Source organism: Mesoplodon bidens, assembly GCF_964165515.1.
Source record: "Mesoplodon bidens genome assembly, chromosome: 10".
Classification (NCBI taxonomy): Eukaryota; Metazoa; Chordata; class Mammalia; order Artiodactyla; family Ziphiidae; genus Mesoplodon; species Mesoplodon bidens.
The window spans coordinates 19,240,127-19,311,680 of NC_138172.1; the positions used below are offsets into that span (position 1 = coordinate 19,240,127).

At 44.7% G+C, this 71,554-nt stretch overlaps 1 protein-coding gene across 3 annotated transcripts; it reads left to right on the plus strand.

Moving 5' to 3' along the window:
• The first annotated feature begins 401 nt into the window (after positions 1 to 401).
• EIF4E3 (eukaryotic translation initiation factor 4E family member 3) lies at positions 402 to 41,920 on the plus strand. 3 transcript variants are annotated; one of them, XM_081246913.1, is made up of 7 exons: positions 402 to 418; positions 18,238 to 18,310; positions 27,262 to 27,356; positions 28,967 to 29,027; positions 31,633 to 31,699; positions 35,427 to 35,582; positions 39,927 to 41,920. In XM_081246913.1, the coding sequence occupies exons 3-7, from the start codon at positions 27,331 to 27,333 to the stop codon at positions 39,971 to 39,973; spliced, it is 357 nt and encodes a 118-aa protein (XP_081103039.1). In that variant the 5' UTR covers positions 402 to 418; positions 18,238 to 18,310; positions 27,262 to 27,330; the 3' UTR covers positions 39,974 to 41,920. The 3 variants fall into 3 exon arrangements, with proteins under 3 accessions (XP_081103039.1, XP_081103037.1, XP_081103038.1); XM_081246911.1 differs by lacking the exon at positions 402 to 418 and adding an exon at positions 3,445 to 3,655; XM_081246912.1 differs by lacking the exon at positions 402 to 418 and adding an exon at positions 3,906 to 3,969.
• The last annotated feature ends 29,634 nt before the right edge of the window (positions 41,921 to 71,554 follow it).

The following is a 71,554-nucleotide window of genomic DNA, read 5'->3' on the forward strand; positions in this document are numbered from 1 at the left end:
TCGGCTTCTCTGGGCCTCCATTTACCCATTTGGAAAATGAAGGTGTTGGAGTAGTGGTCCCTGTCTAAGGTCCTTCCCGGCTCTCAAATCCTTTTTGATGCCTAGGGAGCATGTCAGGGGAGCAGACCACACTGTTACTAGGCAACCAGCAGGCACCCTGCCCAAGTTGCCTTGGTGACTGGATGCTGGAAGGGAGGGGCGTAGCTGCTGCAGCTCACTGCTTAATTATTTATGAGTGCCTCAAGTCTTTTTTGTTGCTTTCATTGCTAGGGGCTGTGGGGTCACCTTCTCTTCCTCCCTCCTGCCGCCCCAAGCTGTCTGAGTTGCGTGTTACGCAGTGGGAGAGCACATTGGCCTGGAACTCAAGCTACCCACGTTCTAGTCCTGCCTGTGTTATTTCCTAGAGCTGTGGCCTCGGGTAAGTCACCTCACCTCTCTGGGCCTCAGTTTCTCCATTTGTAATATGATGGGTGTGCGTAGGTAATCTCCAGGTTCCCTTTCTACCCTGAAATTATTGGAATTCCTGCTGCCCAGTTGCAAAGTGGGAAAAGATGAGGGGAATTTTCCTCGTTTATTATCTTCTAAGGATGATTCTGAAGAGTGATAACAAGAGTTAAGTCTCTTACACATTTCAGACAGGAAGGGAGCGAAAGTAATGCCCATTGTTCCCTCCTTGCTTCTCACCTTAGTCATGTTGCCTGACTTCTTTTATTAACCTTAAAGTGATTTAAATTGTATACTTTTTGTATATCACCTGCTTCCAAAATAGATTTGAGGGGTTCACGGTATAAGATGCACACGTGCAATTGGATCATTAACATAAAAATAGGAATATATTAACATAAAAATAGTGATGCTTTTTCATTGGTTAATACTGATGTTGTGATTGAACAGCAGGTGTAATTTCGAGCATCCTGGAAGCCAAAGCAAAAAGAGAGGGAGGTACATAATTGACATTCAATAAAGACAAATTGCCAGACTGTTCCTAGTTCTAAATTCTGAAAGTGATTTATCATGTGGTGCATACTCTCTTTTAGAAACTGCAGATAAAACTTTCAAAATATTCCTTTCTTGCCGAGAGTATTGTCACAGAACATAAGGAAGAAGCTAAACTTGGCAGTTTGACTAGTTCTAATCAACAGAAAGCAAAAACTCCCTTTCTACCAATGCCTTAGAATTTTATATAAAGATTAAAGGTGTCACTAAGTAAATACAAAATTTCAGAATCAGCCATTATTTATAAATCAATTATATATAAATGTATGTAACCATTTGCATGGTAATTTAGCAATTTTAGACACAGGCAAAAATTCTTCAAACTTATTCTGAAATAAACTTGTGCAGATGAGGAAAGACATTAAATATAAAAATGCTTATGGTAGCATTATTTATCAAAGAAAAGGACTGCAAACCAAATAAATCTTGAGGGCTTGTGAATTAAATTACTTCTTTAGAATGGATTACTTTGCAGTCCTTAAAATGAAGTAGATTTATATGTTTTGATATGAAAGTCTTCAAATATATAATGTCAATTAAGGTAAGGAGGTGCGGCAGTGGTATAAAATGCTTCTATTTCTTTATAAAAGATAGAGGTAGGTATACAATTTATATTTGTAGATATATGCCTTTACAGGCATACTTGGATTTTTCCGGAAGGAAACTGTTAACAGTGGTTTCCTCTGGGCAAGAAGGCTGACAGCCTTGGGAGGGAAGGAGACTTACTATTCATTTTCTTATTTTGACTGTGTGGACCTGTTAGTTTTCCAGTTAGAGAGGTAGTAGAGACTGGCAGTTAGAAGCCTAGACTCTGGAGCCTGAATACGTATGTTCCAGTCCTGGCTCTCTCACTAACTGGGTGACCTTGGGGTTAATTTAACTTCTCCACTTCTCATCTCTTAAATGTGCTAATAATAGTATCTTCCTCATTGGATTTTGTGAGGATTAAATGAGTTAATGAGGATAAAGTGCTCAGAATAGCTTAAACACTGCCATATATGCATTTTCTGGAAAAAATAAAAGGAGAAATTAACCCACCCCCAAAATGCATCTAACCGAAAGCGCCCCTTGCATCTCAGAGGTGCAAGGGCCTTTAAATATGTCACTGCTTCCAGCATCATACGTTGTATAAAAATTATGTTCGAAGCAGGGATAGCAAAGCAGCGGTTTTGTTTTCATTGTGGTCATTTTATCAGAACTTGAATACCTTTTAGGGAAGGCACCTACCCTGGGATTCATAACAGGTGTTTACAATGCCTGTGAAACCCCCGAACCCATCTAGTTTTGTAGCTCCTCTTCTAGTCCATCCCAGAGATGCTCAGGCTAAGGGCGGAATGTATGCTAGGCCACGGAGAAAATCTTTGAGGAGACAGAACTCTACATCCACAGCTGGTAAAGGCCAGGGAGGCACTATCCAGAAATTTCAAGCTTGAGGAGGGTGTCCATGTCCATGCCAGTTATGGCATGTGTGTTCACATGCCCTCATACGTCTCCTTTTCTTTTGAAAGAGAGAATGATAGACACTTGCCAAGGGGCGGTGCTAGGAGGCTCAGGAATCTTTAATGGCCATAGGGGCTTCCTCTGTAGTCAAAGGTGCAGAAAGCGGAGGGCTGGCTTCCTGATGCCCAGTTTCCTCCTCCTTCCTTGTGGGTGCTTTGGGGCAAGTGTGGAGACCTTGGGCTGATTTTGGGCACCCTCATTCAAAGTTGGTCACACTCTGGGCACCTCGTGGCCCCTTCAACTCAGCTGAGTTAGGAAACATGCAAAACTGACCTGGAACAACTTCATCCCCCGGTCAGTGGTCCTGGTTCTGTCTGTCTGACCCTTTCTTTCTGCACTCTTGGGCACTCCAGTCTCTATTCATTGGGCCAGCGGTTCCCCGGGCATCTGTCTCTCACATCCAACTGTGCTTCCATCTGCCCTTCCATCCCTCCACCCCTCCTCCAACCATCTGCCAGCTTGCCCACCCATCCTTCAGACTGCTGGTATGTCTATCCACCCCTCCTCCCCTCCCACCATGTGGGTCTGAGACTCCATCCACTGGACCATCCATCCATCCCTCCCTCCATCTCTCTGTAGCCCACCCATACATCTTGCTCACCTCTGGATGCAGAACCCACCGCTTGACCCTTCCTCTGTTCCTCCCACCCCTGTAGCCTGGAATCCGTCCCCGCCGCTGCCCTGCCCTCCCCCAGACCCGCGAGTCCGTCAGTCACCGCACGCTGGGTCGGTGCCTGCGCCGAATCGGCCCCCGACTCGCGTGGGCCATGCTTTTGTTCGGCGGCCCCAGGCGGGCCGGGCCCGGGCGGCCCGGCGGCGCGGCTTCCAGGCCGGGCGGGCGAAGGGCCGGGCCGGGGCGGGGCGCGCGCGGGGCGGGGCGGGGCGGCCGCGGCGGGGCGGGCGGGGGCCTGGGTGACTCAGCCGCCGCTCGCCCCGCGGTCCGTGCGTCCGCCGGCCTCGCAGGCGGGGCGGAGAAAATGGCGTTGCCCCCGGCCGCCGCGCCCCCCGCCGGGGCCCGGGCACCGCCGGTGCCCCGCGCCGCCGCCGCCGCCGCCGCCACCGCCACCGCGCCGCCGCTGGGCCTGCAGCAGCTCTCGGAGCTGCGGCCCGAGCCGGGTGGGGTCCCGCTGCACTCGCCCTGGACCTTCTGGCTCGACAGGTGAGGGGGTCGCGGGGCTCGCCACCGCCGCCGTGCGCCCGCCGGGCCTGCGCCGCCGCTTTGTCTTGGGGCCCGCCTCTCACAACCCGGGCCGTGTGCGCTCGGGCGGCCCGGCCCCCAGCCCCGGGCCCCGGGCGCTGGCCCCGCCGCGCGAGCTCGCGCAGAGCCGGCTCGGAAGCCGAGGGTTTGGGGCCGGCGCGAGCGGCTGTCGGGCGGCCTCGCCTCACGGCCGGGCGAGAAAACACGCAGTCGCCAAAGTTTCGGCAGCACTTTTCCTCTTTCTTTCCTTCCGAAGAAGAAACGCCGGCGGGCGGGTATCCTGGCTGGGCAGTGGGAGATGCCGGGCCTCGCGGGGGTGATCCGTCCTCGCTGTACAGTGGGGCGAGTGATGCTGTCCTGGTCACCCGCCACGGGGCTCTTGGGGGAACTCGGGACACGACCCTCGCCGTGACAGCGCTCGGGAATGTCGACCAGCCCCCTGGGAAGTGTGCGGAGATGGTATTACTGTGGCACAGCGGGCGCCTACCCCCGCCCACCGATGCTGCCTTTGAATTCTTTCTCATCCACTGGGCAGCTCTTTCTTGAGCACTTACTGTGGACCCACACGCCTGCTAGGCGCTGGGGATTCAGTGGTGAGCCATGCCTCACCTTGTTGGTAAAGTGGGAACAATTACAGCTTTCTCAGGGGACGGCTCCGGTACCTTCTCAGAACTGCCTACATGACTGCCGCACCTAAGTTAGCACCCCTCCTCCCTCCCTTCACTCACGTCCTCCCTGGTTTTCTTCATAAAGTTCATAATGCTACCGAGTTGTGTTGTGTAGGAAACTGTTTATTTTTCCATCTGTCTCAATCCCTCAACATTTCCCCCTCTGTTATGGGCCAGTGAGCAGGAACTTGTGCCTGGCACCTAGTAGGAGCGCAAGAAAATTTTGACAGATGAATAAATGGATGAATTGCAAAGTCCCTTCGTAGTATCCGTCACCCAGCCGGTGCCCAAGGATGACACTTCAAGGTTGTCCCAAGAGCTTATGGAAGTTTTGATGACACTGTATCTCTATGGTTAAGTGTTAGGGAGGCATGGATGTGTCAGTTTTCTGTGAAATTTACTCAGTAGATGCAAATCTGGTTTTTAAAAGCCTTGTGTAAAATACCTGCAAGATTTTAAAAAGTGATATTCATCTTTTCTTAGGGAGACAAGCTCATTCCTTTCTTCCTGTTGGAATTAGCACCCGTCTACAAGAACTGACACTTGGCGTCATTGTCTTTTCTGGGGACACAGAGAAGTTGGGGGGTGGGTAAGATACAGTGAGTCTGCTTTTTTTTTTATTTTAGTATTTTCACTTTCGTTATGAGATGCTAAGAGAGCGTTTTACTGTCAAAACAAGAATGGTTTTGACAAATGTAGCAGAATGAAATCATGTGCGTCTTTGTTTTCCAAGGTGTGTTGTAATTGCTGTTACCTGGTATCTGTTTTCAAGGTGTTAAATCTGGACCTCTGGACCATTGGATACTGGTGGGCTGCTGGAAACAGTATCAAGAGAGTGTGTTTATAAACAGGTCAAAAATTAGTCTCCTTACAGGCACAACATTTTTAAGAATGGTCTAAGATACTAATACTATATAGCAACACAACTTTTAAAGACTATCTGGTACCTTTTTTTTTTTGGAAGCATAGTTGATGTACAGTATTATGTAAGTTACACGGTGTACAATATAGTGATTCATAATTTTTAAAGGTTATACCTCATTTATAGTTATTATAAAATATTGACTCTATTCCCTGTGTTGTAAATATATCTTTGTAGCTTAACACAACTTTTAAAGAATATCTAATATCTTTTAAGTTAAGACCACGGTAACTCCAGTGAAGACAGACTATAGCTTTTCTACTGTGTGTTTGCACATTTTTGTTCTCTGAAAGCCAGTAATCAAATGAAACACGTTACTGCCACCATGTCCAAATCTTCAACAGAAGTGGCTGTATTAATTTAGAAATAATATTTAGTTCCAGCATTGCGCATATGAATTCATTTTGCCTGATCAGTCATCCCATAGCTACTATTGAACTTTCTCCACTTCTCTGGAGATGCAGGGTGCCCCTGTTTTCCTCGGGGTTGTGAACACATTGTGTTCTAGAGGTTCCCTTGTATCTTCCCCCCCCCACCACCCAGAGAAACAAGATTGTAGAGAGGGTGGTAAGGCTCTCAGGAGAGCCCTCCAAGGGCAGCCTTCACCTCAGGTAGCTGATGTCTGCCGCCGATGACGTCAGTCTCGAGACCCACACCATCCAAAGGTCTCCTGCTACTTGAAAGTCTTTGGCACCTACCTCTTGGCCTGTCCTACCTTCCAGCCTACTCTGTGACGATGAACAAATGTTCTAGCCTCACTGTGCCTCACTTGCATGGTTTGTGAAATGGGGATAAATAATCAATCATAGGATATTCTGAGGGCTACATGAGCGCTGTGAATGTAAAACACGTAAAACACCAACAAGTGTCCTAGCATAGAATACGTGTTCAGTAAATGCTAACTACTAAAATTATTATCCAGTGCTCCCTCATTACCACCCATTCGCCCATCAGTGGTTCCCCAAAGCAACTTATCTGAATTCAGGGTTAGGAAGCCAGCATCCTAATTTATTCCCGTCATGGATGAATTTGAGAGGCCCCCAGTAGAGTTACGTGCAGTTTCAGTAGTAAACTCCAGTAAGTCTTTGTTTTTTTGTTTTTTAATTAGACTTTATGGCTAAGGATTCAAACATTTGGGGGATAATTTTGGCTGGGGGTATAGGATGAAGAGTTTTCCTCCCCTTTTCTGGCTATGGAAAACTCGGACCCGTCTTGATTCTTGGAAGCCACTCTTGGTTGTGTGCCTCTGACTGCTTTGTTTTCATCTCATGGTGACCCCCCTTCTCCTCTTAAGTTTTATCCATGGGCTCAGTGCTCAGGCCTCTTCTCTTGTTCCCATCCACACCAGTGATCTCATCCAGTCACAAGGCTTTCAGCTCCGTCTGTACACTGGTGATTCCCAAAACCTTACACTCACGCATCCAGCTCCTCCTCTCTGTCTCCATGTGGATGTCTAATACACGTCCTTACTCAACACGTGCCAAACCACTTCCCCGGCTGCCCTCCCCATCTTGTCTCCTTCGTCTGTGTCATCTCAGACCAGAGCAGTTAACAGCAACCCCATCCTTCCAGTTGTTCATCCCCCCCAAATCTTGGAGTCGTCTGTGATTCTCCTCCTCTTCCTCCTTACCTCCCCCCCTTTTCTATCCCCTTCCCCATCCTTGTTCCTCCTGCTACATCCGTTAACAACAAATGCTATTGATTCTACCCTCAGAATGCATCTAGCATCCAATGTATTCTCACCACCTGCATCCCAGACCCTGGACCACACCACGTCTGTCACCTGGGTGAAGGCAAGAGCATCCTCACTGCTCTCGTTGCTTCTGCTCTTGCCCCATACAGTTCATTCCCATCACAGCAGCCAAAGCGGTCCCTTTAAATACCACAGTTCAAACATGTCACTTCTCTGCTCCCGGGTCCTCTCCGAGCAAAAGCCAGAGTGCTTTCCATGGCCCGTGAGACTCTGCAGCATTTCCTGCCCCCGCCTGGTACACCTTTCTCCTGCTGTCTGTCTGTCACTCTCCCTACTGCACGTGCCCTTCTGGCTTGCTGGACCCCTTGCTCTTTCTCCATCATCCTAAGCATGGCCCTTTGCCACTGGGGGTCCTTCCTCCTGGGATGCTCTTCCGTCAGTCATCTGCTAGGTCTGCGCTTCCCTTACTTCCAGTCTCTGCTCCAATGTCATCTTCTCAGCGAGACCTTCCCTGACCATTGGTACAAAATGACCCGCATCTCCTGACACATTCCCCGAGGCCCTGCTCCTGCTTTACTGCCTCTGTAGGGTTAGCGCTGGTCGTCTGTCTTCTCTCCCCAGAATGTCCACTTCCCAGGGTTCTTTTCCCCACCACTTTGTCCTCAGCTCAGCTCAGAGCCTAGGACAGCTCAGCCCACACTAAATATTTAGGGGGCTCTTGAATTCTACCCACAGTGACTTTCCCTTCTCCTGTGGCGGCTGATGTTACTCTAATTATCAGTTGCAAATCTGCATCCTAGTCCTGACCTCTCTCCTGAGTTCTGGACACGCACGACCTACCCTGTTATGGTCAACACCACAACCATCCTACCTGGAATCCCCTTCTGTCTCACGTACCCTTCCCCATCCAGTTCTGTACTTGACGTTGCTCCAAGGCTAAGCCATCCTGTCCTCTCCATGTCCCTCCCTCTGCACATCCTGGGCCCCTCCAGCCGCAGTCACACGCTATAGCGTCCTGCTCCCAAGCTTGTCTCTCCCCAAGCCTCCCCGACCTGGGCTCACAGCTTAGCCTTCTAAAGCACGCCTGGTCTCGTTGTTCCAAAACCCCCCTGCCCCTCTCCTCTGTCACGGCAGTGGATTTTTTTTTTTTAACATCTTTATTGGAGTATAATTGCTTTACAATGGTGTGTTAGTTTCTGCTTTATAACAAAGTGAATCAGTTATACATATACATATGTCCCCATATCTCTTCCCTCTTGCGTCTCCCTCCCTCCCACCCTCCCTATCCCACCCCTCTAGGTGGTCACAAAGCACCGAGGACAGCAGTGGATTTTGACTCTGTGTCTCTCACCCCCTAAGGGTGCCTCTGTTGTGGGGAGGTGTGCTCCAGCCAGATGGAATTGTGGGTCTGCAGCCCTACCTTTACCAGCAGCTCTGATTGACTTTTGTAGTAGAAACTTCTGTATTGCTCTTTTTAATGTGAAACCCACCTCCTTTTCAGCTTCATCACCTGTGTCTCCCCAGCTCCATTATACCTCTCAGCCTGCCCATTCTCTCTGGCAACAACAGCAAACGCCTGGCCCTTCTGCTGGGTAAACCATGGACTTGCCAGCCTCTGAGATTTGTCTTGTGAAGTTCCTTCTGCTTGGGTCGCTCTCCTCCCCTTCGTCTGCCTAAAAAGCTGCCACACATCCTTCGAGGCCTTCTTGAGTTGCCACCTCTGTAATTGTCCTTCAGAGCACTTGGCCCAGTCGTGATTAAGTCCACCTCCTTTGTGGTCCTGCCGCATTTTTATAGCCTGTATTTGTATTAAGGATCGTTAATTCCTCCTCCGTCCCTCGCTCGTGACCACGAGACACAGAACTGCCTCGTGTCTGCTCCCGAGTGCGCCTTAGTGTGCAGAGTAGGTACCTAGCGAGTATTCGTGCTCTTGTGTTTTGAATCGCAAAGGTGGGCCCTCACTACATCGCCCACTGACCCCACTCCATCAAGACGTAGCTCCGCCCAGTCAGCGTTAAAAAATACAGGTTCCCGTCCCTGCCCCAGACCTGCACCATCAGACCTCTGGGGTAGAATGTGCATTTGTAACAAATGCCTCAGGTGCCAGAACTTCACAGTTACTGCTCTGCTTGTTGATGAGATTACCTGAACCTATTAGTCGCCAGTCACTGTTGTAGGTGCTGAGAGTGCAAAGATGACAACATGGGCCTGGGCCTCCCAGGAGGTTACACACTATCTGCTTCAGTGGCATGAGGGAAGAGTTCAGCCAGGTACTGAAATCTAGAGGGACCCGCCTTCCAGGGTGGAGTACGTTCAAGCGTGTTCCAATGGTGTCTCCATAAGAACATGTCTCATGGAGCCGGGGTGGGACCAGGCTTGACAGAGAGGATCCGCAAATCATCCTTGTTCATCCCAGAGCGGCCTACTGGGTCTAGGTGAGGACAGGGGGCTGCATGGAAGGCCGTAGGTGACAGGGAGAAAGTGGCTGGAGTTTTGACTTTTCCTATCCTTTTTCCCCATTCTTGCCTTTCTGAACCCACAAGCTCTCTTAATGGCCAGGATTTTATTTTCTGTAAGAGGCAAAGGGGTTCTGGGTACTTCAGGCAAGGAAAGGCCCTGACCTAGGGGATCACAGCCTGTCCAGCTGTGGGTCAGTAGCTGCTTCCTACAGACAGGCCTAAAGGCCCTACACATCCTCACTCAGAAAGCTTACTAGTCCTTACCTGGTACTAGCTTCTGGAAAATATGTTTTCCTGCTTTCAGACTTACAGATGCCATTTCCTTGTTTCCAAGCCTAAGCCAGCTGGCAAGACGTCAGGGACCTGGCCCTTCTTAGTTCCGTCGTCAGCTCCGGAACACTGTTACACCTCTCTTTCACCCAGCCTCCGTGTACTAAAGGATTAATTAGATATCGAGATGAAAAGAGTCCCAGTTGCTACCGGCAAGGAGCTCATAGGCTAGGAGTGACAATAGACAAGAGAAGGGGAAAAAAAATCAAAATCAAATAAACCTGCAAAAATACAGCATTTAGATAGTTTCAATAGATGCACTATTAAATGTTATTAATAGGCCCTGGCCCGTTTTTGCAGGTGACCCCTTCTCAAACAGGAAGCTGGGGTAGCCACAAGCCACAGATCTATTTAAAAGTGATTAAAATGAAATCATCTTTAATGGAGTGAATGACATACAAGGGACCTGGGCTTGTGCAGATTTTCTTTCTGGCAGCTGAGCCTGATGTTAGTCAATCCAACAAGACGACGGGCTTTTAGGAGACATATCCCTGGCTTTCAAATTTTCCCCGTTTAGGTTATTCTCTTGGCTGAAATGAACTGATCTCTCATATAAGGTGAAGTCATCATTCGTTTTTTCACCAAACGTTTATTGTGTGCATGTGCCCTGGGCGTGTCTATCCATAACTTGGCTATCCTGTAACGTGTGTAAAGTTTTAAACATTTTTTTCCACTTTAACCTATTAATGTTCACAGCTGTTTACTTCATTGCACTGGGCACTAGACTGGAGCTGTACATAATTATCCACAGAATCCTCACAATATTGAAGTAGGCTGTAGCAGCAACATTTTACACATGAGACAGCTGAGGCGCGGACAGGTAACTTGCCTGAGGTCACACAGCTAACGTAGAACAGAAACGGGATTTGGAGTAAAGACTGTGACCCCGAGCACTGGCATCCCTCACCCCACTGAACACTGCTTCCCTGTGCATATGAACAGCGAATGGGACACAGTTCTCCCATATTTCATATCCTCAAATATGGGAGCTGGGCAGGACTTGAGAGGTCATCTGGACCTGCCACTGAATTTCTCAAATAAGGAAACTAGGGGCCAGTGTCACAGGAGATAATTAAGCCAAGGACTCCCTGCTTTAAAATTGACAGAGAAAAACAAGAGAGCCCCACCTAAGACCCACGTTTAAGGGCCTTTATAGGATTGTCCTTCACATTTAATTATGACCCCGTCTTAATCATCTCTTTGGGCGATGAAAAAAATGCATCTGTGAAAATGATGATTTTTTTACATTTTTCTGATGATGCTGTCTATATTCCATTAGCTCTTATTTCCCATTTCTTATGGTGATTTGCTTTACGTGATATAAATCAACAAACCTCAAACTTTAATGTATAGACAAATCACCTGGGATTCAGCAGGTGTCAGGTGCGGCCTGGAGACTCCGCAGCTCTAACAAGCTCCCGGGTAATGCTGCTGGTTGATGGACTGTAAGTGGCAGGGATGTGGGCAGGGTTTGGGGAAACCTTTTCAGCTTCTTTCCTTTGTAGGAAGCATCTCCAGAAATCCAGGTCCCTGGTAAGTGGTGCTGTGGTCTGCTAAGAGCTAGCCAAGGAATGGTTAAGATAATTTCTGAGGTACTGACAAAGGCATCTGTCCCCGTGAATTTTATTCCTGAGCTCAGCCTGCAGCAACGAGGTGGGGTTTAATGGAGAAGGCACGTTTGGACTGCTGCAAAGTCAGGGTTCAGGGTTGCAAGGTGCAAAAGAGCTGAGAATGTAGTTGGTGCCGCGTTGTGTTCGCAGCACCAAGCAGGGTAGGGGTCCTGCTGGAAGTGATTAGTTCAGGCTCTTGACAAAGAGCCAGGTTGCCAGGGACCCTTGGTTCAAGTACCAACTCTCCTGTTAGCCAACTGTGAGCCTTTGGGCAAGTCGCCACCCTCAGACTTAGTTTGCTTATCTGCAGAGTGGGGTTGCAACCGTTATTTACCTCACGGTGTTTAATTAGTGATGCATGCATGTAGCACACGACATGTGGTCTTTTCACCTACTGGGAGCACAGTGAGTATCTCTTGAATAAGAGAGAGGATAAAAATGCTTTGAAGCATCTCAGACTCAAATTGAACTAAATGAGTTCTGTCTTGGGAAGATTCTCAGGAACCTGCTTTAATGAATGGATAAAGATGATTTGCAAATAACACATTGAATTATTGCATGTAAATGGTGGTTATGTGCCTGGAAACCATTTACGTTGAATAGTTGGTCCAACTTATTGAACTTCCTGCCTTCTTCTAATTCCCCAAGTGAAAAGGGATTTTAATCAGTTTTACGTAGAGAATCTTAAGATGCATTTGCTCTAATTCCGTGATTAAGTTGAAGACACACAGGGGCAATATAAAGCTGGACTTGGGGATTTTGTAACATTAAGAGTTCCCCTGACATCTTACACTAATCATCTACTTGGCAGGCCTCGGAGGATCCCTTCCCACTCCTGCCTTAACCATAACAGCTTCCGGATTCGCCAGGTCCAAGTGGAAGCAGCTCCTGGAAGCTGTGGCCTTAAGCCCAGAGAGACTGGCACCGGGTGGGCTTTCTTTCCTGAGGATGGACCCAGGAGTTTCTCAGCTCGGTGTCACTCTCACAGGCTTCTTGGGATTTTTGCCCTCGGTCCCACAGAGTAGAAAATGTGCTCGGTGTCTCTTAGTTGTGACGGCTTCCCCCTCTGTTCCTCTTCTCTTGCTGCTGCCGCTGGGGACAACAGCCACTGTCGCCTATTAGATGCCAGTTGCTGTGTAAATACTTTACGCGCCTTAGCTCTTGCAGTCTAAGTAGCAGTGTAAGTAGGTGTAGAGACCACTCTCAGAAAGGGGAAGCGAGGGTCAGGGGAGTCAGGCTTGTCACACAGCGGGTGGCTGGCGGAGCTGGAACTCAGTTCTGTCGATTTCAAAGACCATCCTCTCAAGCCCTCTGCTTTCCTGCCTTCCTGCCACAGCCCAGCTTGGCTTTTGTTTGGTAAGCTGTCTTCCTCTCATGTCCAGCCTCAGAAAATGCTGACCTGTAAATGCGTTCTTCCCGAATTGTGTTCCTTATATCACGTTCTGGGGTATCATCATTGCCAAGGGTTCTGGTGGCGTCTAACCCTGTCCTGCGTCTGTGCTTCTCCCCCCCAGCCCCTGCCTCCCAGCAGTGTGGCTAAATGGGTGGTGGTGGAGGAGAGGATGAGTGGCAAGGGCAGTGGGTGGGCCCAAGGATAGAGTAGTAACCTAAGAAGGGCTGAGAGGGGGATTTGGCGGAAGATGTGCCATCTGTGACCACCCGTGCTCACAGTGACTGCTTGGTGTTTTACTGAGAAGCGTCCTCATCCAACAGGAAGATCGTGGGCATCAGAGCCAGAGAGACCAGGGAAAGGACCCAGACCTGCTCCTCAAAAACAGGCTCACTGAGTTTGTTTCCTAGTCTGTAAATGGAGATAATGATACCAACCTGGCAAGCTGGCTGTAAGGATTAGAGATCTGTATGCAAACCCCTCTCATATAGTACGTGCTCAGTAAAAGGAAGCCACTGTTATATTACTATCATTAAATCAGAGGGGAAACTCCTAGTGGAACAACTCAAACTCCTTAACCTGATCCATCCAGGAGGCGTTCCTTGTTCCACTGCTGTGTTCTCAGCTCCAGCTGTGTACTGTGAGAGGGTGACATAGTATTCAAAGAATGTGAAAGTAGGTCCTGATTCCTTGCCTCTGCGATTGTCCACAGCTTTGGCCATACAGCCTTCCAGGAATGGACACGTTCAACGTTATATTACTGGTATATTCCTCCCTCAACTTCCTCTCACACTTCCTGCCTCCCAGGCCAACAAAGAGGAACCTAAACATTGTTTCTTTGCCTTCAGGAATGTGGGAAATTCAGAGAGGCAGGGGCGCCAGTTCTAGAGCATACACGTCCTGAGGACGAGGGCTTCGTCTCGAATGAGCACTGCCATCTCCTCGTCAGCTAAAAGAGGTGTGCAGTGAATCTTTGGTGGGTAAATAGACTACAGGTCTTCTTAGGCTGTTTGTTGCACGTATACGGCAGGGTTTCTCAGCACGGACTCTTGCCATTTTGGACCTGATCACCCTCTGTTGCGGGTGCCCTCCTGTCCAGCCCTGGCTTCTGCCCGCTCGATGCCAGCAGCACCCCTCAGGTGGCGATCACCGGAAACGTCTCTGGATATTGCCAGATGTCTTCTCCTCAGAGGCCCCATCACCTCTACCTAGGTGAGCACCCTTGGTCTGCAGAGAGAGGGTTTGGTTAGGGTTCTGTTGAGAGGTTTGGGTTTGTAACATGAAGGAAGTCAAAAGATTTTTTTAAAGATGTGAGAATGTACTGTATGTATGATACCAGTAAAAAAAAAAAAAAAAAAAAAAAGTCTCTTTCATTGAAATCCACTACACACACTTCCCTTCCAGTTGCTGCAACTATCTGTTAGAGGCACAGGGAAGAGAGGGTTGCCGGCTGCCTGCTGCCAGGGCTGCAGCTTTGCCAGCAGCTGCCCGCACTGCTACTTTAAGAAATAGTAACTGTAGATGGTACAGCTTCCAGTTCAACTTTGAATCAGCAAGTCCAGTACAGACTGACCTGTTTACAAGGCAGATCACGTACAAACCTCGGCTTGTTTTGCCTTTTGAAATTGATTTTGTGGATATGGCCCAGTTCTGTATGCTAAAGATGGCTGAGGTTCAGATTTGGCTTGCAGGAGAATGGCTTTCCTTGCGCTGGCCAAGCCAACCAACCATTCACTACTGTCAGAAGTGCCGACAGCATGTTTCTTATTTTGACACCTGGATATTCATAAAACTGTCCAGCATCTGGAAGGAACCTTGAAAATTAGAGAATCCAACCTCCTTCATTAAGAAATGAGGCAACTCATGGCACAGGGAGATCACCTCGGTGCTTGCGACCACCTAGAGGGGTGGGCTAAGGAGGGTGAGAGGGAGACACAAGAGGGAGGAGATATGGGGATTTATGTATATGTATAGCTGATTCACTTTGTTACGCAGCAGAAACTAACACAACACTGTAAAGCAATTGTGCTCCAATAAAGATGTTAAAAAAAAGAAATTAGGCAAGTCATTTTCCATAGAAGCTGACACATTTCCTTTCAAACACCAATACATCAGCATCCTAAGATGTTAAGCAGAATAGAGCTATTGTTGAGTGTGATCCTGTTGGTTTTAGTGAGGACCTTCTCTACCTTGATCTGATGGAAAGACTATTCGAAGAGCATAACGTGAACACAATCTTGTATTAAAAGTAGGATTCAGCAAAAACGGCAGCCTTGATGAGAACACACCAAGAGTCAATTATAAAACTCCATTAAAAAATGTAAGTGTGTAGGGGCTTCCCTGGTGGTGCAGTGGTTGAGAATGCACCTGCCAACGCAGGGGACACGGGTTCGAGCCCTGGTCTGGGAAGATCCCACATGCCGCGGAGCGACTTAGCCCGTGTGTCACAACTACTAAGCCTGCGCTCTAGAGCTCGCGAGCCACAACTACTGAACCCGCATGCCTAGAGCCTGCGCTCTGCAACAAGAGAAGCCACTCTGCAGCAAGAGAAGCCACCGCAATGAGAAGCCCACACACTGCAACGAAGAGTAGCCCCCTGCTCACCGCAACTAGAGAAAGCCTGCGCGCAGCAATGAAGACCCAACACAGCCAAAAATAAATGAATAAATGAATAAATAAATTTATTTTTTTTAAAAAGTAAGTTTGTATATGGCTTGACTGGACAGTTTAGCAGTGAGGGGTAAAGAGCAGGAAGTCTCAGGTCACCTGTATGCAAATCAGGTTTTTGTGGCCTGAGGCCACACCTTATCAAACCTGTAGGTACTGGGCTGCTCAGCTGTAAAATGGTAAGAAGTAATAATGACATCTGAATACGCAGGTTTGCGAGGATTCAGTGCTGTGATGAAGGTGACTTGCTGAGCACACAAGCAAGAATTCAGTCCATGCACGTCAGCCCCTGGCATTGTTGTCCTACAAAGCTCTGCCTCCTTGTTTCATGCTAGAACCCTTCTTGGACTCTGGAGAGTATAGAGGTTTCTTCAGAAACCTAGGACAGTGAAACTGAACAGACCTAAATGACTTCGTATAATTGTCTCCTGCACTAGAATATGAGTAAAAGACCAGAACGTGGAGACAGAGGCATTTAAAAAGAGGCATATAAAGCAAAGGTTTATCAGTGATATTTTTTTCTGGGTGAAATGGTGGTATTCTCATGTTGTATTTGCTTAAATTGACATCATGTTGTATGAGGTGAACACTCAAATTATACTCATGCTAAACCATCATAAATTGAATGGTAGCTTTAAAAATTAGTAAAAATTCGGGCTTCCCTGGTGGCGCAGTGGTTGAGAGTCCGCCTGCCGATGGAGGGGACGCAGGTTCGTGCCCCGGTCTGGGAGGATCCCACATGCCACAGAGCAGCTGGGCCCGTGAGCCATGGCCGCTGAGCCTGCGCGTCCGGAGCCTGTGCTCCGCACCCGGAGAGGCCACAACAGTGAGAGGCCCGCGTACCGCAAAAAAAAAAAATTAGTAAAAATTCAAAATACAGTTTTAAAAATGAAAAAATGCAACGGACATTTCCTACCTTTGGATCCTTATACCACCCCCTCCCCCAACCCCATAAGGGAAAGAACCCTGTCTATATTCTGCTATATGCTTTGGGCAGCCAGGGGTATATCTTCTGGGCATATTTGATGGAGAAGTCAGCTAAACTCTTCAAAGGAAGAAAAGTCAGTATTAGAATAAGTGCCAGTAGATTTTCATATAAAGGCAATAGACTGTTCATGTGAAAACCTACTCAGAAAAGGTTAAGGTTTGGGTTTGGTTTTTTTTAAGTTTTTTTCCCCAATCCTTTTGTAATTTAAACCCCCCAAACAGCATAAAACCTGTATCAAGTAGCAAATTAGTATTTATCTAAGTCAATACTGTGGTACCCCGGGCAGTCCAGATAGAGCGACGGATGCATCGTGGGTCAGATGTCACCATCACAGGTGCTGATCCAGCGCCTCGCTCTTCACGTTCTGCAGCACAGCTATTTGAGGCTTCGGGTCTGGCGGCGGAATGCAGTCGTGGTGGTTATCGTGGATTTGCGTTTGTCACACAGCGTCCGGCATGCTCATAATAACTAGAAAAGAGTTGTAAACCTGGTGCTTTGGGGAAGATCGATTTATCAGACTCCACCTGCTTAGCAGGGTCCCTTGTTTGCCTCCACACTGGTCCGTAATTACGCTTCCTTGTGACCTCCGGGCTAGGGAGCGGTGTTCAGAAATGCGTTTTTTATATCAGGTTCAACACCCAGGTCCATGATTCCGGGACTGTAGCCTGCAGAGCTCTGCCCCTGGTGCCTGATGCTTGCCCCACACCTGGGCCTAGCCCTCTGCTCCGCCATGCCCTCCACCTCTGAGCTGGCTCAGTTTTGCGCACATCTCTTGCCAGGAAGTTCACCATCTTGAGATCCCCTGGGGAATGTGTCTCGGAGGGTCAGTGGCTGGTAAAGAGCTTTCCTTTTACAGATTCCAGACCCGGGTGGGTCAGCTGTGGGCTGGTGCTTGCCCCTCACCGCCTGCCTCTTACTTCTTACAGCCAGACATGGGGCTGTCAAGCATTACTGGAGTTTTTCAACCTTAGGCCTGATGTAGCTGGACCCAACATTCCTGAGCAAGACCTGCTAATTCAGTACAGGGAGAAAGGAAGGGTAGCAAGGGTGGAGAGGCTTCACTTCTGCAGATGGATGACACCACGTCCTGTTACCCCCAAACCCAGGACATGGTGCTCGGTGAAGCCCGTCTCAGTGGATGGCTCTTCTGCTGAATAAGCTGGTAGGATGTTGCCATCTAGTGGAACATATGGCAAACTAAAGATTAATGTACTCTGACCGCAGGGGTTCAGCAGAGCTAATTAAATCAGCCAGAGAAAATAACTGAAAGTATTTTCTACAGGCAGCTGTTTTGGAAACACGTGCACATTCAAGTGAGGCGAAGGGTGACTTTTAGTAATCATGTTTTCTTAAAGTTGGCAGAAGGTCACCCAAGAGTTCATGAATATTTACCACCAAGGAACTAACAAATTTTTCAAACATATAACCAGGTCAAGACCCTGCATTGTCATTGTCATCTATACAACAGGCCCAGTTTCCTATCCAGAGTCCTAGGCCAAAAAGGCTTGGTTATCACATGGTTCTTTTTGTATTTTTTAAATTGTGATTTTAAGGTTTCCAATGTCTTTCTTACATTTCCAGTTTCCCTGTTAAACTTCCACAGGATAGATATGCTTATTTTTAGGAGACGCGAGCACCTGACTTGACAAAGGAGTTTCACATTTTAAATTCTAACTAGCATCCCAGAAGTGTCCGCTTCTGTGGTTTCAGACCTGATTTGTGTGAAGACCTGCAGACTTATATTACATCGTGGGATGTTGCATGAACACTGAAACATTTTCCTTGTTTCTTTGCTCTTTTGCTTCTGTTTGCTTAGATCCCTCCCTGGTGCCACAGCCGCTGAGTGTGCATCAAATCTGAAGAAAATCTACACAGTACAAACGGTACAGGTAAGATCAAGACACCTGCTGTTCGTGGGACAGTCAATCATCCAACCTGAGACCTGTGCTGTGCTGGCAACGCCCACCCGGGGCTGTACCCTGACCTCAGCTCTCATGTCCACTCTGGCAGAGCAGCCCTCAGCCACATCTACCCCAGAGGCCAGCTGAGCACATGCCCGAGTGGCCTGCTCCGCTCTTGGTGACGTGTGGAGGCTTATCGTCTCCCAGACCCTCGTGACTCTGGTGTGGTTTTGACGCTATCACTCTGTGCCCTCATTTAAGCACCAGCTTAGCCGCTCATTCTCTGGGCTCTGTTTGCCATCGGTGAGAGGCCCTGGCACCCACCTGCAAGCTTCCTGAAGATCACAGGGCAGGATAGTGTTGAGCCTGAAAGTGGAAGGTCTCGGACCCGTGTCCTACTCCACGTCCAAATTCCATCATCCTAAACTGGGCAGGCATCAGCCCTTTAATTTGTGTAAGACTGGTAGCACCTGCCTCCATGGGTGCGTATGAGGACTGAACGAGATGATTGATGTCTTTTTCAGGCTTAGCAGGAGACCTGATACATGGTAGGTTGTCAGCCAATGTAAGCTCTTAGATCTCTTAGTTCTTTCTCTACCCAACTCTTAGGATGAACATTAAAAAAAACAAACCAAAAAAAACAAACCTGGTTTATTTAGTTGATCACATTACTGTTTTCTTCCAAAGCAAATTCTATCAAGTTTCTCTCCCTCCTCTAGTTTAATACATTGTTGTACACATGATAAGCCTGTTAAGGCTGCTTCATACTTGCATTGACTATGTGTCCTGAATTTTCTAGAAGGGCCAGTTTTAAATTGTGTGTTCTGCCCTTAAATCTTTTGATGTCTTAGAAATTCCAATAGATCGGCGTCTCGTCGGCAGCCTCTCACTTGCACAGGAGTTGTGCCGAGATCTTTTTTCAGACACTTCTCCCAGTATCTGGTTCAGGAAATTGAGGACTCACGGTTAGGCAGCCCCAGGAATCTGATTGTAAAGTGCCTCATGTGGCCACAGAGGGCCCTAAGCCGGGTGTAAGGATGCAGTCCCTACCACAGGCTGTCTCTGAACTATTTGAGAAAATGACCTAAGCGTGTGGAGAGCAGAATAACAGTGCTGTTGTAAATAAGCAGTCAGTGCCAAGTACAAGCAGTGTCACAAGACAGCACGTGGGCCACCGTCCAGAGGGACAGATGCTCTCAGAGTCCAGGAAGGGGTCCCCTTCACTTCTCCCTGTGGTGACATTATGGACCTTGTTACCTCTTCCCAGCACCGCTGTGTAAACCTCAGAGCACTTGATTCCAAAGCCTGTCCTCATGTAGAAGTTCTTAGAGCCCACTGATTTTTTTTTTTTTTGAGGTCCTCATTACACTTCTGCCACGCTGTTGTGACATTGGATCCACATCACAGCTGTGCCTGGGTTTCCAGGAAGACATTGGTAAAGTTACACCGAGGGATTGGTTTGTTTCCCTGACCCTGTGTGATGACAACAGAGCATTGGTTGAGCCTTGGTATCTGGCAGCAAGTGACATAGGGTCTTCAGGGACCAATTTAAAGTACCCAGGCCGGCACATACTAGGAAATACCTTCTTAAGAACTTCATTGGGATATAATTTTTTCAGTAAACGCAGGTTTCTTAAGTGTAGAAGTTTGATAAATTTTGACAAAGATACGCGAACATGTAACTATCACCCGGATCCAGATTAAAAAATTCCATCCTGTCAGGAGGTTTTTCTTCATCCCCTTTTCCTACCATCCTTCTTTCCCGGAAGCAACCACTATTCACATTGCTGTCGCCGTGCATTGGTTTTGTCTTTTACTGAACCTCATATAAATGGAGTACTGTATTGTGCCTGGTTCCTTTCACTCCATACATGCTGAAGGATCAAATGAGTGAATGAGAAATTAATAAATGAACTACTTTCCTGTCGCAGCAGACTGCTCACATAACGATCTGTTAAGCTGTAACCACACATTCTCAACGGCGGCAAAAATTGATTCTTGGTGTGGCCAGAAAAATCATGCTGTTTGTACGTAGAAAGCACAGATAGGCATACGGTACATACATAGATATATAGTCTCTTGGTGGTATTAAAGTTTCACAAGAAAGTGGTTAGGAAAAGGGCTCCTTCAACTTAGGGGGATGATAATGAAACACTGCCCCAGGGGGTCAGGAGGTTCTGTCGTATCTCCGATGTACCTGTCCTCCGTTTCTTCACCTGTAAAACAGATGGTAGCAGTTCCTCCTCCCTAGGGTTGAGTGAGGGTTAAATGAGATTGCCTAGTTCTTAGTAGTGCTTGGTACTTAGTAAGCCCTCAGCTGTTGGCAGCTTTTACAGAAGGTCGGATTCTACGCTTCAGCTCCGTCGGCTGACCGGGGAGGATGTGGGCCTGGGTGTAGGGTGGTCACACTGCCTGGGTTGGTGTCTCACATCTGCTACTTAGTAGCTCAGGCAAGTTGCTTAACTTCTCTGTATCTGTTTGCTCATCTCTAAGATGGGAGTAGTTGTGATACCAAGTGCATCAGGAGGTTGTGAGAATGAAATGGCACAAGGACGTAAAAAGCACCTACTAAGTGCCAGATAATGATAATGAATTCGTCTGCCGTTATTTGCCTACTTCTATTGGAACATCTTCTTGTACATTCCTCAGTCATGTTTTAAATCACAAAACCGTGTACCGCTCCTTCTAGATGATTTATTTCAAGCAGTTTTTCCCCAGATTATACCACTGCGAATACCTCTACTTATGAAAATGTGTTTAACTTGTCGATGAGTTTGGGGATTTCAGGCTGTGTCCTTAATATCTGTGAATAGTCCTTAGTATCTGAGAACTAGCCTGGGTGTTGAATTTAAAGTCCTTTGAGGATATGCTTCTGCCCTGCTGTCTTTTTATTTTGTGGTTACATGTTGATTCTTGAACTCTTGCTCTGTCAGCACTAAAAACTTACATCCCTAATCGTGTCTGTTTTTCCCTCGTCTGTGTTTAGTTGCAGTGCCGTTATCATGTGGTACTGATGATTGCTTTCCATAAGGACATATTGAATAATATGTCTTTTTATACTTTGAAGCCCTCAGCAAATCAGAGGTGCTGATGGGGTGGCAGAGGAATTGTTATCCCCGTTTATTAGCTAGAGGGGCTGAGGCTGGGAGGTAAGTGGCCCGAAAAGTGGTAGAAACAGCCAGTCACGCTGTGCTCTGGGACCAGAACTCCCTCCTTTTCTAGGTCCATCCTCTTGCTTTTGGTCCACCCTGACTGAGGAGTGAGGGAGGCCTGTGTCTCCAGCTGGCCCACCGACCCCTGCTGAGGACAGTCTCATCACAGCCACCAGTAATGCCCTCTGGTTGGAGTTAAATTTATTCCCTACTTACCTGCCTTTCTTGGAAAATTCCATGTTTCATCTAGATGTGTTTTCCAGGCACTTACTGATTCCTTTTACTCTCTTGTAAACCTTTCCAAATTTTCCACATTTCTTCTGTGTTTTTATGTCCTAAATGCACGCAGCGCAGAATAGAGCACAGCTTCTGAACAAGCCCGATTTTACCTGTGGCAGAAGGGAGTTACCGGCCAGGTAACGATTTGCAGGGGAGTGCTCCCTTGCTACCCCAAGACCAAAATTCCAGCCCTTAAAACTCATTCCTGTGTAGCATTCTAACCCACCTCAGGTATCACGTTCAAGGTTTCGCCACACCGTGTCCTGTTGTTCTGTGTCCTACGCAGTGGTCCCATAAATTGACCGACTTTTTACTTAAATTTACGGAAAACAGAAGCTTCATATTTCTTCTGTACATGGACATCCAGCATCATTTATCATAAACAGAAGGTCTTCAGAGAAATATAGATACAATCTCTTAAAATGAAGAGAATCTTCCTTCTATACCTGTGTATGGCTGGTGATATCAAGGCATCATCCCTTATCAGAAGATTGTGCAGCTGCTGTGCTCTTGCAGGTCATTAAGGTAGGACAGCAGATTGCTTTGCAAATCCTTGGGAAAGGAGGGCTGTCCCTTTTGGGAGGAGAGGTTTTCTAGGTCAGGACCGATAATGGAGAATGATAGAAAGATTGATTCAGAGTCGTCACTGCCCTGGAACACAGCAGGGCAGCCCACGGTGGGTGGCATCCTGCAATAGAATGACCTGCAGTGGACCATTTGGGTGAAGGGACAGGGTCGAGGGCAGAAAGAGAGAAACTCCCTCCTGCAAAAAGAGAGGGAAAGCCCCGCAGGCAGGTCTACTTCACAGTTCTGTTTAGTGAAGCTTAGTATCGAGAATAACAGGATTATGTAGCTGTCATTTAATTTATTCATGGGGTCCGTGATGGGATCAACATTATAGTCACAGCCCAGTTGTGCAGAAACAGAACCGAAGTCAAAGTACCTGGATCCTCTGTCTGCTGGCATGTTGGCAGTGGAAGCCGCTGTGCAGGTGGGGTGGGAGATTAAATCTTGTCAAGTGAAAGTGATTCAGTCACTTCAGATGTACAACTTGGTCTCTCAAGGGGGATCAGAATATGCCACCCCAGAAGTGTCACTTTAACTTAAGAATTACTTTGAACTGAAGGCAGTTGAAAAACAGCAGACCCAGGAGGAGCTCCCCGACTTCCCCGACTTCCTCGATCGGCCTGAAATCAGGACATAAATTACCCTTTTAAAGGTGACATAAATTTACATTTGTGAAGGTATCCCTTTTTCTTACCACTTGAGTTGCATAACAAACCTACTAAGCAAATGTATGTACCCTGTATTTCCTCAGCACAGTCACACCATATACCACCTCTAGGGGCCCCAGACCCCCTTTCCTTTGTCTGGTCACTCTCCACAATTTATCATCCTTTGTTAAAATGATGTATAAAGCGTCTGAGTCCAATCACGTCTTTGGGTTTTCACCAGAGTGAAAGCCCTGTGCACTGAAAAATGTTAACATCAGTAAACATATACTATGGGCCTTGCCCAGGAAGCCGAATACACACTGCTCGGCTGTTTCCCCCACCTTTTCTCCTGTTCTCTCAATGTGTGAACCCCACTTAGCTCCCCAACTCAGACTTTGTTTTTCATTCATCAACTTAACTGCGTGGTGAGAAATTGCCCACTCCCCTATCAGTCCTCCCATCTTTGGTTCTCACTTTAAGTCAAGCCCTTTGGAATGCAAAGCAAAACCCATTTCTCTCTCGACTACCTGGCTGTCCCAGGTCAGAAACACTTTGCTTTCAGCCTGTTGTACCTGCTGTGAATTAAAAGACATCCCTTAAGCTCCTCAGTTGCCTTTCTTCTGGGCTCTGCCCTTCCCATAAACCATTGATTTACTTGGTGGGCTACAAGCCCCAGCCAATTGGAAATACCTAAGGAATGAAAATGTTTAAAATTTCAAAAATACTTTCAAAGATTTATATGCTATGACCTGCGGAAGAAATTCTGGATTTGTTGGGTTTTTTGGAGGTGTATTTGCTGGATGCTTTTCTTTTCTTTCTTTATTATTATTATTTTTTAACACCATGTTGTCTGTCACCACATGGCATCTTTTCTTCTCAAGTATTTTCAAGTATATTCTCTTTTTTTTTTTCCTTCAGAACATTTAGTAAAAAAAAATGAGGAAATTTGCCAGTTTTCCTGGTAATGATTGATTATCGATTTGGCAAAGGACTGTTGGGAGGAGCATAATTGCTTCAATCAGGACTAGTAGGCTGGGGATTTGTTAAATGGACACCATTGGCTAGTGAATCTAACCACACCTGGGACTCACCACAGCACCCTGCCCTCCTTGGTGTCCACACATGTTGACTGAATAAGTGATGCCTGACTTCCCTCCCTCTCCTCGGGTTGTCATTAAGGCTTTTGAAAAAAAACACTTCATTATTATTAATAAACATCGTGCTTAGTTTTACTGCAGTCTACTGTTTGCAGACCACTTAGAATTAATTACAAGTCTAAGGGCTTTTGAAATCTATTTGCAAGGTTCTATCTGTAGTAAAATTTGGCTGATTCAACAAACATAAAAGTATGTTACAGAGAATATGACCCAGAATTATCAAGTTTCCAGTGAAACAGCGCTTTCGCTTCCACAGGGGAGGAAGAAGGTCTAAGGAGCTGTGTGATGCCGGGTTCCTTCCTTCAGCTCTTTTGCCATCATACATGCTTGACGAGTATTCTACACACTGCGTGAAGTTTGCAATATGGAAACAGACTGACTTAGTGCCACGGACTTTAATGGGGGTCTTTTCAATGAGGTCACCGCATATTTCACTCTCATTTTGTGTTCATGCAGAAACATGCAGATATGCACTTGAATAAGTACATTAGGTCAGGGTGAAGTCTCTCGCTGTATCTTCTTGGGCTGTAATCTCCTCCTCTCACATTTGCCAAGACTCACAAAATCAGTTGTCTGTGTTTTCAAGAGAAGCTTCTAAAGCTGCACACTGTAGCATGATCCTTAGTGTGATTTTCTCACCTTTGGAACGGGAGAAGCATTTTGTTGTGTTTTCCAAGGCGCTTCAAACCCTGGGTGAAAAGTTAGGATTTGAGAACTTTGGCAAGGGTGTGAGGGCAGGTGCTCTGGCCTGGTATGCCTTTTAGGAGACTTGAAGTTTGCTGGCACCAAAGTCCTCTTGGTGGAAGCAGGGATGTATATTCTAGCATAAGTGTGTCCATAAATTCTGCACGGGTCATTGCCACATCATTGCAGAAGTCCTAGGCTAGAGCTAAGGCAGTGGCATAGTCAGTGTGATGAAGGGCACATGCTGGTGGGAAAACATCTTCAACAGGTGACCCTCACTCTGTGACCTCGTCCATGACCTCGTGACCTGGTCCATGGCTTCTAGGACTGGAGAAATATGTGCCTAAAATACGTAGTAGTATCTGCAGAGGAAATAGCTTAGTGGTTAAGGGTACAGGTTTTGGAATCCAACTGCCTGGCCTCAAATTCCAGCTCTGCCTATTCACACCCACACCACAAGCTATAACTGAAATATTGGAGTAATTTTATTATTTGCATTGATAGCAAACCATTTATAAGGTGGGTCTCTCCACAAAGACAGATGTCTGAGGATCTACTGTTACTACAGAGCTATTTTCAGTTACTTCCTACATTAGCACCGTTTTAGTATAAGGGACCCAAGGTATTCTTTTTGTTTGTTTGTTTATTTTTTTGTTTTTTCCTAGCATTTAAAAATTTTTTTCTCGTCATATTCTTTTTTTAAATAACTCTTATTGGAGTATAGTTGATTTACAATGTGTTAGTTTCAGGTGTACAGCAAAGTGAATCAGTTATGCATATATCCACTTTTTTATATCCGCTTTTTTTTTTAAGATTCTTTTCCCATGTAGGCCATTACAGAGTCTTGAGTAGAGTTCCCTGTGCTATACGGCAGGTTCTTATAAGGTATTCTTAATAAATCTACTGTCAGGTGTTTTGGGGGTTTTTTTGCCTTTAGTTTTATCTTATCATTCCCTGTTGCTGGCCTTGCAGTGAATTTGGCTTCAGTTTTTATACAACGTGGGCTCAAACAACCCATAAGGATTATCATTCAACATCGATAAAATTTCATTCCACCTGTGCTGCTCCATTCATGATGCCCTTGGATTCATGTTTCTAATTGTTCTATTGCTTGTTCTGTTCTCCTCAGATCCACTAGGAGACCCAGACAACCACCCTTGACTTACTTCACACAGAGTGATAATTTTTCATTTGTGTAGTAATTCTGTGCATAGAGTTCGTAGCGTAGAGATTCTTGGTACCATTCCAAACAAACTGGGAAGGGTTTTCTTCTTTGTAAACTCACTTCTTGTCCTAATCCTGATGGTCATACCAAACAGTGATGCTTGGGAGGATTAGTCTGTGTGCCTCAGTTTCCTTATCTATAAAACAAGAATAATAATTACCTCCTAATTAGGTTGTCATTAAGATAAATTACATAAACATGTAAAAGTCAGAGACGAAATCCTGGCCCTATTACTGTTGCTGCTGTTACTCTCATTGTTACTATTACTCTATTATTTTTATGTAATCTGTTTCTGACTACCAGCCACCCTGTGTCTTAGTTCCAGCTGTTATAACAGAATACCATAGACTGGGTGGCTTCGACAACAAACACTGATGTCTCACAGTTCTGCAGGCTGGAAGTTCAAGATCAGGGTGCCAGAATGGTCAAGTCTTGGTGAAGGCAGTCTTCCTGGGCTTATAGACAGATAGGCATCTTTTCATTATATCCGCACATGGTGGACAGAGAGGGCTAACTCTCTTCCTTTTCTTATTGGGACACTAATCCCATCATGGGGGGGGGTTCCATCCTTATGGCCTATTTATGCCCAAAGACCCCCACCTCCTAATTCCATCCTATTGGGGGCTTGGGTTTCACTCTATGAGTTCGGAGAACACACAGTCATGGAATTCCTAACACCGTGTATCTTGGGCAACTTGTGGCTTTGGCAGCTGATCTATTCCCTTTTCCTCCTGGGAGAGGAAAGGAGGGGGTGCAGAACACACGAGGTGATTCCTCTTTGCCTCCTCTGTACCCCATCCCCCAATCCAAAGTGTAACAGACTCCTTCTAGGCTTAGAAAGAAGACAGAGTCTGTGTCACAAGGAAATATGGTTCAGTACACATACTCAGCACTACAGGCTTTATTAGATGCCATATACCTGTCAGAAAAATCATTAGCAAGATCCTTACCCTGTTTTATGTGGAGACACATTGCATAGGAATGTTTGCTAAACCATAGCTTCCTGAAGCACACAACTTAGCCTGCCTTCAGAAAAGAAAAGAACATTCTTTAATGTTATGTTACGTTTTCTAGCCGAAAATTAGAAAGAATACTGAGAAAAATCTAGTTTGAATGGATAGGACTTAATGAGAATCTGATTTTTTTTTCTTTAATGCATTCATTTTACGAGCTAACGGCACAGTAAGTCAATACTGGGTGTATTAAACAAAGTGTTTTTCTTTTAAAGATATTCTGGAGTGTGTACAATAATATTCCTCCTGTGACTAGCCTGCCCTTGAGATGTAGTTATCATTTAATGAGAGGAGAGAGGCGGCCACTTTGGTAAGTGTCTTCTGTATAGTTTGAGGTTAAGGTGGGAGGGAAATGGTTGTGAACTGAATAAAATAACTTCATGCCAAATTGGAATGCTAAAGTAATTTTCTCCTGGTGGTGTTGCAAAGTCATTTTAGCCATGATTTAATGTTGAAATAGACCCCTTCCCTCTACCCCTTAACCCTTGTGCTCCAGAGTGACGCGCAGGTGTCTCAGCATCTGCCCATGGAGGACCCCATTGCAGTCTCACAATACGTAGGTCCACATTAGCTCACTCAAGGTGCCATGCAGGTCTTTGTATCGGGGTGTGGCATCATTTGGGTTTGTTCTTTCACTTGTTCAATAATGACCTGGACAGTGGAGTGAAAAAGCTTATAGGCTGGAGGGGAGATGAGGGAACAGATGTGGTACCCACATCTGTTATATGAACAAAGATCATATAACCTCAGACATACCTCACGTGGACCACATAGAAAGTGTATGATACTAATCGATCATGGCCCAGGGTCGAGGAGAGGGTGTCTTTCTTCTTTAATAGCTGGAGTAGCGTTGAGGGTGGGGGACAGTAAACCAGTTTGCCTAGGCTGGAGTCCCCGTTAGTAGTAAATCCTTGCATCATGTCCCTTAACTGATCTAAGCCATTTACTCATTAATAAAGTGGGAATATACCTTAGCTCTTTGGTAGCAAATGGCAGAAACGTAAACTGAGCCCCCCCAAAAAAGAGGAATCTTTTGGCTTCTGTAACTAAACAGTCTACCGGTGGGGCTGATTTCGGGCAGATCTGGGTGCTCAATTCTTATTAGGAATCTGACACTCTCCGTCAGACTTGCTTTGCTTTGCTCTGTCTTGGTTTAATTTTCAGGCAGGTTCTCCCATTTGTGGTGACAAAATGGCTTTTATAAGCTCCAGTCTTAAGCCCTACAAATTTGTCAATGTCAGCATTGACCAGCTCCAGTAAAATGCCAGGGCAGGCTCTCATCGGCCCAGCGTGGGTTGCCTTTCCATCCCTGGCCAACCATAAAGACTAGGAAGCAAACCTGGGTCGTAAGCCCACCTTTAAAGCTAGGATATGGAATCAGCCATATCAGAAAGGGTCTGGCATAAAAGTAGGGGACAAGTAGCTCCTTAAAGGGAAACTGGGGTGCTCTTGCCAGAAGAGGGAGCAGTTACTACACAGGGAAACAGCAGATGTCCTCTACCGGGACTGAATCCCCTATTAGGCTTATGACACAAGATTGAAATGCGAATCAAATGAGGCGATGTCAAGAGCATGACATTGAAATGTAAAGGCCTTCACACGTGTGAAGCACTTGTATTAGTTTGTCCACCCCGGGTGGTCTAGGGAACCTCTGTCCTCACCACCTCCTTGAGGATGAGAACCTGGTGTCCCATCACCTTCCCTACCCTTTTGGCCACTGAATCCCACCTTCTTCCCTCCCCATCTCCATCCCCTCCCTTTTTCTTTCATCTGCTTCTGTTTCCAGTAAAACGAACCGGGGAGAGTTTATTGCAGAATGCTCCATTGTTTTTTGTTTTTAATGTCATCCATTGTTAAACTAGGTGTATGTAGAGCTACTTAATCCATGAGTGTAACTGTGAACATTGGTCTTTGATCCAGGGAAGAGGAGAGTAATGCAAAGGGTGGCGTATGGAAGATGAAAGTTCCCAAGGACAGCACGGTAGGTTTCTTCTCATGCTTTTCTAGAAGCTAAGTTCGGGGTTGTTGACCGCTTCTGATGAACCTCTTGTGCGTTCTAGACAGTCTGCCTGGTAGACTCAGAATGGGACTGGGGGTGAGAAGTTCTGTTCTGACCTTGGTGGTTTTCTGCCTTACACTGTCACCTTGAAAATATATTGTGAGTCTCTGTAGAAATGGTGTAATAGTGTGACTGTATCATAGAGTTCTGAACAGCTACATGCCTATAAACTTTACAGAAAAGCTGATTAGGGCCGTCACGTCCTCCACAGCCATGACCGACATGTGGAAGTGGGTCTACGTAGTGAGGAGCAGGATCCCTCCCAGCAAAGGCTCGTCCCTTCCCCACTGGGGCGACAAGCACTTCTGAGAATGACCCTGGCACAGAGAGTGGGGATGTGTGGGAGGCCTTGCATCTCACCGCTCTTTGGGGTTTCATGCGAGGCCGTGTCCAGTCTCCCTCTGGGGTTGATGAAACCCTGGTTGATGGCACGGCCTGCTCGGGCGCTGGTTGGCAGTGGTCAAGCCTCAGAAACCTGGGTTTCCCAGGAGTGGGCTCTAATTCATTGTACTGACTGAAAAGAGCCTTCAAATCTATTCTTAAGCCGCCTTTGAAAATGGATGAAAGGACACGTGCTCCCCAGTCTCACCCTTTCATGGTTTCTTGCATGCGGCTGAGCTCAAAGGATTGAAACATCTCCAGGGACCCATAGGCTTGACCTTGCATTGTTTCCCCATGAGCACAAAGCTAAAGATATGACCCCGTTTGTTTGTTAAAGGTGCAAACTGTCGTTAAGATGCATAGCTACGAGATTTGGCTAGTATTGGGCATATATAATTTTTAAAACGTCAGGGGAGCAAACCAAAAACCAAGCAAGGCCTGTGAAGCTCTTCGTGCCCCCCTAAAAGGAGAGAAAGTTGTTTTGAATTTCCACAAGAACACGTTTTCCTTGCCATGTTCTTTATGTACTTGCAGTAGACAGTGACTTCTGGTAGAAACAATCCTGATGTCAGCGTTGGACGAAAGGTGGCTGAAAGACAAGTTTGTCCCCCCTCCTTGTCAGCTCACTTGACCACATTCCGTCGCAAATCATAACGCTTTCACATCTGCACAAGTGTCCTCACCCCCAGCAGCTCAGCCCTCTCTTTGTTGCTGACCAGTGGGAATCCGGTGGGTCAACCTCCTCTGAATTCACAGCAGGAGAGGGAACGTCCCCTTCCCCTAACTTCCTCTCAACACTGTCATCTTCGTTCCTTGTAGCGTAAGAGACTGCAGACGAGACAAATAAAAAACAGAAGGGGTGGCTTCTAGGTGGGAGACAGGTAGGCCAGACGGAGGGTCTAGGAAAGAGAAAAGCAAACCCTCCTTGAGGGTGAAAAGCCATGACGGTTAGCTGCTGGGGTCGTGGTTAAAACTGCAGTGAGGCTGTTTTCAGCTCTTGGGAACATGGGGATGCCTACTCTCATTACAGTTAATATATCCGTGGGCGCCTGGTCCACAGCAAACACGTAGCTATTTATGGAATGGATCTTAAATCTCCAGTGCTGTGGTCGCAGTCACGGTACTGAGCCCATCGGACGCAACATTTGTTGACTAATTTCATGGTCACAACAGCCCCGGGAGGTCGGTCCTAGTATTATTCCCTGTTCGCTGAAGGAAACTGATGCTCAGAGAGGCTAATAAGCCTGCCCAGGGTACAGCTGTAAGCCGACTGTCAGGAATCAAACCCGGTTCTGGTGGAGTTCAGGGCCTGCGAACCAAGACAAGGAAGAGATTCGGAGCCAAGAACTTTGCAAGGAGGAGTAACTGGAAAGAGCTGGGGGACCTCCAGTTACCTGTGCGTGGATGCTGGCTGTTGATTGGACAGCATTAGGGGATCTTCAGCCAGAAGAGACTCAAGGTTTTCTCATAGGGAAGAGGTGGACTAGAGCGTGCACTAACTCTTCCAGGGAAATGCACGCGTGCGCGCGCACACACACACACACCACAGTTCAGTCACTTAGCAGAAACAAAGTGCCTTGAAGTGAACGGAAATCTGCAAGTCTCTGGTATTCAGTAAAGCAGGAATTTCCTTAAGTGTTCTTCGCTTGTGTAACCGTCGAAGTACCTTATAAACTGCAGGAAAAGCAGGAAAGGGTTTTGAAGAGAAGGATGGTCCTAATAGCATTCACTTATAACCAGCTTACACATTTTGAATCAGTGAGAGGTAAAGAAATTGGAAAAGTGTAGGTCATTTGAATGCATCTTTCCCACGTTGTTCTCAGCTTCATCAGAGGTGGCACTAGAGATTAGCTTTGTGGCTTCGGACCCCCCACAGTTCTGTGGACACAGAGTTTGTGACTTGGGATCCCTTGTATCTCTCTGTGCAAAGCGATGTGTAATACAATACAAACATATGCCACCACGTGGGTGTTTACGCCTGTGATTCAGCGATGTCTGCGGGCTCCAGATACGGGCGTGGAAAGGGCATGAGAGGTTAAAGAAAATGTGACTTGGGTAGCTCCTGAAGATAATTGTTTAAAAATGTGTATGTGTTCCTTTTCTTTGGTTTTCTTTTGTTTTGCTTTCTGTTCTTTTCCCACACCAGTCCACAGTTTGGAAAGAGTTGTTGTTAGCGACTATCGGGGAACAGTTCACAGACTGTGCCGTTGCAGGTAATGAGACCCTCAGCTCTGGCCGTCCCCACTCGCGCGTGCTTGGCTTGTGCTTGTTCCTTGCTGAGCTTTGTTTCTGTGTGTTTGCCTTTTTTACATATTTTGGAGTCGCTTATTTTGTAACTATGAAGTTACTTAGCTTTTTCCCATGTGATGTGGCGTTCTCATGTTACATGTGTATGTGCATATGTATATTTACATATGTGTGTATTACGTGGATATACATATGTGTATATGCCTATATATTTTTTGCACTTATAGCTCATCTTCATAGTATCCATGACCATCTGTCTAAAATAAATAGGCAGAAAAAAAGGAAAACGTTTTTTTTAACTGAAGTATAATTGACATACAGCCTTATATTTGTTCCAGAAGAAAATGAAATTTGACATTGGGCTCCTAACACCACTGGTGGTGGGTTTCCTTCATCAGTTCCAATTCTTCCAGAAGAGCCCCGTGCCTTTGTTGTCACCTGAAGTTTGTAGTTAGGTCGGCACAGTCCTTGCTGCCCCTCTCAATTACTCGCCCCTTCCTCCTGTCCCTCTCTTGGTCCCTTCTACTCAAAGTGAGAGATAAAGGGGAGGTGGGGATGAATCACCATTAGTGCCTGTGATCCGACAATTGGGGCTAAAATGTAAAGTCTTCAGGACTTTACTTTGAAGACTCTACCTGAAGACTCACTCAGTTTTCAAATACTGAGTGAGTTTCTGAGAGCCCTGTGAATACATTTTTATTTTGCTTCTTTCGTTTGTTTGTTTAATTAAAGTATAGCTGATGTACAAAACCCATAAGTTACAGGTACACAACATAAAGAGTCACAATTTTCAAAGTTATACTCCATCTGTAGTCATTACAAAATCTTGACTCTATTCCCCAAGCTGCACGACACATCCCCGTAGCTTATTTTATACCTAATAGTTTGTACCTGTTAATCCCTTACCCCATTTTTATTTTGCTTTGTTTTTGTCCTGAAACCACTGAAAGAGGAAAATGGAATTGCTAGGTGGAAGTTTTGTTTTCTTCTTGGGTAGTTCCTTCTGAATGCTTCTGGGGTAACATTTAGAATAACATTTTTCCTGTTCAGCTTTCAGCTTTAATTTTTTTTAAACTATTTGGTATTGATTGATTTGCCCTCAGGCTTCTTAACTGGTTCTGTCTTTGGGAACCCTTATGGGCCTAGCTGGTGCCAGGCAGGTTTCAGATTTACCTCACTAACAGTTTCAATCATTCTACTTTTGTTTTCTTTAATTCTTACACCTCTTTTTATTCACTGAAGACAGAAACTGGGTTAAGATGAAATTGTCTTCAAAGTACAGGTTCTTTCTGTTTAAATAGGGGGTAGGTAGCAACTTTACAATAATGTAGTCAAAAATGCATCTTCGGTATAATTATAAACAAGTCAATCCCTGGGAGAGGAAGTTTTCTGTATGAATTATTCCTGTTTCCAGAGCCAGGGAAAATAGTCTAAGTAATAATGAATAGGCAGGATTGAGCAAAGAAGACCTATTGTTCCGTGGTTGACTTTGGAACGAGGGCACCATTAAGTATTAACTGTTCGCTCTTAATTAACCCAGCTCCACCACTACAGCAGGTCAGCTCATCTCTCTGGTCCTCACTTCCCCCATCTTCACACAGTGGCTCCTCCGAGCTCTGACGTCTTGTGCTGCCAGTACCCTAAAATAATCAGCGTTTTTGCTGGTTGATTCTGCTTATGAATATTACATGTTTGCTGATGGATCTCCTTTTGCATATGGGCTGCAGCCTTTTTACCATGCCCTTTCTGAAAGTGCTGTGCTAGGAGGTTACACGTAGGTACCAAAAGCCAGGCAAGACTGAAATATTGACAGTTCAGCATTTTCAGCGCCCGTAAAGCTACAGTACCCTCTGACCAATAGTGTAGAAATGGGCAAAACAAAAAGACTGGAAAATGCTGCTCTTTTCCTGAAAGGCCGAGCTAGTGTCTTCATGACTGTTCTTGAAAGTGGTGAATGCCAAAGCTTCCCTCTTCACTTGATGATTTTTTTGTTCACATAGAATTTAACATTGAGCTCTAGCAAATATACTTTGAAGATAAATGAGAAAACAAGAAACATGTACCTAAGACACATTTCTTGATGGGATAATAAGTTTCTGTGGATAGCCATGATCAGGTACTGTTTACTCTTTTGGAAATTTTTGTTTAAATGTGACATGTATACAGAAAAGGACACAAACTATGATGTGTGTACCTTGATAAATATTCTCAAAGTAAACAGATCCCTGTAACTGGCACCCAGATCAAGGAACAGAATGTTACTGGCCTCCAGAATCTCTCCACACCCTCCCTTCCCCCAGAGGTGGCCACAAGCCCAACTTCTGACACCTTCGACTGATTTTGTCTGCTTTCAAACACTTCTATACATGGAATTATTTAGTGTCACGTCATACACATTTAGCCAGAGTCAAATTTATTTACAAAGGGAAGAAGGGAGAGAGGGGAAAAGGGAATGAAGGAGAGAAGGGAAGGACGGAGGAAAGAAAGGAATTATTTTACCGAAGATGAACTCCTTTAGTAATTGGACAGGTCCTCATTTAAATTGTATCTAAATGCTGGAACGTTTTAACCTCCAGAAGACACACGGAAAAACTGATAGCAGAAATACTGAGATGTACAGATTTATAGTAAATAAGGAAAATTAGGCAAAACATATTAACTAAAGCAAAATTTCCTGACTTTGATAATGCTCATCTTTCACATTTCACTCACTGATGCTGAGTGTGCAAGGGCAGCGGGGTGACCCTACTTCAGTAACATGCTGCAGACATGTATACCAGGAGTCAAGTCTTCACTCCTGTCATTTTACTGCAAATTACTGTACACAACGTGGCTCCATAGGACAGTACACAATCCTACTTATCCAGCCACCATTCTCGAATGCCTACAGAGCAGCCCCAAATCCAGAATTTAGTTAAAAAAAAAAAAAAAAAGACCTACGTTAATCAACGTAGATAAATGCTTTCCTGACCATTTGCCGAAGCACTCTAATGACATGGCCACACTTAGAAGATACTTACTTTATACACAGGGCTAACAGATGGTCATTCTCTAGCCCACAGTGAAAATGCCCAAACCAGAAGGGGGATGGCTAGGGAGAAAGAAGCAGGCAAGAGCAGGGATGATTAATAGGAAAGGAGCAGACAAGCAAAACCACGGAAAACAGAATGAGCAACTCGGAACACACAGTCTGGGTCCAGTTAGTGTTGGGGCCTAGAGCACTAACCACCCCGAGATCTCTGAATGGTTGGCAGGAAGTCGGGAGGAATACTTGCTGTTCTTAACAAAGACAGCCAAGCATCGAGGAAAAGTTCATGTGAGTTCAGTTGGCTTTCAGAGGGCCGATCATTATGCAACTTGAAAAAGTCTCATCAAAACAGAGTAGGAAATAGTCCAAAGCTTCGGTAACGTTAAGAAGGGTAAGTTACTTGTCTGGAAAATTTGTTTGGCCGGGACACTCTGTTTACCTAAGTCGCCAGATAAATGTGATGTGACCGCCACAGCTTTTGCCCACTAACTTGCTTTTGTCCAGCGATTCCCCTTAGAAACAATATTTATCACGGGTTCTCTCGTGCCACCTTGTCTTGATCATCTTCTCTACAGCTTACAGATAAAATGATAAGCGCTAAAAAACCGGCTCCAGCGGACTTGAAATTATCACTCATTTCTTTCTTCCCCCTTTCTTCCACTCAGATGACGAAGTAATAGGAGTTAGTGTCAGTGTCCGGGACCGGGAAGACGTCGTCCAAGTCTGGAACGTAAATGCCGCTGTAGTGGGGGAAGCCACCGTTTTAGAAAAGATCTATGAACTCCTGCCCCACATATCTTTTAAAGCCGTATTTTATAAACGTAAGTGCTTCATTTCCAGTTACTACTTTCTAGCTTATTCTGTCATACTTTTAAAGACAGAAACCGTGTTGCCAATGAGGTGCAGGGGGCATCTCTTGAAATTCTATAATCCACTAAATAATTCAATAAAATACATTTTAAGGGTGTTTAAAAAAAACTTTAGCCTCAGAAATTGAAGTGAGATTTCAGTTGTCTCCTAAACACACGGGTCAGAAAAGGAGATACTTACTGTTTTTGTTATTTCAAAAATTCAAAGCTGATCTCATACTTGTCATTCTCAGAAAAAATTACCTTCTATTCGAAGCAACAATAACAAAAAAAGTTATTATATGAGCCGGCAGGTAGATTTTCAATCATCCCTTCATAAACAGGGATTTATAATGTATAACATCTGTATCTGTGGAGGAACCCGTTCTGCGCACAGGCAAGATTGAATGTTCTACTGAAATGCTAATACGTCCTCATTACGGATGACTGTGACACAGAAGAGAATGCACGCATAGTGGTGAAATGTTAACAGTATGAATAGCTGTGTGGACCCATTGTTTCCATCATGATTCATGTTCATTGCTTTTGTGTGCTCTTTTGAAAAAGTCATCTTTTTCATAATGAAAACAGCTTAGTGCTATTAAACCAATGTTTGGTAGATCAAACTGCGGGTTACAGTTTTAACAGTGAGTTAGAGAAAAGGATTGACAGCCCCACACGTACATGATGAATTTCCTATTCCCCAAACTATTCCAAGAGTCAGTAACCCAATTTTTTTAAACCATGGTATTTCATTGAATCTAAGATGCTCTTGATGATAAATATTATTTTAGTATTACTAAGAAAGAAAAATGCAAGGCTCCTAATTAAACTGTGGCACATTCTTGATTCCGAGGGTCTTCATATGTGCAGTGGGGAGGCGGGGTGGGGAGTGCATCTTAGTATTAGTGAAATATACTGTATTACCGTTTCACTTTTCCCAACCCCTTGTCAAAAAGGAGAAGAAAGAAGTCAAATTTTGCTTTGTGATTGTCTTACTATGATATGAAGACTAAGGCCTCCCTCTAAGCTATCATATAATCACAGGCCCAGTGATTTAGATTTTAAGCAGTGGGACAGATCTGCTGCTGCAGATATTCCGGAGATGCTTAGCATCTGAATTTTAAATGAAAGTTTAAAAAAGAGACAAGAGGGTGGCACTGCAGAAGTCGCTTATTGATTGTGCCGTGTGGAAGTCGCACATTTGTAGATGCAATTTTGACTCCATAGGGAACATTAATTGTATTTTCAGCCCAGATATTAATTGAAAGTTCACCGAGGGTCTTTTTTTTTGTACTCCACGAGACTAAGTCCAGCAGAAATTCTCCAAAAGGAAGTATGTTTCGCCGCCATTTATGAACGGGGCAAACTCGTTCTTTACCTCCTTAGAACCTTCTCCACATTTGACTCCAAAGAGGAGAAAAGCAATTTGGAATGGTAAAGTCAGGCACTCTGGATTTTTGTCCCACTTCAACACTGTGACCTCGAGCAAGTCACGGTTTCTCCTCCTTTCACTTTCCCATCTTACTATTGAGAAGGTTGGTCTTAAATGATCTCCAGGGTCCCTTCTGCTTCAAAATTCTAACACGTAGGGTAGCAGCAGGCTCAACACACGATAGGAGTGTTTAGGCCACAGAGGTAATCGGGCCACTGAGAGGTTAGGCTAGGTTTTAGAACAATGGCAATAACGAGGTAAGACTGAGCAAGGATGAGTCATCACTTCATTGTTGTGATGGCTGGGGTTGGGGGAGGGCGGGGGGAGAAAAAAGCCAGACAAAGGAGGGGACGTTGCAGCTCCCCAGATCAGGCACCCTTTAGGGTGTCTACATTTACGTGGAGGCCATAGTGATGTTCGTGAGTTAGGCAGAACTGGCCGCGGGCCTTAGTAGAAATGCATATTTTAAGGGCATAAATTGACATTTAAAAATTCAAAGATTATTCAAATAAAAATTGGAATTGGAAAAAACAAGCAATTGTCTTTATTTTATATAAAGCAGGCAGTCCTTTACTCAGGAGGGTTATACACCACGTGCTGCAGAATTGATTTGGAAAAATGAGGTTTTGGGCAGAAATGTTACTCACAGCTTGATAAAGAACAGGTAGGGTGCTCGGTAGGTAGGTGAAGAACAGGTAGGGTGGTAGGGTGAACTAGGTCAGAAATGGCCAACTCCACGCTTTTCCTCAGTCTTGTTACAGGAGCCACGTGACAGGGGAGATTTTTCCCCCCCGCATAGAAAGAGCCCTAATGAATTTGGGCAGGGCCTCCAGTCAGGTGGCTGAGGGTCAGGCTGTTGATAAGTTATCTGTGTGTTAGATACAGTTTGGTTACTTGACTGGAAAACTTAAATGAATGGAGACCCCCTCCCCCCGCCAAATTCTGTTAGGTTCTTCGGAGCAGCTGAATGACAAATGTCTTCTGATGTGAGAATTGTTTAGAGCAGAGTTTGGCAAACTACACTGTCAAGCCAAATCTGCCCCCTTCCCACCTGTTTTTGTATGGGCTGCAGCTAAGAGTGGCTTTCACATTTTTCAATGGTTGGAAAAAAATCAAAAGAAGAACTACGTTTTGTAACATATGAACATTGTATGAAATCCAAATTTCAGTATTTATATATAAAGCGTATTGGTACCTAGCAGTGCCTGTTTGGGTGTATATCATCTGTGGCTGCTTTAATGTTACAAGGGTAGAGTTAATAGTTGAGACAGAGATCCTGTGACCCACAGAGCCTAAGATGTTTATCCTCGGCCCCTTTCCAGCAAAAAGTTTGCTGACTCCTGGCTTTGACCCAAGGCTAACCTAAGGCCCACAGAACTTTCCCCTGTTCCCCAGAACTCTCCCGATTCTGAATGTTCTGTTCCCATCTCCATGACCCATCAGGATTGCACTGTCTTAACTATGACTGCCCCAAACTGTCCCTCACACTGAGAAGTAATAAAAATCCGTGGACAGTTCCTATCTCTTGATTTATCATTTGGGGTCCAGCATCGCTAAGAGGCCTGTGGGCACCCCCCATTTGACCCAGTAGCAATGCTATACTTCATTGAAGAGCAGGCCACATTTTGTTTGATGTCTGTCCTAAAAAACTTTCTTAAAAAAACAAAACAAAACATAAAAAGTGAAATATTTTTAAAGTTCTACATGTGAGAAATGTTCAATTAAGTCAGCTTGGATTCCTGGTCACCCTTGGGAATTGGGCCAACCTGCAGTAACCCCGGGAGCTGTAAATTGTGCTTCTCTCAATGTTTTATCCAAGTGAAGAGCAGGTTTGGGTGAATAACCATGATGATCCTAAAGGGCAAATGGTCCTGTTCCCCGCCTCACCCCTACCACACACTACTCTGAAGAATTTAGTCCATCTTAAAAATACAGACTTAGGGGGTGCTTAGGAGGTGAGAGGGGCCAGCCCATGTCTGCCTTCCTAGGACCTCCTTCCTAGGGGGGAGGGGGGATGGACAAAGCGTGGGGGATCCTGAGTGGCCTTTGGCTTTTTCAGCCCCAAGTCAGTAACTTTTCCATTTGAGAGAAGAGGATCTGCCCTTGCTTCATGATGATGGTTTAACCAAGTCCAGGAAGTGGATTTTCAAACTTGGCCTTTTGCCTTGGGGGAAATATTTTATATTTCACAGGTCTCCCAATTCCCACCTCCACTTTATAAAAATTTAAGTCTTTGGAAAATATTTTTCATAGCATCATTTTTTTATTCTGAAGTTCCTAATTTTAATTAGTCATTTTGCAAGCCAGACAGTAGGGCTGGAAAAAAAGAAGAAAGAAAGAAAGAAAAAAAAAAAGTGATTGGGAAAAATAAAAGACCCATCCATTTAGTGAAACTTCATTTCCCACAGAGGGTGTTTAAAGGTAGGGGAGGACCTAAGAGAATTGCTACCCTCCTTGTGTTGTTCTTAGTTTTGTTTTACTTTTGTTTTGTTTTATGTTTAAAGCTAAGCTTGTGAATGGCCCTGTCTTGGTTCTGTGAGGCCCCTCCCCAGCACTGCATTCTGCGGGGCGCGTTTCCCTACAGAATTTGCTGGCAGCCCAGCGTATCCTCTTCATCAGCTTGTTGGGATTACTCATCCTCTCCGGCACAGCAAGAAGGAACAGGCAGCATGCCCATTGCTTGTTTATTCCTTGTTTTAATTTTCATTATTACGTTTCTCAGGAAATGCACGCCTTAGCTAACAGTTACTGGCACACAAAGGTATTTGAGTTCTTGCCAACATTTGGGGAAACTGAATGAGATGCCTTAGAGGAGGGTTGCCCCATCCTTTGCTTAAAGTTTTCTTTCCTTTTTTTCTTTTTTGTTTTTTTCTGTCCTTTAGCCCATGAAGAGCATCATGCTTTTGAAGGTGGACGTGGAAAACACTAATTGCACTCTGTAAAGAATTCTTTGTCCTTTGCTGATTGGTTTTGGAAACGGTCTTAACAGGAGGGAGAGTGAAGAGAAGACTTGCCGAAGCCCGATGCTGGTCCATTTAGAGTGGGTTTCTGCCCTTGCAGATTGAGCAATTAGGATTCAAAGTGGCAGGTGGGGTGGAGGGAGATTGTGTGGGTTTTTACCGTCACATTACTTGCTTTTTTTTTTTTTTTTTGCTTTCTGAATTCTCTGTTCTTTTCACTCCAATTTTTTTTTTGCCCTTTTAAACTCCTCATTCAGTCTAATTATTGTTTTCTATACTCCCCTTTCATTGAGGTACAAGAAATTGGTTTCCCTTTAAGTAGCTCTGCTGTACCTAGTTAATGAGAATATGCATAATCGTGCCAATACTGCTTTTGAAAACCACACTGTCCTCGGAGGAATACTAGCTCAGTGAAACCTGTCTTTTGATTATTTGTTGTGACACATTCCTACATACTGTGCACTGGGCATTGTTTTTTCTGTCCCAGGGAAAAGAAAAACCTTACTTAATCTGATTTTTCACTGAGAGCACACACATCTTTTATTTTTCCTTTTTAAGATTTTTTTTTTTTTGAGATGAAAGGAAAATAATAGTTGGGTTGCCAAACATGAAAACTATAATCACAGTTGAGTATCAGGATATAAATCAAACTGTAGATCTTTGGACCCTCTGTGGAAATATTTTCCAACCAGAATTTCAATTTGGCCTTTTCAAAGGGAAGCACTTGGAGTGGTAGCAAGGGGTTTGTCTCAATAGGAAACCTTATAATTTTTGATCTAAAGAAAAGGTGATATTTTAATTGTTTGAATTAAGCTGCTTCTAAATTTTGGGTGTGTGTACCCACTTAGGGCTTTCCAAATCAATTCAGACACATTTTGTTAAATGATCCCCTTTTACTGTTCATACTGTGTGTCGTTTCCAATAATCAATCATTCTCCGGTCTGGGCAGCTTTCCCCTGCCTTTTTCATTTAGGAGCAGAAGTTAAATCTCATTTCCAGGATGAATGTGAACATTCACAAAGTTGAACTCTGAATGCATTCTGTTCACATTAATTTTTAGAATTGTTGAGATACATCGTATTGTGTTACCAAATAAATACCGGTTTTAGTAGAAGGAAATGACCACCCTCTGGAACACTCAGAGTGTTCTGATTTCCCTCCCTTGACTCTGCCAAGCCTCCTTCTGAGTCTACCTGAAAAAGGCAGGGCCATTTGGAGATGCTTCCTCCTGCTGGCTTTTTTTCTGGACTCAGGGGAGCTAAGGCATGCTTATACATTTCACAAAAGGGCGGTGCATCCGAACTTCATTGCACCCAGGATTTTTAATTCCTCTTGCAGTATTGACCAGCAGAGAGAGGTGGGGCTACTTCCAGCCCGCAACCTGTGTTTGTAAATAAAATCCTCCATTCAAACATTTTAAAGGATTTGAAACAATATCTTTTTACAAAAGTCGTGCCCTTCACTTGCATCACTAACCACATCAACCATAATAACAATGATCATGGCTTTTCTTTTTTTTTTAATGCTTTGTTTCTAAACTTTAGTTTCTCCAGTGATTTCAAAATGAGGTATAAGGGTATCAGACCCATTTTTCAAAAGCCTGGAACTTTTATTTTTTTAAACATTGTACTAACATCCAACTTGTTTTTAAATTATTGATCAAGGATTTAAAAAAATATTCTGGGCATGAATTTAAATTCTTTTTTATAATATAAGTATTTTTCTGATAGAGTAGAAAAAGGATATAATTGACTTCTCTTCATTATAATTGTCACATATATTTCCATAAGTAAATGGATGTTGAAGTATTTTTATTTTTGAACTTTATTTAAAGCATTGTGATGACATGTTCAAGTTTTGCATGTATGTAGCTTTTGAATTAAAAAAATAAAAGGAATAGGAACGTTAGGCTCCCATTAATGTTTTCTAGTTTCTATCGTTTATGATCACGAAACATGGCATAACACACAAAGTAGGTTTTTTTGTCCCAGAGAACTTGTGCCACTCTTTCTGACCCTGTGGAAAATACCAACTGTGAGAAGGGTTTAATTTGCCCAAGTTAAAAACCTATCATCTAAACTACCCTAAGAGAGGATTTTGTCAGATTTTGCTTTGGAAATTGTTTTAATTGACTATTTAGTTCTTAAGAGACAGTGTATGAACTAAGCTGATGTAATCAGTTTAAAAACCTCTCATTACCTTTTTGGATTAAAGAAGCTAATACTCTCTGGAGATACAAGGAAACGTTTTGTGGGGCATGTGACTTTAGTGTTAGGGTGGTGTCCCCCACCTCGGCCATTGCTGGGGAAAGGGGGTACTTGCAGTAGAATCTGGGTGTCTTTCAGCGAAGTCTTTGCAGGTGTAGCCTGGACTCTCTGCATAGAGCCATCCAGAAGCCAGAGAGCTTGCTCTCTGGTCTTTGTCATTCCTGTTAAGTAAGAACAGATGGTTCGCATTGAAAGTAACTTGTCTGTATTTCGGTTCTCTTTTGTAAGCGCTTTCTGAATGCCAGCTCACTCCGTTTTAATATTCCTCCCGCCCACAGTGTTTCTGCATTTCTGAAGTGAGGGTGTAGTTTACAGAGGACACGTCCAGTTAATATAACGTGCCTATTAAATTGATGGATACAGTTGATGGAGAAAAAACATGGAGAGGAAAACAATTCTGGTAAACTCCGAGTTTAACTTGACTCTGACCTTCTCCACTTTCTTGAATTTAGCCGATGTCTACATCATACATCTAGTCACAAGGCTTTGTACTTGAAAGAAAGTTTGAACATAATTGGGCCCACTAGACATAGTGTATAATCTACCAACCGAGAGATTGCCCTTTGTGAAAGGACAGGGGACTAGCCAGCGTGATAGAGCTGGGCACTGAAGTCTGCAGGCTACACCGCAGTCCAGGCTTCCTGAAACAGGGAACACTCAAAGTCTGTCCCCCTAACGCCAAAACATGTCACCCCAGTCACGCACTAAATATCTGATCCAGTCTGGCCACTGATACACCGATACATAATCAGATACCCTTGTTACAAGCAGCTCTCATTCTCTGCCTGTCACACTCAGTGACCGAAGCAGTGTCACAGTGTGGCGTTAGAAAATAACCTTATGATTCCAGGAGGTGGGCATCTTGCTACACGATGCCCAACTCTGAGAGGATCCCAACTTCTGTATTTACACAAAGCTGACAACGTTTGGAGCGATCACATGGTGGCGCTGCTTTCCCGCCAGCGGTTCTGTCTCAGCAGCATCATGTATCCAGCTCTGTTTGTACAATCACTTTAAGATTCCACTGCCTGTTGCTCTTGTGGTTTTATAAAAATTTGATGAGGTACTACCAGTAGAAGTTTAGCTCTCCTACACCTAATAAAAATGTGTCAAAGATAGAGTGCTCCGGATGTGCTTTAAAAAAAAATCTCCAATCTGAGGCTCTCATTGAGCCTATAAGCAGTTAGGAAGAGAAGGAATGAAATAAACTAACATATAGGAAATACCAGAAATATTTCATCAAAGTGGGCAAATCTTGTGCCCAAAGGGAGAAGTAAAGTTAGAGTTTGGAAAAAAAAAAAAAAGTTAGAGTTTGGTTCTTTTTTCTTTTTAAATATGAAACTCCCCTTTAAAAATGTAAGTCTGCTGTTCACCTTTCCTAGATTGATGTTTCTGTCACGTTTCGCTCGTTACAAATGAAAGTAGACGACTGCCTGTAGACAGTTTATTTCTTAAAAGAGGATATTCAGACCGATGACAAGTTACTTAAGAGTTTGGTGACTCAGGATGGTCCATGCCTGGAGAACTAACTGCTGCAACAGCAGAGAGGGGTCAGAAGGTGAGGAGGAAAAGGATAGGAATGGAAGTGCAGTGAAAGCCCCCTTGGGGTTCTTCTCCTATGCAGCAGTGAGAATGGGCTCTTCCTCTCCATCTCCCATGAGGAAAAAAGCCCAAATAGATGCCTCACGCATCTGATGATACTGTTCTGGTTTTGTTTTCTGCTTTTACGTATGCATCGAAATCTAACAGCACTTCTTATTTAGGTTAACCCATTCAGGCTCAGAGTCACTGTCTTATAGATCTGGCTGATACAACTCTACTCGTAAAGCTCACAGACTCTTAGAATTTTAGAGTGGAAGGGACCTTTGAGATCATCTACCAGGGCTTCTCATCCCTTAGCATGCAGAAGAATTTACGGGCGTGCTTCCTTTCTCGACCCCGAACCTAGAGTTTCTGATTCTGATACCTGCCTTTTTAGCAGGTGCCCCAGGGGTTCTAATGTGGATGGTCTTCAGACCCCCACTTTGCAAACCCCTCATTATATCCAACCCCCTGATGTTTCAAATGGGGAGAGCCTCACAGCCACCACCCCCCCGAAAAGCCCTCTCAGGTGACCTGATTTGCGTGTATAATACCAACAACCTTCTGAAGGCTGGAGAAAGCCATTATTACTTAGACTTGAGAAGATGATATTCGTAAATAAGCACTTTATGGCTAGGACCACAAGCAGTAATAGGTGGCCCACCTCCGGAAGTCCATAATATAAAACCTTTAATACAGAATGGTGGCTTTTCTCTTTTCTAGATACCATTTCAGCCTGCTAAGAGAAAAGAAATTAATGTTCAGAAAAAGTAGGTACCCCATATGTGCAGTAACTCCTTTTTCATAATGTCTTATGGCATCTGGGGTTCAGCATCATTGAACAAGATTAAATGAACGTTACAGAGCTATAAAATTGCATGTAAAATAACGCAAAACTGTTCAAATGACTATCAAGGTAGTCTGGGAATGAATTTCCACTCAAATTAATTGTCACTCCTAGATGTGGCTTAGCAAAGCTGTTACTAAATTGGAAGGATCCTTTGATACATGGAAGTATCCAAAAAAATCAAAGTATTCCCTAAACCACGTGAATGATAAGCAAAAGTCATTGTGAAGTCAGTATTATTTTGTTCATCGTTACTACTAAAATTGAGAGTCCCATTGTATATGTGTGTGTTGAATGTACCTTACTAGAATATCCAATACTTCAGCCTTTTGGATATTCTATGCACTTGTGTCCTCCGGAAATCACAAGGTTGAAGAAATCTGTCTTAAATGGTTTTGTTTTGGTTGCTGCCTGAGAAAAGTGATCAACTCACTTAATGAACCCACGATCTCTTTATGACAGTTACAGCTTAGTTTCAACTTATGTTGAAGTCAGAGAATTTTTCTGAAACTTCTATTTGGGAACACGTGTTTGAGATTTATTAACCTGGCTACTTTGAATGAGAGAAACAAATGAAGTAAATATCAGCATTTCTGAGTTCTCTATAGAACTTTTTTTTTTTTTTTTTTTACAAACAAGTGACTTTTGATGAAGGTTTAGGAAGTGAAATTTTTAGTTTTAGCAGTTTACATGAATGATGAATGGGGAATATTAAAGGACTTCGAGCATTTTAATTAAGTTACAGTGTTTCTGTTTTCAAATAGAGCTATTAGCTTTGTGAGTACACATTAAATCACCCCCCACAAAGAAAAATTTCTCAGCCCTTAATCCGGTAGTATGGCTGACAGCCATTGTATGGTTTTTCAAAAAGTTTTAACTATCTTCTCAGTAATTGGATAATAACAAGTCACCATCCCTTTGCATGTCCCCTCACCGAGATTTCAGTTTCATTGAGATTGTTACACAAAAGGATTTCTGAGCTTAAACTAGTGGGCACACTTTATCTTGGCACCTCCAGTACCCTTTGTCCCCAATTTAAAATCTTATCAGTTGCATTCACAATTACTCATTCTTTTGAACTGTGTTACCTGTGTAACTTGAAGCAGGTTTATTTGCCTGATGTTTTGGATCCGCCGGTGCCCCCTCCTCCCCGTGGTATACCATCTGTGCCCTGTGCATTTGGGGCCCTTTCACATATGGCTACAAGCTGGTGTAATGCCCTTCCTTTTGATCTGGCTTCATCTAGTGATTTGCTCAGTAATTTTAAGGTCAGACTGAGAAGTTTTCTGTTCCAGTTATTTTTGATTTTATATTGTGTGTTGTGTTTGATGTTCAGATACATGTGAAAGTTGCTTCTCTAAGTCAGTCATTTTTATTCCAGCCTTTGGCAGCCATCAGGTAAGACTAGACTGTACTTTTCTGACTTGAAAAAACATAGTGATTTATGTGTTTAGTGCACATGTTTGGACTTCTCATGCAAAAGTTCTTGCCGTTTTCTAATTTGGGACTATATCACTGTGAATTGGGGCTCCTTCCTTTTTTTAAGTTAGAACTTGGTGGGGTTTGTGTAAGTGTTCATTAATCTGTAGAGCTTTATGTTGAGAGCTTCCCTAATCTATTGCCATGGATTCTCACGCTGTAGTTGGGTTCTGTAGTATAGAAATGTCGTTCTGCTCCCTCAGGTTTAGAATTTCATGCAATGTTATAGACCACACTGCTTCATCTTAATAAGGTTCCAGGTATATGTGTGGTGATGGTCAAACCCTGTTTATTCTGGCACCTACTGAAACGTTCTGTTCACCTGTTTGGATGCGTGTGAAGCTCCTAGCATGGTGTCTGACACCTAGTAGGTTGCCATGCGTCCTCCGGCAGGAAGCAGCTATTCCTGTTTCTTCTGCTCCCTTCTTGAATGTATTTGGTGATAGGACTCATGTTGGTGTCCTAGAAAACACATTTTATTTATTTTCATTCTTTTTCTTTACAGACCTTTACTGAGAATGGTTTCATTTTACAGTAAGCCAGTCATGCTTGTTTCTCTTTTGTCCCCCAATTTGCCCGTAAGATTCAGCTGCCCCTTGTTTAGCCACGTAAAGTCGATTTACTCTTGCTTTCTAGCTAACATATGCCTTTAAAAACAAGCGAAATACCAGCACTCTTATTTCTCCCATTCATCTGCAGACTCTTCCTAACTCTGCCTGTAAAAGCAAGCAGTTCAGGATTGTGTATATGATGCTCAATTAATTTTAACACAGTGAATGAAATGAAATTAATTAATTAAATGAGGAGCAGGGCATAACACTGCGAAGGGTTTAAGATTTCCTAATATCTCCTCCACCCATTTGAGTCTGATTACTGCAGCCATGTATTCAGTGTGTACTTTATCACCTAGAGGTTATCCATGCACTTTTGGAATGTGTTCTTGGTGGTTTTATAAGCATAGGCTCTGCCTTCCCACCTAAAATTCAGGGGTTTTTTTGAGGCCAACTGGTGACTCTTTTAGTGTAGTAACCGCTGTTACAGAATTTTTAACTGCTTTCACTAATGAATGTATTTTTTAAAACTCTGTGGAATTCTACAGGAAGTTAGGTCTTTTGTTATAAAAAGAAAACAGTAGCATTTACAAGGCTCAGCAAGCCTTAAAATGTGTATCATTGAAATATGTATCTATTTCCCATCATCTGGCTCAGCCGTGGTGCTGACTAGCGTATTTCTTGCCAGAGAAAATAAGTTTAAATCATAAGCATATTTAACTAGCAAGCATAAATCATAAGCCTTTCCAGTCATAAGCACGCTGAACTCTGGTACCGTTTGTACAGATGGTATGGTTAGTGTGTGTGCTCCGCCCAGCCTCAAAGATGTGGACAAGTTTTTACTCCCCGATTTCCTCTTTCACTGGGGAAACTTAAATCATTTGTTTTTTGTGCACATAGAATTCTAGAAAGCACAGACCTAGAGGAGGTTTCAGGTCCTAGGAAAGTTTTGGGTTTTGTGACTTACTGGAGAATGAAGGAAATGAAGGTTCAACACTAAAGCAATAATGCCCCCTTTTAAGGCAAACATAATTGGTGTTCCGTGAAGATAGTCAAGTTCTGAAGGACAAGGCTTTGATTTTCCGAGTGTATCTTTAAAAAAAAAAATCACGGACTCAGAAATAAAATTTTAACAGAAGTCCCTTGGCTGTCAAAGAGTGTTCCCCAGGTGGCTGGTTCTACAGAAATACTTCTAGATACTGCAAACAAAGCTCCTATTGTAAAAAATATTTTTAAAAGTCTAGTAAAACAATAGCACATCCATACTGACGTGCATTGCGTGGCAAAACGTTAACATTTTGGAAGCCAGTAAGCGTAATTTATGTGCTCATTGATTTTGTTTTATGAAACATCACTTTTAAGACCTTTTTATTATAAAATAAAACAAAGATATAGAAAAGCCACCCAAAACAAACGTGTAGCTTAGTGAATTGTTATAAGGGGAAGATTCTTAGAACAGCACCCAGGCCGAGGACTGGTGCCCACTACCCCAGGAGCCCCGTTCATGAGTCCCCCTCCTGGTCACAGCCCCACCTTCCCCATTAAAATAACCTTTATCCTAACTTAACAGTAAGCACTTCCTTGCATTCCTTTTGGTTTCATCACTCGAGTGATAAACCTCACTTTTATCTTTTTATGTAGAAGCTCCTCTACTTAGGAAAGTTGAGGTCAGAAAAATTATTTATAAGCCCTTTCAATGGTAAGTGCAGAATGACCCTCTATAAACAATTGTTATCCCCCCAAGTCAACAGTTGGACAGACTGTGATGTGCTTCTGCTGAGGATTGCTTCTCTGGCCATAGCTATATTATTAACAGTAATAGCTAATGTGTATGGAGTTCCGTGCCCTCTAAGCACATGGAATAATTGAGGTACTTCTCTCCAAAGCTCTAGGAGGTAGATCCTCTCATTGTTGTCCCCATTTTCTGTGTGTGGAAACTGAGGTTCAGAGAGGTGAAATAACGTGTCCGAGGTCACACGGTCCGTCTGTCTCAGAGCCAAGTTATATCCAAGGTAATGGCTCCAGCCTGTTCTCCCAATGCTGTGCTGCCTTGATGGGAGTTGAAGATTCCGAAGCACAAGAATTTTGAGATTCCATATAAGAGTTTCCTTCTAAAGGAAGGGATCTACAGCTTTAAGAAAAAGATGGAAAAATTGCTGTCCTAGATCACCTTTTTTCCTTTTACAGATGAAAAAATGACCCAGAGAATATAAAGAATTTGTCTAAAGTCACACAGACAGTTGGTGGCAAAGTTTACAGACAGATCCCCAAACCTTCCAGCTGTTAAAATCAATGATCTTTCCTTCATTCCATACCTTATGTGGAAAAAAGACACTTTCTAATCTGCTTTTTTGCATCATTTCCACAGAGCAGAGTTGACTTGAAACCAGTTCATAACTAGGCCGCACCACCCACTTGCTTATTTTCTCAAGGTTTTAACTGGGAATTTAAAAATTTGTATTTGAAGTTTGCTTCCCTGCGGCACTTACTGAGTGCCCAATCTGTGGATGCATGTGCTTCACACTCCTCTCCAAAGAATGTACGAGAATAACACATTTGACTGTTGTGGATGGCAGGTGAAAAAGAATTACTGGGATAGTGTAGGCCCTTCAGCATATTCACGGCCAATTCTGGATTATCCCAGCACAGATGGATTGTGCAAAATCCCTCTTCTGCTTCTTACTGGTGACCTTTAACTATTTGTGTTTGCAAATGCTTCTACCAGAGATTGCAAAGAAGAGCAGAGAAGATGGAATTTGATTCCATGACTAGAAGGTTAGGCATCCCGGTAAAAGGTTGGGAGGTTTTGGTGGCAGACTGTGGGATTCTCTCTGGGTTGAACCTCTCTGGGATGCCCGACTTAGGCTTGGGTGTAAAGCTTCAGAAGGGAGGCAAACTGGGCATAATGCACGGAGCTTAGTTTGAAATTTGTGTTACTGGGTTGAAATCCCGTTAGCTTGTGCCTTGAGCGAATCACTCATCTTCTCTGAGCCCCGGTTTCCTCATCTTTAGAAGGGAGGAAGGTGGAGCTTCTTCAAGGCAAACAGCATCCTTAGGCACCCAGCTCAGTACTCTGCTCATGCAGAGCGTTAGTAAATGGTACTTCCGCTGGTTGACCGTATCCATGGAGTAGGTCCGGTAAAGAGAATGAGCCGATCCAGTGAAACTTTGGCACTTTCCTCTTGAGGGATTGGCCCAGCTTCAGCTGTTTGAAGTCCTGCAAGTTGTTGGTTGGCAACGCTGGCCAAACCCGCTAGTCTCCTAACTGCTTGTTTACTGGTCTTTCCACCTCAGCACACCATATTGGGGAAAACAAAGCTACCTGCTCTGTGTACCTGGCTTCTGAGTCCATTTGCCATGAACCGGTTTAAAACCTGAATGAACCTTCCAGTTAATTATTTTTTAAGGACATGACTGCCATCATTCCTCAGGAATATGTATTAAGAAGGAAGTTCGGTGGATGAAAATATTTCCAGGCCGAGCAAATTCGTATTGAAGCATGAGTCCCGTGTTGTCCAGCGTGGATTGCAGGCACGTAAACATGACACTGGACGAAGATTGTAGCAGGCTCCCAGGAATTCCCTGAGTTATAGGCATATTCTTTGAATCCTGGATACCTTAAAGGAACGTTGATAGGCATTAATACAGCTGAGATAAGGATTATATGGGATACTGACTCATTCAGCAAGTATGTATTGAATCTTAGTTAAAGTAAGAATTGTATCCTAGTTAAGATGTGCCGGGCGCTGGGGATACAAATATAAACAAGTCATCGTCCCTTCTTCGTGTAGCTTACAGTTCAGGGGATTGGTAAATATCATAGAACTTCTGAACTAGTCCACGGTAAGAAAGACAGGAAGTAGATCTTAAACATCTCTGAGTTCCAAATGCCTACACATACTGCAGACTCAGTGCAGGTTTGAATGAAGGAATGTTTGCATGTTACCCTAAGCAGAGGTGGTTTGTTTTTTTTTTTTTAAATCAAAATATCCTTAGATCTCTAAAGCTGAGTGTTTTCACTAATCTCAGTATTGTTTTAAACTTCTCTGGTAATAGTTTTGACAGTGAATTCCGTAACCACAAAGGCTGTTTATAATTTGTTGGTGCTTTTCAAACATCTTTCAAAGCCAAGTGAGCCCCTGACTTTTGCTCAGTAATTCACTGTGTCTTTCTGTCTCTACCTGAGGGGTAACCGTCATAAAACAGCCTGTGCACCAACATGTTAAATATGGGCATTCTTACACTGTGGAATGTCTAAAGATTGCTTACTCTGTCATTTTTAAAAGCCCTGTAATTCCTTATAAAGCATATATAGCATCTGAACAAGAAATATGACACTAAGTCTAGGATTAAATAATATCTTGGGGCTGCTACCTTATGCATTTTCAGCAGTTTGGGAACTCCACTAAGTGCAGGTTAACAAGACCAGAGCATCATAAATGAGCATCTGTCCCATGACCCAGCTGGAGACCCCTCCGATTATTCATTCCAGAAGCACGTGCTGACACCGAGTTCAGCCCTCTTGGCTCTCCCACTCTTAGTGGTCTTTTAAGATTGGCAGGAGGTCAAATCCTTCCAGCCCCACGCTTTGTGGCATGGCTAAATGTTCTCTGGGTCTTGCTTTGTAGCCCTGATGACTCAATTTTCAAAATTAAAGTAAACAAAAGGAGACCCTGGCCAGGGAGCAATCCAACCCTGAACGTTTACGTGGAAAAGGCTGTGTGTGTGTGTGTGTGTGTGTGTGTGTGTAAGTAAGTGTTTTAAATGAGAACAGGCAGCTCTGCGGAGCAGAACGTGTTCGATTGGGCACCTCTGCTGTTTTGCCCGCTGACCCGGGCTTTCGCAAGCCCCAGTTCATCCTCCCACTTCAAAGGCCTGGCTCTGAGTGGATCACACATTTTCCTTGATGACAAATTAATCAAACTTGATTTCTTGTACGAGATGGATACAAAAGAACTACAACTCCCCAAGGCCCGAAAGTCAATATAGCCCTTCTGGCTCTGATTAGAGTAACAAAAGGATATCTGAGAGGCATCTTCCTCCTGCTCGAGGCTGTGGGACGGAGCTGAAAGCAAGCCGGGCTTGTAAAGGAGAAAGGCCTTATTAAAACACATTTCAGCTGCGACTGAGTGCATGGCGAGCCCTCCTGACAGAGAAAATTACTTCTTAGTAGATGCTCACCTTTACTCAAGAGCAAAGTTTCCGCTTAGAAGGACTGAGAGGAAGTAGTATATTATGAATCTGAAATGTTTATAGATCTCTCCTTTTATGTTTCTGCTGTGAAGATGAGGTTAGAAAAAAAGAAAGAAATCGCTCTGTGATATCTGGCAAGCTTTAGAGATAGCCCTGAGTTCGGATAAGGAAATGGACTAATACCTGGCTAAAAAGGGAATTCCCCGAGTGCAGGGGATTTATGTACCTGTGAAGGCAGGCCTAGCACAAGGTGAAGGAATGGGCTTCAAAGTGCAATTGCTGTGGGTCTGTGCCGACAGCGCACTCAAAGGACAGAGTGAGAGAAGCCTTCTGCTAAATCGGGGAGCACAGGATTGCAACGCAGAACCCTCCTAGCAGCTTTGTCATCTGCCGGTTCTGTGGGGCATCCAAGGACAGTTTGCATCCTTCTTGTGATTGCTCTGCCTTCTAAATTGAGAAGAATTGCTGTTGCACGAAATATGGTCCCCTAACTGTCCTGGGCGAGCTTTACACTTTTCCCAAAACGCCTTCACAGAAAAGAATGGTTCATACCTTGAGATCACAATTTTGGAAAGCAGTCCCGGAAGGTTTTTTTCTTCCCGTTTAATAATGTAGGCAAAACACGCACAAGTACACAATGCGGGGTCCGCTTGCCCAGAGCCCCTTCCCCCGCCCGACGACTGATGGCTGATAAACGTGGGTGGAGGGAAGTGGGGTCACAGGGGTCCACCTCTCACGGCTGACACTTGGTTTGAAGATCCGTCCTCCAAGTATATTTCTGATCCTGACAGGTAGGTTTCAAAACGTCTGTGGCCTTCCAGGACCCTTAATAATTTAAAGCTGTCGTTTAGATTCCAGCAACGGGCCAACTATACTGAGGGTTCTGCCGTCCCCACCGCCTCCCGCCACCTAGCCGTGAGCTGAAGCCGTCCTCACCCCTGCTCTCTGACATGCAGGCTCCAAGCTGCCAAACCCTCCGCCCCCATCCCTCCCTGCTCACCCCTTTCTGGCGCTCTGGGGGTGAGCCCAGGCCCCCTCCCCCATCGAGCTTGTTCTGAGCTTTCCAGCTTGAGCGGAGCCCTCCTCTCTCGGAATCTAGGAGATACTTGAATGTCTTTTACTCCGCACACCCCACCCCCATGGCCCTTGCCTCATTCTGGTGTGCGTGTTCGTTTGTCAGGCGTCCCCAGGCCTTGTCACACTCCGCCTCACCTGGGTAACAGGAAGGATGAACGCCCCCGTCATGGGGTGGGAAGAGTAAATGAGAAAATTACGCGTGAAGGCCCACTACCAACCGTTAAGCGTGGTTCTTGTGTAGGTTTTGCTGCTCATGCCTCATGGTACTGCAGTGTTTTGGTCAAGGTAGGCCTGGGTGTTTTGTTTTGTTTTGGGGTTTTATTTTGTTTCGGTTTTTAGGCATTTGGCTAATTGTTTTACAATCACATTCTAAAGTAGAGTCCAGAAACCCTTTATTTTTATGAAAATTCGTTGTTTTAGGTTAAAAGTAGTACATGCTCATTTAAGCAAACGTGAACAATAATAATAGTAGCTGGCCGCCTCCCCATCAGCTTTTTTATGCCTAAATGATTAGTAGGAAGTAACAGTGTTTATGAATATCTGAAGATGTGCAAGAAAAGTGGGCTGCTTCAGGCCAGGGTTGGGGCGAGGGGAGAATGCAGAGACGTAAAGAAAGTAAGGGATAGCGAGTAGGAAAGAGGAGGGACCAAAGGAATGCGGTGAGCCTGGCGAAGAGGCACCGCCTTACCTCAGGTGGTACAAGTAAGTAATTTATTAGTAACACCTGTCTCTTCCCCGTGTTTACGCCTATAAAGGAAGCCTAGCTCCACCTCTTCACTCTGCTCGCCGAGGGGAGGTTTGAAGGCAGAGAGAACCTGCGAGAGCCCCCTTGCCCTTTCAAGGGTTTAGAACGCCCCCCAAATTAGAAATTAAGTCGTCACTCCCACTCGTCGACAAATACGCATCATCTTGCCACCAAGAGGCAGAAATTTGGGGCCCTGCAGAAGCTTCAGTGGAGGTTTGTGGTCTTTAATTCTTTTTCTTGTCAATGTTGTACCTCGCCCGTCTTTAAAAGTGGCTTGTGCCTCTTGTGTTTATGTTGCTGAATTCTAGTCCCCATGACATGAGTTGTGCACTGTAAATGGTTTCTGCTGGACGGTTGGCTAGAGTTGGAGAGTGTGTTGGATTCTAAGAGGCTGAAAATGGGAGTTACTTTGGTCTTCTTGTTTGGTTTTCCTCGGTGGGTTGTTACGTCTCTTTGCCCACGTGGAGCCCCCAAACAGAGCAGCCCTGGAATGTCCTTCAGATGAGATGGCAGAGGCTGCAGTGGTGTGAGGACTTTGCCGGGACTGCATGTGTGTGTGTGTGTGTGTGTGTCTTTGTGCCATGGGAGCTGAGAAGATGCCTTCTGCCTGTGGAAAGGCATCAGTGACTCCTGGTTATAACATACCCTTGTTCTAACAAAGCTCAGTAGCCATTTCACATATCCATTTCGTTTTGTATATTTTATTTTTTTTTACAAAATTTTAAATCTTGTCTTGCAGACAGAAACACCTAATGAGTTCCTAGATTGAGCTGTTGGAGGACAAAATGTGTTTACCTGGGAGAGAACACAGGTTTTGAAAGCAATTTGCGTTCAGTCTGTTACAGTGACTGGCTTCTTTATCTCCAGTTCTTAAAGATACTTTCTTCATTGAATGAAGTTCAAAATAGATCAAAAGTATCTATTTTTAAAAGCTGCAGAAATTCTAAGGTTAATTTTTAGCCGAATAGGTAAACAAAGCACTCAGCTCATCAGATGGTTTCAAATTCACTACCCATGTGTAACCCTCCAGCGTCAACCTTGATAAACTCACCAGTGTGGTTTTCTTGAGATCCTTGCGGGCCTCCTCCCAATTAGCTAGATGGAGTCATCAAGAGACAACCAAGACCAGCTGTGCCTTGGAAACTCGTGGTGAGGGTTCGTTCTAGAGAGATTCCACGGTGGTGGAAGGTGAGCTCAGGAAAGTCCTCTCTCTCCGTCGGTTAGGTGGTAAGGTATGGTCCCCTGAGCCCGGTAGGACTCTGGCAGGTTGGAGACCCTCTCCCAGGGTCGCCATTGCAGATTTCCAAGATCCAGTACAAGTTAGGTCCTCTGGGGTTGTCAGTTACTTAATCCCACCTCTGTGAGCAAGCGCAATGATGAACCTTTCTCAGCTGCACCTGTCAGACACAGGTGTGGACCTTGTCGGAAGGAAGATAAACTGCCATTTACCTTTGGATATGAATGGGCTTCCTAAATCCGTGTTGGTCATCCTTTGATGATTCAAGAGCAGTCACTGACCTGAATCAGGGTCCCATCTACTGACACTCCCTTATTTCAGCTGAGGGTACTGAAACTTAGAGCGGAAAGGTCCCTTGTCCAAGGTCACAGAGCTAGTGAGCCTCAGAGCAGGATCTGTACCACACTCCCCATATTCCACATCCAGTTTCCTTTTCTCTAGGCTACTATAATTTTGTAGTTGTTTAAATCACACATCCCTGTTCTCTATTCTGCCTTTATTTTCTGAATTCTGTGTATTCCAAGCCTGAAGTTTTCACTGAGGAAAAAACACGTTTTAAAAGTAAGAATTAGGGGCTTCCCTGGTGGCGTAGTGGTTGGGAGTCTGCCTGCTGATGCAGGGGATGCGGGTTCGTGCCCCAGTCCGGGAAGATCCCACATGCCACAGAGCGGCTGGGCCCATGAGCCATGGCCGCTGGGCCTGAGCGTCTGGAGCCTGTGCTCCGCAACGGGAGAGGCCACAACAGTGAGAGGCCCGCGTACCGCAAAAAAAAAAAAAAAAAAAAAAAAGTAAGAATTAAGTAAAACACCAAATTAACTTCAGTAGTTTAAAACATTAGGGAACAATGAGAGAAGGTCACCATAATCACCATTGTATTAGGGCTACTGCATTCCAAGTGACAGAAAAACCAACCGAGACTGTCTTAAAGAAAAAAAAAATTATGAATGACATAACTGAAAAGTTGTGGAGGAATGGCTTTAGGCAGAGTCTGATCCAGAGACCTGTTGTCTTCGTTCTTATTTTTCTGTTGTCTTCATTTTCCAGGTCTAAACCTATGTCCTCCCAGTTTTAAGTGCAAAAATACAGACTTTTTCTCTCCTTCTCTCTCCGGAGTCCTAGTAAGTTCCAAGGTTGTGTACCATTGCCTCTAACTGGTTCTCATTCTTATTTCTGAGCCAGTTACTGTGGACAGGGCACAGCCATGCGTTGACAGGGCAGGCTTAAGTTACATACCCATCCCTAATGCAGGAGTGAAGTCGTGGTGGTCCCCAGACAAGGGGGTATTAATACTGGGTGACAGAATTGGCTCATAGCAGGTGTTCAAAGGATTTCTGGAACGTAAAACAACCAGGGGTGAGCACTAGGCCAGCCGATGGGCATCTCCCAGCTGAAGACCTGGTTGGTCCTGAGGGTTTGCTGCCCGGTGGATGAGGGGGCTTCGTGCTGACCTGTAGCTGCAGTCATCACCCCAGGTCTAGGCCGCTTGCCTTGCACAGGCTCCTATAGATGCCCAAAGAGAGTGAGCTGGACATGGAGTGAGTGCCCTCAGCCCCGTACCATCCCACCGTTGGAACAAACCCCGGGGCCCTGCCTGCACAGCCTCTTAACAGTCCATGTCTAGGTTTATAGGCCAGGTTATTTTGTAATAAATTCTTGTTTTCAAAGGATGAGCTGCTGCCTGATTCAAAAAGCAGATTTTAATCCACGAAAGAACTTTCCTGAAAGTCAAGATTTACTTTCTGTGTTAAAGCGTTAGAGCTGCTCAAAGTAAAAATGTCTCTGACTCTATGTTAAGGGAATTTGGCTTTGGTAGGAGAATCAAAAATGTCAAACAGAAATTTGGAAATAACACGATGGTTGATGGGACCCACCCTCTGCCGGCTGCCCCCTCCCCCTTCTCGAGTAGAAGAACCTACTGTTCTTCCCATGGGGGTGGCAGTTTTCAGGGAGGGTCTTGCCAAAGGTGAAGTAGGGAATATAATTCTTTCTAGTCAGGTTGGGTTTTGACTATTCACAGGCTAGAAATACTTCCTTGCTGTAAATGCTGGAGGTGAGCTAAAGGATTAGACCCCAGCTGCAAATGCATGCCGTATGTCTTAGAAATGAATCTGGGCAACTGTGCTCGTCAGCTCGGCTTGCACGCCTGCTTCCCTCTCTTTCTGCCGCCAAATTTCCTCTCGTGGAGTTGGTCTCTCTCTTACTGGAGTATTTCCCATGTGTTTGCTAAAGGGAAATCACCACCAAGACATCTGCAGAGTCTCCAGGCTTTGAAGTACCCACAGGAAACTCGGCAAAGAGAAACCCAGAGTTACTTTGAGTCTCCCGGGTGGGTGGACATACTGTTTGTTTGGTTTTGGTTTGGTTTGAGAGCAGCTGGGGGTGAAGCCCAAATCCAGGGCGCTGGCACCACCGGAAATTAAAGTGTCTTCATTCTTCTACCTGAGACAGGAGCTTTAAAGAAAACTTTTTTTTTTTTTAATTCAAAGCAACGAAAAATAAAAGCACGCATAGAAAAGTGTTTAGTGTCCCCTTGTTCGAATGACAGTTCAGACCCGCGTGTACTTTGAAAGTATGTGTTTTGAATTCATAACCGTTGAAATGTTATGTAGCATGTAAGAGTTGACAAAGGGCATTTGTGTACATTAGCTCAGGTCACCTTTGTAACAAGTCAAGGTGGTTAGCGTATTACCATTATTTTGGTGATGGGTTGACTGAGAGGAAGATGGAAAGACTTGCCTAGCCCCACTTTGCCAGTGAGTGGCAGCCCGTGGTCCCTCTGATTCCACAGGGAGCGCTGTCCAGCTGAGAGACTCTTACTCCAATTACTGGGGGAACGTGGCCTGACACTGAGCTGTTTTCCCCTCCACATCACCCTCAAATTGTGGAGTCATCTCTTCTTTCTTTTGGGAGTGGAGGCCAGTCTTCATGGCTCCCCAGATAACATTAAAGATATTAAACAATAATAGCAGTATGATTAATAACATTTCTCGAGCTCTTTGCCCAAATCTGTTGTAAATTCCATCTGTGAATTGGTTGGGCCTCACAGGAACCTTCTGTATATGGTGAGGTCAGGTGACCTGCCTGCCTGAGGTCAGTTGGCTCGAGGAGGTGAGCCAGGATTCAAATGCAGGCGGTCCCCCAGCAGCCTCCTCCTCTTTTTTAAATTTTATTTTATTTTATTTTTTACGTGGGCCTCTCACTGCCGTGGCCTCTCCCATTGCGGAGCACAGGCTCCGGACGCACAGGCCCAGCGGCCATGGCTCACGGGCCCAGCCGCTCCGCGGCACGTGGGATCCTCCCAGACCGGGGCACGAACACGCATCCCCTGCATCGGCAGGCAGACTCTCAACCACTGCGCCACCAGGGAAGCCCTGGGCTCCTCCTCTTAACCCTGTCTCTGTACAACCCGTACTGAGCACCTACTAGTGCCAGGCCCTTTGTCTGCACTGTCTCAGTGACTCATCCCCATCCCCATTTTATAGATGACGAAACAGAGCTTCAGTGCGATTAAGTGACCTGCCCAGGTCCTGAGACTTAGGAAGAATTGGAGTCAAGAGCTGAGCCAGGCTGTTAATCTCCAAAGCCGATCTCAGAGTCCCTGCTCCATTCCATGCCAAAAATATATATATATTTACCATTGACACTGCAACGCGTAAAACATCAGAAGAGCCCACGGCGGGGGTAGATGCCAGAGGCTGTGCTACCCAGTACAGCAAGAGGGTCCCAGCTTAGAGCCCTGCCCCAAGCAGACGGTGTATCAGCGAGGCATCAGACAGACAGGGATGCTGAGGCCCAGGGAGGCTCATTCACTTGCACAAAGACACTTCCACATGTCTTACTGAGGGCTGGCACCAGGATCTGAATACAAGCTGTGTGCTGAGGGCCCTGTCCTAGGCAGTGGTGACTTTGACAACGTTGAACCTGAGAGCACTGTCCGGGAGAATGGGGGTCGGGAGCCTGGTTTCCATTTCTGCCCCGCCCCCTGAGCCCCGCCCCTTCAGCCTCCCTCCATGTCTCCCCTCTCCTCCGGAAATGTAGAGAAACTACCACCCACCTTCTTCCCAGGAATTTTGCAAAGATTAACTGGATCATTTCAGAACAGTTCTTTGAGCGGCTTGTAGGAAAGTTGCCATCCAGAAGAAGCAAGTAAAATAACAATAATAATTATTCTATTTAAATGTATTTAGGGAAATCTCCGTGGGGGCAGTGAAGAGGAGACCGACTTATACTTGTGGAAAATTCACAAGTTGGTGAGATGCCCGTGTCCCTGAGAGGCCGCTGGGTCGCTGGTGGAGTGACAGGGTCGTGGCACCGGATCTAAAGTCCCGGCCCGAAGGGGTGGAAGCTTCTGAGCCAGAACTACCCAGGCTTCTGTACAAAAATAACTGGCCTGCCCATCTCAGAGGCCCGCAGGGACGGCGCCTTGCGTGACCCCAGACTGGTTAGTGCCAAGTGCTCACCCAGCTTTTTTCAAAAACTGCATTCCTTTGTCATCCGCAAAAGAGAACTTACTTTTGGGGGCCTCAGCGTCTGCCCTCTAATTAATTCCTGCCCATTTACCACACGGATCACTGGGGACATCTCCCCACCTGCTTGTAGAACCTGTGTTTGTCTTTAGCGGTAAGCCTGGCAGATAATGAGGTTTTGATGCCGCCGAGCTGTTGTGGCGAGTTTATTCTGGGCTCCCCGGAGCCCTTGGCTGCTGACATGTGGTCTGTTTGGACGTTGCCCTCTCTCCATTCGGAGGGCCTGGCTTTGGTGGGCAAGATGTTCTCTTTACAGCCGACGTGGCTTTGATCTCGGAGACTGGCTTTCCCACTCAAACACCTGGTCGTGCTTAGGCTCCGCACAAGTCCACACTCCGGCACGGTGTTCCTCGTCTCTTGATACACAGATGGCCACCATGCTGTGTGCAGCCGCCGTGACGGCCTGCCCAGCATCCCACAGCAGAGGTTTTTCCCCTCCAGCTGATGCAGACAAGCTAACCTCCTAGGCGAACACTTGGGTACTTTCCCGTCTCTCACAGCTCCATTTTCTGCTCCACGCCACTCCTGCACCCCCTCCTCTCCACCCAGTGTGAGCAGAGACCGGACCCCCTAGAGCAGGGCTCCTCGAAGTGTCTGGGCATCTGATCAGAATAGTGATTCCGATCTGTGAACCGGGGGTGGGCCTCAGATTCTGATGGGCTCCCAGGTGATGTCCACGCTGTTGGTCCATGAATCCCATGTTGAGCAGCAGAGTCTTCCATTACTTCTGGAATAATCTCCACTCTGGCCTCCCCCCACCCGCCAGTAATGTTCCTATATCTCCTCCTTTCTCTTAGTAAAACTTCACTGCCTTAAGTTCTATTCCTGTAGAAGCACCCTCCTGTCCCCAGGTGACTATTTCATACTCAAGTGATAACAGCTGATGGATAAGCAGGACGTACAATCAGAAGCCTGTATCTTTGAGAGCAGGGTGTATAGATTGATGCTGTGATGACTATGCGAATCCCATGTGCCGTTGGTGAGCCGTTAACTGTTTTTAATGTATCCTGACAGTATTCTATCTCAATAAGAATTTTTTTAAAAATCACTTCCTTGACAGTATAAAATTAGGTATTTAAATCTTTTTAATGCATTTCCTCCCTCCATCCTCAAAAACGCAGAGAAGCACAGAAGAACAACTCAGCAGTCACTCACAGTACCCAAACATAAGAGTAGCATCAAGTCCCTTGTGGTTGAAAAGGCTGGCTGTGTGCTTGTTACCCTCCGTTCCCCAGCTGAGATCAGTCTGTTCCATTCAGGCTGGAGAAAAGCAATTTCCATGTAAGAAGTCTGATAATATAATCAAAACATTGTCATTACAACTGGATTCAGGCTTCCCTTTTATCAAATCCTCAAGGATGACATTCAAAATGAGCATGGACGTTTGAAATCTAGCCGAAGCAATGGCTTTCTCTAGGAGGGAAGCTCTTTTATACCATCTTTAAAGGGGCTCTTAGGATTCTTCAGTTGATACATCATGGTCAACAGATGTGGAGCTGAGAGTTCAAGTCACCTAGATTCGTTTCCTGATTCTTGGTTTTCCCCATGTTCCTGAACCTTGTTTAGCCTAGCTTTCCACATCTGTATAATAGGCACAGCTATCATTATCGTTGATGAGTGGCTTGTCATGTGATAGGTTCTCTAGACTCCACCCTTGTCCCTAGGACAGCCCTGGAAAGCTACCTAATGAATGATAGGCACGGATACTCACCAATGAGAGCAAACCAGCCTGTATCACTGGAGAGGCCCCAGTGGCTCTGCTGTGCCCACCTGTCTCTTTAGTTCCTGGATCGCAGGGTGGCCCACGGTGGATGGGGAGGTTCCCTGTGGGGGGCTGGTGCAGCCAGGATAGTGGGAGGGTTTGGGCTCTGGGGATTGAAGGCGCTGCTCTGGATGGTCTGGTATGAAAGGATGTCAGTATCTAACTGGTCCGTCCCCACTTTGCCAATGAGAATCCTGAGGATTAGATGAGGCAAATTGCCCAAGACAACACAGCCAGTGAGTGGTGGCCCAGGGGAGTGTCACTCTGGCTCCCATGGCCTTACCCACTGAGCAGCCTTCCTCGATAGTACATGAAATAAGGCACGTGAAAGTGTCTGCTACAGTCTCCGGCATGTGGTTGGTGGGTACTCAGTAAATCTTAGTGTCCCTTGCCCTTTGTCTGCACTTGACTCCTGCCTGGTTCTCCATGGAATCCAGTGCTGTCCTCCTGTTTGGGGCTGGCTGGGGTCGGTAGATGTGGCTTCCACCTTTGACCTCTTCGTTACCCAGCAGGGCCTGGTCGGTGCTGTGACTCACAGTTTCCAGCTCGCCCGGGTGCACCACCATGGACGGGAGTTTTCTCGCTACAGGTTGGTGAAGTATTCCAGGGCAGGATGTTTACATTCCCTGGAGGAATGGGCACAGAATCAAGTCAGCCCTTGCTTGGCAACCCCTGGCTGTTCTTTCCAGCCTAAGGCGCCCTGCCAAACCAACTCAGGAGAGGCAAACAGAACAAGTGCTGATGTGCTTCCATTTTATAGAGAACATAATAAAAGTTTTCAGGATGATTTATTGTCCTAAACAAGAAAATACAATGGACGCCATCCATTATTCAACATGCCAATGATAACCTTTACTCTCTTGTCGAGGATGATCTAAGGTAGCGTTTGGTGGAAGTACAAAGAATACGCAGGGAACGCACACACACACACACACACACACACACACAATCCCACGACATTCCACGCTGTGACAGTTGGAAAATTAATTGTGGAACGAAGGGATTTAACACCAAGTGGAAAGGTAGGTTTCCACGCTTGCAACTTTGCGAGTGTCATTAAAATTAAAGGGGTTTCTTTCATTTTAGGTGATTGACTTGGAAATGTCCCCCACGCCAAGTGAGTTTTGAGAACTCATTGAAAGCTTTCTTGTGATGTTGTTTTTTGCTTTCTTGTAATTTTTATGAAGTCTATTTCTTCCACCTGACATTATTCAAGCCACACGGAGAAGAGGGCCCAGAATTAGATCATTGCTCAAGATCCTCACTCATGGACCAGTTATCACTTACGCGTCGGGGGTCGGGGAGATGACTTGGCGTACCGTTGTTCCCTTTTCAGGGGAGAAACTGAGCGCTTTTTTCCCCTGAGAATGACAGTTGACTGGAAAATAGCAAAGTTTGTTTTGGTTCCAAGTGAGTTCGATAGAGTGGCAGAATCTTCCATTTCTGATGCAGGAGGTCTTTTTCCCAAGTCAAGAGGAAATGGTAATCCAAGTTATTTCCCCCGTGTTTAATGATGCTCTGTGTGTTTCAGTGGATATCAATAAAAGGTAGATCAGTACAGACAGGTGGTTTAGATGCACACCATAACTCAAGTACTGAGATCACCAGAGAGAAGTACATTTCTAACTTTCTCTCCTTGAAGCTTTTTCACTAGTTTGTGGACCAAAATAGTCTTCTGATGGAGAGGAGAGCCTGGAGAGAGTTGAGAGCTGAGCCTAGGCCGCCTGTTCCTGTCTTTCAGGACACTGTTAAAGGCATTTAAAAAAATAAACAAAAGCAAAAGCTTTTGCTGATTCCCTTAAATGGTTTTTTGGCTATGAAAATGGAAGCATCCCTAAAAAATCTTAATGTCCTCAGCAATTCTCCAAAAATTTCCTCCATCATGATTTTCGATTTATGAGTAATAATAGAAGGCAGCATTTCTCAATTCTGAATCAGAGCAGAACGGGCTGTGTTGGGAGCGGTCAGGACTTGGGCTCCAGAGTAGGTTGGCTGGGTGACCTAGGCAAGCTGGTTAACCTCAGCCAGGTTATGATTCCACTGTTGTAACGTCCGAAAGATTATTGGTCATTATAAGGTTGAAATAAAGCAATGTAGGTAAAGTATTTAGTATGATACCTAACACAAAGGAATCCTTCAAGAAATATTGCCCTTCCACTTCCCTCCCGCAAAAGGAAAAAAAAAATTGCTTAAATATATGTCAAAGTTAAAAAATAAAATTGAGAATTTAAGGAAACTTCCCCAAATAAGACATAGTCATATACTTAGTATTAATAAAAGAGTCTGTTTTTATTCTTTCATCCCTTTAGTCAATGTTGATTGAGCACCTGTCATGTGTAGGTGCTAGGAACAATTTCCTTCTACTCAGAAGCTGGTGAAACCCAGCTACACAAGCAGTCAAGTCAAATTTTAAAGGTTTTTCTAGGAGGTAAAAGTGACTAGGGGCAATGCTACTAAAAACCAACTGGATATAAAGTTGAACCACTGGGTCTCATTCTAGAGTTTTCCAAAAGATAGCTCTAAAACTATGTTCTTCTTTATTAAGGGGCTTCTAAAAGCCTTTAGGCTTCTCTCCACCACTGCCTACTTGCAATATCATGTTTAGGATTATTCTGAAGGATTCTAAGACTTTCCACAACTATGTCTATTTCAAGTCTTTTCTCAGAAGTTGGAACTCCACAGAAGGCAGTTCACGTGATTTTTAGTCCGAATCTATAAATAATTGGTGTATGCATTTTAGCCCCCCAAACTCCCATCTGGTTCTCTGTTCACATGAGACACTAGGCCAACAACTTGGAAGGGTAATAATATCTCGCGATGCATGGACGTCGTAGGATAATTGCAATGATAGTAGATGCTCCTTGCTTCTGATTTTTTGAGGACTGGAACTTGGGCTTTCCCAGGGTAATTAGCACAAGATCAGCAGGCTGGATGGGGGGAAAAAATCACTTGGATGAAGGCATTTATTTCATCTTCCCTGCTCACTTGTCCTGCGTGCTTGCAGTCATCGAGACTCCTGGTTCAGGATCAGAAAGCCTGACCTGGTCTCTGCTCCTGTGCAGACTTTTTCTAATTCCTGCATGTGAGAGAGGCAGAAGACCACAGCTTGTTTGGGGGATCCCAGATGGAGTTTGCAGGATGGAGATAAGAAAATGCATCTCTTTTGACTGGTAAACTGAGAAATTTAAATTGGAACAGCAAGGAAAAAACCATACATGTTGGGGGGTGGGGTCGGGGTGAGGCAACCCATGATGTTGCTTTTGCACCTGTAAAGGGTCCTTTTGTAGAGTGATCTGCGCTTGAAGAATTCCTAATGGCTACAGGCAGTTTAGACTCTGAGCTCAGTGTGTTCGAGTCTCTGATCATGTTCTTCTGATCGGGGGGCGGGGGGAGGGCGGGAAGGGGAAACAAGAACAGACACACAAACACACACTCAACAAAAGATGGGGAAAATGGGAGCACCAGGCGTGTCCCTGCTGATTTGGGGATGACTGTTGAAGAGAGAAGAACATTTCAAGTGCAGGGAGTGAAGCAAGAATAGCGCCCCCCCCCACCCCGCCAGGAGAGGGCAGAAAGGTCAGCAAAGGTAAGTTTATGAGCCAAAGAGAGTTGGGGGAGGGGAGGGGGTGGAAGCGGGGAGGGGGTTAGAGACTCGGGAGCGGAAACCCAGCACACGAAACCCACCATGATATATTGGAGATGTTTAATTTGAAATTGTGATCCTACAATTACTGAAAATGGAGTAGTTAAAAAGGAAAGCAGTTCCATTGTGACAGGGCAGGAAGAACCCGAGATACATGGGACATTTGAATGCCTTTCAAAAAAAATTTGCCTTTTTGACAAAGTCCTCCTTTTAGATCTGGTGAAATGCATATTAATTTTGCCTCCTTCCTCATGAATCACTGTGTGCTCGGTATCTTCTTTATGGAGAGAAAAGAAGCATCCAGAGATGGAAAACTGCCTGGCACCAGCAACTCAGACTTTTCCTCTGGATCCTATAGGAATGATGAGAAAATAAGTGAGGCGGTCTGGGAGGGAGATGGGATGTGAACAAAGAATTCTGGAATGTGAGAGTTGGAGGTGGAGTACTCTATTAGGTCTTAGACTTGTTGTCATGAAAGAGGGTAGGACATGACTTTAGTAAAAACCCTCACTACCACCCCAGATCTCCCCCATCCCCATCGCATTCCATGAACCCACCTGGAATGGGAGAGCCCCCTCTCCTCCCACCAAACCAACCTGGAAATTGAAACCATCTTTTCCCTCGTGCCCTCCTGAGAGTGACGGGCAGTGGAAGCCACAGAACTGCCAAGTTCTGATGAAGGCGTTCAGTTCAGGTCCATTCACGATGTACGTTCACTTTGTGGGTGGAAAGAAACCTGGAGAAGAGAGAGGAAACACGGCTTAAAGCCTCCAGAAACTGGCAGGCAGACTTCCAGAAGGAGGCTCCTCCAAGGAATCTTCTCCTCGAATTAAACCTGGGTCTGAAACACATTAGCAAATGATCAGGCTTAAAAGTGGGATTGGGTTTCCTTGTGTCTTGCTGATAGGGGCCCAGAGACTTCTGTGGGTGGGTTTTTTTTTTTTTTTTGATGAGAAGGAAGAAATAAGGCACCATGAGAATGCAGAGCTGAAAATTCTGGGCAGCAAATCACTAACTTAGACCAGCCTCTTCCTCTGATAAATTCTTCCCAAATACATCATGGCCTTCACGGAAAATACTGCTTCCTAATGTCAGATTATGCAGTAATGGTCGCTGAATGAGAACATAAATGCCTTGAAAAAAATTCATCAGTTGGCTCTAAGGCTTGTGTGGCTGCTCACTTACTCTCTGCAGTGTTCAGCCATTAGCAGACCGCAATGAAACAGCTTTTTATTTACAGATCTCCATTTATGATACATTTACCTGGTGTGATTAATTAAAGATGATTTTTAACCCCAGATCTTTCTTTAAAACGCTGAAGAGGCAGTCCAGAGTTTTTCTATCCGTAAATGGTGGTCATAAACTACCATAAGATGGCACTGTAACATAAATTATGGGAAGAGACAGCTATATGGTGTAAGGACTGAAAGAATAAGTCGAGCGCCAGATTTGCAGGTGAGCAGACGGGAATTATTCCCGAAGAGCTGCATTAACTAGGAAACGTGCTAAAAGCATGTTCTACTCACACTGGATTGTAATCAGGGAGACGCTGTCCAGGAATTCAATGCAGACAAGCCCTTTTACATTTTTAGAGAAAATGAATTCCAATACAACCTGAAAGAAAAGATTTCAAAAATACTAAGAAAGAGAAATCAAGCTGCAATTGCGGGTACAAAAAAAATGGGAAGGTGTTTTCCACTCTGGGTTCTGTCTCAAGAATATAATAACTGAGGTCAGAAAAGATTGTTGAACCATTTTCCCATCCTTCTGACTTCCCTGTCATCCCGGGATGGGGAGAGAGGCAATCTTAGAAAAATGGCCAACCCCACAGGGCCTGGCTGTGGTGTCTGAATGTCGGTGCCAGCACATTTATCCCCTCGGTTTTGTTGTTGTTGTTTTTTTTTTTTTTTTTTAACAAAGCAAGCATTGCCTTTTACAGATTGGCATTGGGGAATAAAAGTATTTTGGGATATTGATGCAGTAGGCATCGTTGGTTGCTTTTTTTTTTTTTTTTTTTTTGCCATGCTCTGTTTGAGAGGGGTCAGTCAGTGCTGCCTCTGTCAAAGTGGCCCTGGTCTAGTGGCCCTGGTTTAGTGGCAATCCCTTAGAGATTATAGAGGAAAGGGGCAGAAACGTCATCCAAATTCCTTTGTAGGGGCTCCATAGCTTCAGGTGCAGTGGAAAACAGCAGTCTCACCAGTGTGTTCTCTGGCTTCATAGAAAAGCTCTTTAAAAAGAAAAAAAAAATCAGTTTCTTGGAGATCTTAAGCTATTGTGATACCAAGTGGGTACTCTCTTTGGCTTGGAATAAAAGAAGGTACGTGCTCTTCTCTGCTTAGCAAGCAGGTATCCAGGCCCTGTTCAATACCGTACACTCGGGAGAGGTACTGAATGCTGCTGGAGTCATGAGATGGCTTTTGGAAGCACTTAGCATCCCTGCAAACAGCGGACTACGCTTGGCTAAGAGGAGGTCACTGGGGAGCCTGGCTTTATGTAGAACATCAGGCTCCTTTTCTTAATGATTTTTAACCCCCATCACTCCAGTAGAGAAAATAGGGGGAATATCAGGCAACTGGCAGTACTGGTCAAAGCCGAATCAGAGATGCATCATGGGGGATGTTGTAGTCTAGAAAGCCCACGCCTGGTAACGTGGCCTCGGAAGCCCAGAGAGCCCAACTTCTAGCTGATGCGAAAACCGATGGGTTTTCTCTCTGGTGGGTTAAGCCTCCATTTGGGGGAAGACAGTCTTGGCTGGTCTCTGGCAGGTAAGCCCCATGCCAGAGAGTCTATGGCACACACATGGAGTCATGACCGATCTCACTCTAGTGAGTAGACTTGACCATTGCAACCTCTCAGCTCCCCTTGTAAAATCACTGTGGTATTAAGATGTCTGTTTCTCAGAGAACATTAAGTGGAGGTTTGTCTGGGGGTGGAGCAAAGGGAAAAGACTTGCTTCTTAATACACCGGTGTCCTCTGCTTCTGTTGGCAAAAATCTGTTGTGAAATCTCATACCTGCTTTGTTCCTCTGATTACCTGCTTAGTTAAGAATACTGAATTACCCCTCCCAACTCTTGCTAATTGTCTTCATAAATGTTATTTTGAAAATACTGTTTTAGACACCCTCCGAGACATTTTTTTCTCAAATGGACAAAGTTGTATCTTTGTTCATAGGTGTGTGAAAGTTGATACTTAAGGATCCCAATCCCTTTCCTGAAACTCTTGGTGCCAGAATATAGAATCAGAGGGATTTTATAAAGGTATGATGGTGCATGGACCATACATCATGTACCCTGTAACTGGTACTTTAATATTTCTATGGTGAAATGTGTGAATGCTCAGGTTAATGGTCTAAGTAACGTCTATAAAGATCCAGTATCAGGTGAGGTCTTGCCAACATTGAGTTAATTAGAAAAATAAAACTTTGAATTTCTGAATTATGAATAAGGGAATGTGGATCTGTTTTTATATTGTATAAGTGTGTTTATATTTTAGAAGAAATACGGTGTTGAAGTTACATTCAAAATCTGTGGATTATGTAGAAAGGTAGACTTTGAGGTCTGGCTCTGAAGTTGCCTCTAATCATAATTTCTTATATATCCATCAGTTTCTACTTTTTATTTCTTACTGACTAATTAAAACCTCCAGCCACGAGGTTGCAAACTCGTGTGTTTAAGGAGACTAGAAAGATACTGTGAACTGGGTGGTAGACAACAGGGAATGGTGAGGACCAGGGCAAAGGAGAGCCCCGCAGTGTCCAGAGGAGGCGCCCACAACCAGGCAGCTCCTGATGTCTGCTGCCACATGGGAGAATATCCCAGGTCATGCCCTCATCAAGATAAATCAGAAAAAAATTATTTGAAATACTCTCAACTTTTAAATCTTAGTAAATAATTCAATTTTTTAAACATTCCACGCAAAGCATATCACCTGGGATGTTTTCGTTAGCACATCATCCTCACCTTCCCCCAAGTAGTTTCTCCCTGCTTTCTCGTGGTCGCTGTCATTTCCACTCTGGCTTTGATGGCCTCCCTACTCAACCTTGACACCCATGGCCATGTATTTAAACTGTGCGTTGGATATAATAGAATGACCCCCTTTAGCCTAGACCTTGCATTATTCCTGTTATCCCACTAATGAGATGTTGAGGGCCTCAGTCCTAGGATGCCCTTATGCACCCTTGTTTTCTCCTTTCCTACACTCGCCTGTCTCTCCAAAGAGCCACACAGATTATGCCTCTGCATATTGTCCCGTCTCTTCATTCACGTTTTTTAAATTGAAGTACAGTTGACATGTAATATTATATTAGTTTTAGGTGTACAACATGATTCGATGTTTGTGCATATTGCAAAATGATCACTACAGTAAGTCTAGTTACCATCTGTCACCATACATAGTTATAAAATATTTTTTTCTTATGATCGCTTTTAAGATACACTCTCTTAACAACATTTCAAATATGCAATACGGTATTATTAACTACCGTCACTATGCTGTATATTACACCCCCATGATTTACGTATTTTATAACTGGCAATTTATACCTTTTGACTCCCTTTCCCCGTTTCACCCTGATCCCCTGCTACTGGCAACCACCAATCGGTTCTCTGTATCTATAAGCTTTTTTTTTTTCCTTTTTCTAATTCGAGGTATAAGTAAGATCATATGGTATTTGTCTTTCTCTGTCTCACTTATTTCACTTAGCATAATGCCCTCAAAGTCCATCCATGTTGCTGCAAATGGCAAGATTTCTTTCTTTTTTATGGCTGAGTAACATTTCATTGTGTATCTGTACCACATATTCTTTATTCATCTGCTGATGGAGACTTACGCTGTTTCCATCTCGTGGCTATCATAAATACCGCTGCAGTAAACACTGAGGTGCATGTATCTTTTCAAATTAAAGTTTTTATTTTCTTCGGTTGAGAATCCAGAAGTGGAATTGCTGGATCCTTTGGTAGTTCTATTTTTAATTTTTGGAGGAAACTCCCTACTGTTTTCCATAGTGGCTGCACCAATTTACATTTCCACCAACACTGCACAAGGGTGCCCTTTTCTCCACATCCTTGGCAATGCTTGTCATCTCTTGTCTTTTTGAGAGTAGGCGTTCTAACAGGTGTGAGATGGTATCTCCTTGCAGTTTTAATTTGTTTTTCCCTGATGATTAGTGACATTGAGATCGTTTCATGAAGCTGTTGGCCATCTGTACGTCCTCTTTGGGAAAATGTCTACTTGTATCTTCTTCCCGTTTTTTAATCGAGTTGGTTTTTTTACTATTGAGTTGTATTAGTTCTTTATATGTGATGGATATTAGCCCCTTAACAGGTAAATGATTTGCATATATTGTCTCCATTCAGTAGGTTGTCTTTTCATTTCGTTGGTGGTTTCCTTTGCTGTGCAGAATGCTCATCCACTTTCAATCTGACCCAATAGAAATAAACCAGTTCCCTAATTAACAAATCCTATGGGCTTTTTCTGTGTTTTGTTTGTTTGTTTGTTGAGTTTAAAAACTGTATGATACAGTTTAAAATTGTATAGTTGATTTACAGTGTTGTGTTAGTTTCAGGTGTACAGCAAAGTGAATCAATTATGCATTTACATATACCCACTCTTTTTTAGATTCTTTTCCTATATAGGCCATTACAGAGTCTTGAGTAGAGTTCCCTGTGCTCTACAGTAGGTCCTTATTAGTTATCTATTTTATATATAGTAGTGTGTATATGTCAATCCCAATCTCCCAATTTATCACCCCCCCCTGCCACTTACCTCTTTCTGTGTTTTCGTGAACTAACTTGAATCGTTTACACCTTTTGAAAGTCCCTCTTCCCTGTTATCTATGTCATTACATGCCTTGGGTTTCCTCCTTTTTCCCCCATCTTTTCACTCACCATACTCCAGCTTTGTCCTACCAGGTTCTGGCTTCAGCTCCCTTCCTCCCTGTACTCACAGCCACTTTATTCTTTGCCAAAACCTGGACATAACCTCCATCTTGGCCATTACACAATCTAGACTTTTAGGTGTGGCGTCTCTCTTCAGAGACAAGACCTCAGCTTCCAGTTGGATATTCCACAGGCTACTCCCACTCAACCTCTCCAAAATGGAACCTCGCACATTCCTCTCTAATCCAGATCCTCTTCCTTGTCTCCACTCTCCTGTTCGTGAATTAAAATCAGTCATCTGTGACCTAACACACTTCCCATCCCAGCAGTCACTGAAGCCAGTAGGGTCCATCTCGCTCGTGGTTCTTTTTCATCCTCACTGTCAGAGCCTTTCTTCCTCTTACTACTACTGTCCCCACTCTCGGGGTCTTAACCCGCCAGCCCGTCCTGTGAAATTCGAGAGTATAGTTCCTAAATCCCAACATCCACCATGTTGTTCACCTGATTGTCCAATGGCTCCTCCACATTAAGTCGATTCTCATTTCTAAGCTGTTAAGACTATCAGGAACCCTAATCTACCTGATTTTCAGTCTGATTGACCATGAGTCACATTTCTACCCAATATACATTTGATAAACCGGACTACTTTTTGAAACTTCCTCATTCCTCTGGAAGGAAATGTGCGCTTCCTTATCTAAACTGAAGGCTTGCTTGCTGCCCAGAGGCTAAGGTGCAGTTGCTATAGTTTGACCAATTCATACATAG

Excerpts from the sequence above, each read along its gene's own strand:
- EIF4E3 (XM_081246911.1), top strand. The coding sequence starts at position 3,474 with ATGGCGTTGCCCCCGGCCGCCGCGCCCCCCGCCGGGGCCCGGGCACCG. Across the intron at positions 18,311-27,261 it reads ACACAGTACAAACGGTACAG|ATATTCTGGAGTGTGTACAA; the intron begins GTAAGATCAAGA and ends TTTCTTTTAAAG. Across the intron at positions 35,583-39,926 it reads TAAAGCCGTATTTTATAAAC|CCCATGAAGAGCATCATGCT; the intron begins GTAAGTGCTTCA and ends TCTGTCCTTTAG.